Source organism: Muntiacus reevesi, chromosome 2 (assembly GCF_963930625.1).
Source record: "Muntiacus reevesi chromosome 2, mMunRee1.1, whole genome shotgun sequence".
Taxonomy (NCBI): Eukaryota; Metazoa; Chordata; class Mammalia; order Artiodactyla; family Cervidae; genus Muntiacus; species Muntiacus reevesi.
In genome coordinates this window covers 216,262,633-216,323,580 of record NC_089250.1, presented here as the reverse complement: position 1 = coordinate 216,323,580, position 60,948 = coordinate 216,262,633, and the positions used below count along the sequence as shown (strand labels likewise).

Below are 60,948 nucleotides of genomic sequence, written 5' to 3'. Positions count from 1 at the left end.
AGCCACTGTTTTCTCACAGACAACTGGTCCTGCTGGCTGCTCAGCGCAATGATGGGGCCCCTCTGGCTGCTCACAACCCCACTCCCAAGGCCCTGGGTCCCTGCCCCGGAGTGAGGGAGGGTCTGGCCCCTGTTTCTCTCTGCCAGCACTAAGGGATGAGCCTATGATGGCCTTTCCGGGAAAGCAGTCACAGGGGGTCAGTTGGAGGCACGGATGGTTTTAGAGATTGTGGCCCAGCCACACCCCTCTACTGGGTTTCCATTTCTCAATTCCCAGGGCCCGGAGAGGACACAGGAACAGTGGGCGATAAGAATTCAGACAGTGGGAAAGAAAGAAGGGGCGGAGCCGGGCTCCAGCAGGAAGGCGGGGCTTGGGGCAGTGTGTGTGTGTTGTGCGGGGGACCTCTGAGACAGCGCGCGGCGGGGCACCACACTTAACTGCGGCTTCCAGCTCAGGAGCCCCGGGCCAGCTGGATGCGGGCGGGTGGGCGCGGGCAGGACCGCCTGCCAGACACACACAGAAGGCCCTTTGAGGGGGTGGCAGCTGTCACCCCAGACCCCCCTCTGCTTGCTGTGGCCCTGCCTGCCGCCTCTAGTCGGGGAAGGGCCCCCGGAGAGCGGGGACAGTTTGTATGTGGTGGGCAGCGGAACAGAGTGGTCAGACCCCCGGTACTGCCTTCTGGTAGCTGAGGGGGCTCAGAGCCTCGATCTGTTAGAAGTAACCGCGGGGACAGCAAGGGGGACAGAGGGCGGGGCAGCTAGGATGCGCAGGTATGTGCCCAGACTTGGGCACCACGGCAGCTGCGCAACAGCTGAAGAAACTGGGGGTTAACCCAAAGAAAGCAAGGCTCAAGCCCTGGAACGTCTGTCTTCGGTGTCTGAAGCCCGGGCTCCGGGGCAGGACTGGCCCTTCAGCGGGGATAAGCAGGAAGCAGGATCCTCCCCAGAAGCCAGGCCAGCTCTGTTCGGTGACCTGGATCAGCCAGGCTGTTTCCGGGGGTCGGGCGCTCAGCATCCCTGGGGAGGAGCAGTCAGGGGAGGCAGCGCCGGAGAGGAACGTCGGGCCTCGCTGCTTGGGGGGATACGGGTGGGGGTGGAGAGGGGTCCCGAGGCCTTCAGCGGGGAGAGCGGAAAAGGTTTCTAGGAGCCCTGATCGGCTGACTTGCACTCGTCCTCAGACACAGGGACTTGGGAGCCCGGCCAGACCACAGGGCAGGCGGCCAGCGCCCTGGGCTGGGCAAAGTGGGGTTGGGGGTGGGGTGGGGTGGGGTGGGCGTTCAGGCTTCCAGAGTCGGCAGGCAGGCAGGAGATGGTGCGCCTCGAGGTGGTCCCTGACCGATGGGTAAAGGGCGGAGACCGAGCCCGGTCGCCGCCTTGGGCCGACAGAAAAAGCCCGGGGTCCGGGGTCCTCGCCTTTAACGCGGCCGCAGGCGGGGGAGCTCCGAGGGGGAGGGGCGGCGCGGGCGGCGCATGCGCGGCGCTGACTGGGGCGGCCGGACAGTCCAGCGGCCGGGAGCGCGCAGGAGCCCTGAGAGCGCCGGGACCCCGCGCCGGGAGCGCGCAGGAGCCCCGAGAGCGCCGGGAGCGCGCTCCGGGACCGCGCAGGAGCTCCGGGACCGCGCGGGAACCCCGAGAGCGCCGGGACCGCGCCGGGGGCGCTGAGCGCGGGGGACCGAGCGCCCCGCCTGCCGGCGCCGCTACCCGCCTGGGCCCCGGGAGCGGCGGCCAAGATGTCCGTGCCGGTGAGTACCGACCGTCGGCCTGGCCCGCTCCTGCCCCCGCCGGGCCCGCGGCCTCGCGCCGCCCGGGGCGGCGGGGGGCGGCTCCCCGAGGCCGGCCTCCGCGCCCCCGCCTTTCCCTGCGCCCTCTCCCTGGGGACCCGGGTCGGGCGGGGTCCGCGCCGGCCCCCAGGAGCGCCCCCCCCCCCCCCGCCAGGGTGGCCAGGCCCGGCGGGGAGAGGGCCCGGCCGCTCCCCGGGAACCCCTCCAGGCGGCCGGGCCGGCTGAGGGGGCGGGGTCCACGTCCGGGGCCCGGGTGTTTCTCTCCGCGACCCCTCGCGCACGGGCCGGCTTAGCGGTGGGGATCTGCGCCCACCCTTCAGAACCCGAGGATGCACTCTCCGGGAAGTTATCTCTGCCGCTGAAGCCCCCAAGGGTGCAGGGCCTCGCCTCTTCTTCCCCCCCAAGCCGTGGGGGCTTCTCTTCTCACCTGGCACCCTCTCCTGCTAGCCCAGCAAGCAGGCTCGGGCGACCCCACCCCGGGCTCCACACAGGCCGTCACCTGCAGGCATCTGAGCCCCGCCTGCGAGGGTGGCCAGTGGTCCCAGTTGCCCTTGGTCACCAGGCCTCAGGTGCAGCCCCCAGCCCGCTTTGCAGAGGCACCACCTGAGGTGGGGGCTGCTACCCTGCTTCCTGCTGGGAAGAGGGCCTTGTGCTATAAAGACCTGGCCTCCAGCCATTGTTTCCCGGTGGCCTTTAGGGGTTCTCCCTCTGACAGGAGGGGGCAATGATCCCTGGGTGCATGTCCACCTGGCCTGTCTGTGGAACTGCTTCCCACTTGGGGGACCCCATCCTTACGATGAGGCAGACAGTTTGGGGCTTCTTGGCAGGGCAAGTGGCCTTTTAATTAACCACCATAGAGTGCGCATGGAGATTATTGGAGAAGAGATGCTGTGTAACAGCAAAGCATTGTTATTATGGAATTAAAGATCCCAGCTCCTGCCCGCCTCCAGAAGCGGTTAATGCAGAGTTACAGATGAAAAAATTAGGGCTTCCAGACCGTGCTGATGTGAACCCCCCACCCCCGTCTGTTCTGATTCTGAACATAATTGCCTCATCTTTAGGAAGAAAGAAAGAAGACAGAAAATGCCTGCCAAGTCCTTCTCCTGCTCTGCCTTCCTGCAAGGCTCTGGGTCCTTTCTGGCTCAGGGCATCAGGGCAGCTGCCCTGACCCTCTTGGGCACTGACCGGAGAGACGAGGTGGGCCACCTAAGCCTGCTCGAGGGCCGGAGTCTCCAGGGCATGAGTGAACAGGGAATGGGACTTTTAGGCCACATCAGAGCCTGGACGGCCTGAGTTTGGGAGGTCCATGCTCGATTTGGTGTGGTTTTCCACAGTCACAGCAGAGGTTTGGATACAGGGTCTGGGATGGCACCCGGACCCCTCGCCTGAACACCCTGGGCAGCCTTCCTGGGCTCTGTGCCTCCGTGGCCCCGTCTGTGAGAGGAGAGGGCTAGTGGGAGGGCCACACTGTGGGTGCGACTTGCACAGACAGGCACCGTTCCGGACACCTGCCCTGGACACCTGCGGCCCACCTCTGCCCCGTCCGTCCACAATGCCAGCTCCACATCTTCTCCCACCCTTCCGTCTGCAGCCACAGACCTTGGAGGTTCTGCAGGGGGAGTGGGGGGTCTCTCCCTCTGTCCACACATGCCGGGCTATCGAATCACCCTGGGTCTCTCCTGGGCCCGCTGGTGATGTGTGAACTGGTGGCACTGGGAGACGAAGTTCATTTTTGGAGCAGCCATGAAATGTTCAGAAAATTGCTTTCATGTGCTGGTGAGTGGTGAGGCCAGCCTCCTGCTCAAGCCCTGCTCTGGGAACCCAGAATGATGACCGCCCACGTGGTGCTCACAGACACGTTTGGGTTTTAAGCATACCCGTTCATTTGGACAGTCTTTTCCTGGATGGGGCTGACGCAAGCACTTTGGCCCACAGCAATTACCAGATGCTTCAGAATGGGGTGGGAGGCGATGGTGGGGGCCAGGGGGGGAAAAGAGGTTGGGACAGGCCAGACTTGGCCAGGAGGGACCTCCTGAGTGTCAGAGCAGGGGACCCTCCAAGGACCAGCTGGTCTCACTCCATCATCTGACCCACATGTGGTCTGGGGCTTCCCTGGTGGCTCAGAAAGTAAAGAATCTGCCTGCAATGCAGAAGACCCGGGTTCAATCCCTGGGTCAGGAAGATCCCCTGGAGGAGTGCATGCAATCCACTCTAGTGTTCTTGCCTGGAGAATTCCATGGACAGAGGAGCCCGGTGGGCTACAGTCTGTGGGGTCGCACAGAGTCAGACATGACTGTACCACTAACTGGGGCTGAGAGAGAGGACGGCACACACGGTCCTCCTGACCCCCTGCCTCATACTCCCGCCTGTGCCCTGAGCTGAGGGCAGAGTTCACACAGCACCAGGAGAGGCACTTCCTGGCTGTTCTCTGACGTCTGCCCTCCTCTAGGGCATGGCTGCTCAGCGCCCAGGCCCACCTCCTCTCTCTGGGCAGGCAGGAAATGTTTGGTAATGGAAATGGCTACACCACTCACCTGAGGGCCCTGGTGGGCACTGGCATGATCTGAATTTAGGAGTGACACTGCCTCCAGCACAGTCAGGCAGGAAACCAGCTTCCAGCTGCTAGAGAAGTTGTCTGCGGCCTGTCCCTGCCTCTTGTTCCCTGTCTGTGAAATGGGCACAGCCGCTCCAGCCTCTCCTCTGCTCCTGTATTAAGTGAGGGACAGGTTCTTTCAAGGAGCCAGGTGCTGACGTGTGTGGAGCGTTCCCTGTGCCGGGCACTGGGCTCCAGGAGGTCCTGTCATCCTGCCAGGTCGCACGGCCACTGAGGGATGGGGCCAGGCTGGGAACCGAGTCAGGCGGTGTCCAAAGCCAGCGAGCGAGCGTGGCCTCTGTAATTGTGGGCCTGCGGCCTGCTGAGCCGTGCTGAGGCCAGGGCTGCTGAGAGAGCGCCCCTCCGCTCGTGGCTTTCTGAGCAAGAGTTCGAGTCAGCCCTTCAGCACCCATGGATGTGGGGCTTCTGGGGCTCAGGGTGGCCAGGCAGCTCTTTGGGGAGGTGCGGCAGGGTGGATCAGTCCATCGGGAGATCCATGGAGCAGGAGTGGCACCTGGTTGAGCCTCTGCCAATGGTCCCGGGGTGCCCTTTGTACCCGGCTCTGTGCCAGCTGCTGCCACTGCTGGAGAGCTGGCCAGGGGACTGGGCGGCTCCGGCCTGGGCAGCCAGGCCAGGGGCGGCGGGGGCCTGGGAGGACGGGTGCAGAAGAGAGCAGTAGAGCTCAGCAAGCCCAAGTCCAAGGTCCTTGCTTCAGGTTCCAGAGCGCCAGGCACGCCCCCCCACACTATCCTTGGCCGGGAAGTGACCTCCGACCCTGCAGTGCTTCCCCCGTCCCTCCTCTTGCTCAGCAGAGGCCCCCTGCGGGAAGCCCTCCAGGATTCCCAGCGGTGGTCGTGCACTCATCATCAGGGGGTTGTCTCCTTGCCGTCAGGTTCCTGGGGCAGGACCCGGGCCTGCCTGGCTCCTCTCTCTCCAGCGTACTCACCTGCTGAGGAGGTGGTCCCAGGAGCACTGATGACCCCTGGCCAGCCCCCACACTCCGGGGTCTGTGTCCCTGCACAGGCCCTGGAAGCCCGGCTGGTGACTGATGGGGCCCCAGAGAGTCGCTTCTGGAGGGACAGTGTTTGGCAGGTTGAGGGCCGTAGCTCCAGAATGATGGGGCAGGGTCGTCTGTACCTTGAGCGAACCCCTGAACCTCTCTGAGCCTGTGTCCTCTGTATTCTGGGGATCATAAGGGCTCTGAGATCTTGGGCTTTTATGAGATCTTGGCGAGGTTTGCAGAAAGCTTTCTGTAAGAGGCTAATAAGTCATAGCAGCTACTGTTGTTGAGGTTATTATCTTTATCCTGCCACTGGTGGCTGGTGCGATAGCCAAGACCCACTCCTGGCTCCTGCACGACCAGCCCCCTGCCCTCGTAATTCTCCACAGCTTGCCCAGTCTGCCTCCAGTAGCCCTTTTTTTGTGGCCCGTTCTGCCACAAGCTGGATGGATGTAGGATCCACAAGCTGTAGGATGACCCTGGCCACTCCCCTGCCTGCCTGTGGGACCCCTGTCTCTCAGCATTGGACGGACAGGTACTTGCCCTCACCCGGCAGATGGAGTGCCCTCCAGTGGTGCCAACAGCAGGCCCTGTGCCCCAGGCCAGCTGGATGCCCTGCCCTGAGTGCCCCCAAGAGTGGGTGCCATGTAGCAGGAGGTGGAAGCTGCTGGATCGTTGGGCACAGGGCTGATTTCAGATGTGGTCAGAGCAGCCTGTCCAGCATGGGAAGGCTGGGTGGGAAGGAGACACCATGGGGTATGTCCTGGCCCCTCAAGGAGGGGGCTCTAGCTTATGGCTGAGGTAAGATTGCAGAGCTAGGAGGTGGCCCCTCCTGACCCCCCCTCCTGTGGCCCAGCAGGAGGTGTGCTCCCCATGCTCAGCTGCGCCTCACCAGCCTCTGACGGGGCTTCATCACAGCCGCTTGCTGTGATTGCATCCTAGTCTCACCCTGTCATTTCTTTGGCTTTCTCTTAGCTTGCTGAACCACCATCTCCCTCTCTTCAAGACAAAGATCTGGGGACAGGTCAGGGACCTGGGAGGTGGTGATGGATGCCCACTAGGAGAGCTGGTCACAAGTTACGGCTTTCTAAAGTTAATCCTTTCTCTAAGGTTTTTTTTTTCCCCCAGGAATTCAATTTTATTATTTAAACCCTACCAAATTCCAGTAAGGATTTGAAACAGATTATAGTGAAGGACAGAGTTTGGGATCATCACAAAATCCAGAACTTTGTAATGTATGGGGAAGGTAGGCATACACATTTAACTTGACGCTCCCTGACGGCCAGGGCAAAAAGTAATGCCGTGGGTTTAGGATCACAATACCTACTTTTTGGTATTCCTAATGCTCTTTATTGTTTCCTCTGTGATTTGTTTTATTTTTACCAGTTGAGACTCTCTTAACTGAGGAGGTTTTCTATGTAGTGAAATGGACAGACATTAGGTGTACAGTTGGATAAGTTTTGACTAATGTAGACCCCATGTAACCGTCAATCGAATCATGGCGCTGAACCTCTCCATCATCTCAGAAAGTTCACAGGTACTACCTTACTGTAAAGTGTGCCCCACCCCTATAGCGTGGTCAACATTTTTTTTTTTTTTTTTTTCAAAAGGAAAAACTATGACTCTCCCATGACCCTTTTTAGGAAATTAATTTTTACCGGTGCGTGGTTGACTTACTGGTGTGTTGTGTTGGTGTCTGGTGGTCAGCATTGTGATTTCTCTCATCATGAAAGGGTTTCACCTATTCTTGAACTTGATGCAAGCAGAAGCATATCATAGTGTATACTCCTTGGGGTCTGACTTCATTCAGCAAAATTATTTTGAGATTCTCACGCACAGGGTGTGTATCAATAGTTCTGTCTTTGCTGCTGTGCTGAGCAGTCCACTTCTGACTCTACGTCCTGCTCTCTTGCTAATAATGGATGTCTGTCTCTAGTCCTGTGTGCTGAGTGCTTTTAATACTAGGACATACTAGCATTGGTGATGGTATAATACCCGATTTCAGTATTTTATAAAACCTGATATCCAGGCCTGTGTGCCTTGAGGCATGCCCAGAGGGTTGTCTGTGTTCCCTAAATGCCGAGTTCCCCAAAGTACCGTGATTGTTCAGAGCAGTGTGACATGTGCCTTCTTGTCCACAGCCCTCCCCGGGTATCCAGGGCTCAAATCCCCTCTTCCTGAGCTGATGGGGAGAGGCTTCTAAGAGGAGATGGCACTCTCTTGGGAGCTGCCCCTGTCTCTCCACCCTCCCTGGTCTGGATGGATTCCTGGGCTCCCCACTTTGTCCCTGGCTGCCCGCCAAAGCACCCCGCCAGGCAGTCACTCCGCAGGTCCCGAGGACCCCTCAAGGAGCTCCAACGGGGGAGGCTGGCTTGAGAGCCGCTCCTATCCGTGTGCTGCGCTTCACACCCAGGGAGTTGTTGGCATGCCTGTGCTATTTTTTATAAACCTTGACTTACTTTTTTCTGTATAATGAGCCTGAGCAAAAGAGTCACACGCTGCTCAAATGCCACCCCCTCAGAGAGGAGCCCGCATCTGTATAAAGGAGCCCTCTCTGTTCCCTGCTGTCTGTGTCGTTCTCCCCAGACATTCCGTGTCTCGCCGCTGCCCCCCGCACCCACCCTGGAGTGGACGTTCCCCAAGAACAAGGACTTGTTTTCTGGCAGTGGTGTTCCAGCGGGGAGCAGGTGCTGGAGGATGTGTCCTGACAGACCCCGTTATGGCCACACCCCAGTCACCGGGCTGAGGGGAGACCCTGCCCACCTCTCCACGGTGGCTGGGGGTCTGGGGGCACCTGGGCTTCGCAGAAAGGTTTTTGCTGCAGAACCGCCCAGGGGGTGTGGAAATGCAGGGCTGGGAGAGCAGGGGCGGCTTACCGGAGGGCACTTGTGCACGAGATGTGGGTGCCCAGGAGCATGCCTGATTGGGGCAGGGCTGGTGTCTAAGGTGGAGGCGTGAATGTGCCTGCAGCCTCCTGGCCTGTGATTACATTTAACATGTGCCATCCCAGAGGCTCTGAGAGACGCAGCGACCACGGAGGGCCCCACATCGGGTGGACTCAGAGCTCCTGGCCTGCAGGCCAACCTGGAGGAGGACCAGTGGGTCCGGGGCGCGTGGAGCACCCTGCAGGCTGGAGCAGGCGCGGAAGGGCGGGCCCTGTGCGGCCCCACCCTCGGGGGCAGCGTTAGCCCAGGGCTCCCTGGTCCCTCCTGTGACCCCACCGGCCTCCCGACCCCCACTGATGTCGGGGCCACACTGATCCCCTCGGGGGCCGCGGTGGGTGCCAGCACCTGTCCTCCGGCAGAAGCGGGTGGGGGCGGCAGATGGCATGTTCAGTCGCCCCTCCCCTTGCCCTTGCGCTGGGGCCGGTTGCCATGGGAGAGGCAGGCAGATGGCGGGCTGGTGCTGCCTGACCACACCCTGGCCCTGCCGCCCAGGCTGCCCGCCAGAGCTCAGCCGCCTAGCTTTCTCTCCGAGGACAGGGGCTCGTCCCAGCCCTCCCTTCTCCCACCCCTGCCCTCCGCAGACAGTGCTGAGGGACCGCTGTGGGGGCGAGGACCCGGGGATGGGGTCCCAGTGCCAGCGGGGGGGCAGGCCTCTGTGCATGGAAGTGGGGGAGCCGGTTGTTGGCTCTCTGAGGCACACAGGGAGGGGCACAGAAGAGAGGGGGGCTCTCAGGCTACTAGGGTCCGCACCCAGGGCTGGGGCAGAGAGCCCCTGGGAAGCGCCCCAGCCTTGTGAGCAGAGCCTCAATCTGAAGCCAGCACCTCCCTGCAGGTGCCTCTGCGCCTGCTTAATTTTCAAATTAGAAAAGCAATTAAAAGAATTAGGAGACTGTGCTGCCCTTGAAAGAGGCTGAGGCAGGGAGGGAGCTGCCTTAAGGTGGGGGTCCAGGCTGTCCAGCCCCCCAGCTCTGGGTCTGACCCACACTCTCCCCTGGTCCTGCCCTTGCACCCAGACCCCTGGGGGCTGACCCGGGGCCCTGGGGGGGACTGGAGCCTGCCCCACAGCTGGTCACCGCCATAATGACACATGGACGCCCGTGGTGGTTTCTCCACCTGGAGGGCAGTGCTTCATGGCTCCAGCCCCCGGGGGCTGCTCTGTCTGGGGTCCCCTGGGGTGCTCCTCTGTGGGAACACGCCCTGGTAGCTGGTTTGCACTTTGTGGCTCTGTCACTTTCTGGAGGTGTGCCGGGGCAAGGCCCTGCCCCTGTCCGAGCCTCTGAGTGGGATGGTTCTGTCCTGGCCCCGGGAGGGCGGTATGTGTGACAGCAATTCTTGGCACAGCTGGGCCCCCGCGGGGTCCTGCCCCCTCACCTGCAGGGCGGGCTCCGGCTCGCAGGCTGCCTTGGAGCCTGCTGGTGTGCGTGGCCAGCCCAGGGCCAGGCGTCCACCGTGGCCTTCCAGAGGCATCCTTTCTTCCTGTCCCTGCGACTGGCCCTCACCTCCGGCCTCAGGAAATCCTTCCCTGCTGCTGCGTCCCCGGAGCCGGCCGGCCCCCCTCAGTGCTGCTGGGAAAGCCCAGGCTTAGGAGAAGGCAGCTGTCCGAGCCACTCGGAGCTAGCCATTTCAGTCCACGCTTCACTTGGCATCAGCATTTTCTTCCATGATTTTAGCCTTTGAAAGTGGCCATCTTAATAGCTACAAAGGATTCCATCGAGAGGTTCTGGTGGCCCAACCAGTCCCCTATAGCTGGGCATTTACATTATGCCTCTCTTTGTTTGCTACTATAAATGCTGCCACAGACATTGTTGGGGCTAAAGCAAGAACCGTTCTTTGTGCTGTGGGTCTGACGTCGACAATAAGACCCCCTAAAGCCCAGAGGGCAGGCACCGTATCTCCTCACTCAGGGCCTAGGATCACCAGCAGCGCCTGCCCCAGCGGGCCTGTGATGGACGCACGGGAACCAACGGCCTGGGGTGCGGGCCACCATCGGCCCTGCACAGACAGCTGCTCCCCCAGGGACTGGGGGGACACCTCAGCTGTGAGCTCGCCCACAGCCTGGCAGAGAGGCAGGCCGCTGGGATGACCATGGTGTTCTGGGAGGAGCTGGCGCTCTGCTGGCTTCAACCAGCCTGTCCATCCTTTCCTTCCCGGCCATGCGGTGCGGTCACCCTGCAGGGGTGGCCCTTGTGTGGGAGGGGTGCTCCCGGGCCCCCTTCTGAGCTCACTGTGTCTGAGGATGGTGCTTGGGTCCTACCTACTTGTCCCTTGGGGCCTCTGAGTGCGGCAGGGTCCTCGGCTTCCCTGGGCACCCCTGCTCCACGACCCCCTTTCTGCCCTACAGGTCCTGAAGGTGCCACAAGGGGTCCAGGGTGGGCTGCGCTCTAGCAGCCCCGCCGGCCCTCCCTTCAGGGATTGTAGTCTGTGGAGAGGGGCAGGGGGGCGGGAAACTGGGTCTCAGCCTCTTCATCTGGAAAATGGGGCGAATCGGGAAGCCTGTTGTGCAGGATCACTGTGGGCACGAGATGAGCATGTGATCATATAGAGGCCTTGGCCCAGGGCTGGACTGAGCGCTGTCCTGGGGGCTGCGTCCCTTGGCCGTTGGCCTGGGAGGGTCTGCTCCCCCACAGACCCACGGAGCTGCCCAATGGGCGCCCCTCCCCCAGATCCCCAGGCAGGCCTGGGAGGGGGCACCCCGCTCCCCCTTCAACCTCTCCCCTTCCAGCACAGTGGGGCATAGATCCCGGGGCCTGGATTCCAAAGCGGAAATGCCATTCTGGGAGGCACAGTCTTGGGGGGGTGGGGAGTTTAAGTGGAAAAGGAGCAAATTTTTGAAATGCCTGGGCCAGAGCTGGGTTCTCCTCCCCCGCCTGCCCGCCCACTAGAGCAGCCCCGCCCCCGTGCAGCTTTAAACCAGCCCCGCGGAGGGAGGGTCTCCCGGCTTGTTCGCAGCAGCTTCCTCGCTCTCCCAAGGCCGGCTCAACAGGGATGTCCCTGCCCGTCTCTGTGCAGACCTGCTGCCTGGCTGTGGAGCCTGGTCCCCACCCCAGTCCCCACCCAAGTGGAGACCCCGGGAAAATCTAAGGACCCCCTCCACTCAGCATGGACAGGTGTTCTGATGTTTCTTTGGAAGCCGAGGTGCCAGTCAGGCTGAGGGCAGGGCAGGCCTACGGCTTCCTTTCTGACTTTGGGGCGCAGCCTTGGGAACAAGCAGGAGGGGTCACCCTTGGCAGCATTCCCCTGAGAGCTGGCTCTTCTGTGGGGAACGGGGCTGTTTTGAAGGGCACAGGGGGGCCAGTCCTAAGGTGGCCATAGGGTGGCAGCTTGTCCCGTTCCTTCTTGAGGACTCTGGGTCCCCCTGTGTCCAAACCCTGCTGCTCTTTACCTACACGCTGTGCTGAGAGTTCCGTCCAGTGGTTCCCCAAGCAGTTTTGGGGGAAATGCAGATGTCCGGATTCCCACCACTTCCAGTTTTTCTGGAGGAGGGGACCTAGGAATCTGTTTCTTAACAAGCTTTCCAAGAGATCTATGACCAGCCAGTCCCTTCCTTTTATAGATGAGGGAGAGCCTGCCCATGGTAGCACACCTGGAGAGGGGCTGTCAGCCTGGGTGTCGGTGGAGGGACACCTTTGGGTCTTCCTTCGGCTTGTATGTGTTTTATAGGCCACGCCCGGGGGTTCTCTACAGGATATGCCCCGCTGCTTCGCTGGTATTCCGAGCTGCCTGAGGGTGTCTGCACACTCAGCAAGTGACTCGAGAAGGCAGCCTGTGGGAGAACCCATTGGAGCCGGCTCCATCCTAGATCTCCCTGCAGACCGCCGTGCAGCCCTGGACCACATTCAGAGACGGTCACAGCTTGTCTTCTAGGGAGGGGTGCCCTCCACTCAGCTTCCCATAGTGCTTCTCCCTCCTGACTATTTCCATCAGAATCCCTCCCAGCCCCTGCTGCTGAAATAGGGGAGTTGTTGGGCCAGAGGTGTCAGCCTCCACAGGGCTGACTGAGGGATCTGGGTGGGGGCAGAGGCCCGGGGGCAGCACTAGGAAAGCTGGATTCAGTTCGGAGCAGGGGGTAGATGGACAAGCTTCTTGTCCCCGGTGCGCTGGAGCCTCCCGCACACTGTGGCTGTTAGAACACGATGTGCTCTGGGCCTCCTCTCCCCGCATTACCCACAGAGACAGCCGCCGTCCCCGGCTTCCCTGCCGTGTCTTCACATCCTGGGGCTCTTAAGACACCACAGGCCTGACCAGAGTCGGTGCGGTGGTCGGAATCTTAGTTTTCTGCCAGCTGGGGCATGCTCCTCCGGGTGCAGATCTGAGTTGGACTGTTGGATGGACGCGTGTGAAATGACCCGCGCTGGCGGGCAGGGAAGGCTGGCGCCCTCGGGGCTGCCATGGCCGCAGAAGAGGAGGGCAATCCCGGCAGTCTTACCGAAAGAGGAAGGGCTCGGCCTTTCCGGAGGGTGCGTGCTCGCCCTCGGTGGAGGGCTGGGACAGGCCTTCGGAGCGCGGGGCAGGCGGGTTCCTGGAGCCCCGCGCAGTCCCGGCACCGGGGGCGGGGGCGGGGGCGGGTCCTGCTCGGCGCCCCGCCCCCGGGTCGGCGGCCTATTTGCATGGGGGCCCGAGTGGCCAATGGGTGCGCGCGGCCGGGCACGCCGGAGCCGGGCGCGGCGGCGGGCGGGGCGAGGCGGGCCGGCCCTGGGCGGTGGCAGTGGCCGGGGAGGCACTGAGGCGGCTGGACCCGGGCCCGGGAGCCGGGCGGCTTCGGGGCGCTCGGGACGCCGCGAGCGCGCGGCGCGGGCGGTTGGCTGTGCGCCCCGGCGGGGAGCCCAGGCTCAGCGGACACCATGAACTACCTGGTGAGCGCGGCCGGGTCGGGGTCCGCGCACCCGGGGCCGTCCGCGGAGGTCCCCCGGCTCTGCCCGGACCGCGGCAGACCGGGCGGTCCCAGGCGGGGAGGGGTTAAGTGAGCGGCATTTCCTGCCGGACCCGCGGGTCCTGGGAACGGCCGCCGCGGGGGCGTGGGGCCGGGGTCCTGGGAACCCCCTCTGCGCGGCCCGGGCTCGCGAAGGCCGGGGCTGTGGGGGACCGTAGGCCCCGCACGCTCGTGGGCTGCTGGAAGGACCGGGCTTGGGCGCCGCGGGCCGCAGGGAAGTTCCTGGATCCGGGAAAGTCGCTGGCCGCAGTCCCGCTCCCGCCTGCCGGCCGCGCCTGCCGGGTGACCTTGGGCATGAGAGCCGGGTCTCCGAGCCCCCCTCCATCGCCTGGAGCAACGACTCGGGGCCCCTTGGGCCGTGAATTTCCAGGAGGCGGGGTGGTGCTCCGTGTCTTTTGGGGGTCGTTGCCCCTGCCCCAGGCTAGGGATCGAGGGCGCCGGGAGCAAGTGCGTGGTCCACGGATAAGTCAATAATTAACCTCCGGGTCGCCAGCGTTGGATTCCGGGATCCGGGGCGGGCTCCTCTCGTTTATGGCCTTCGCTCGCTGCAAAAGGAGTTGTAGGAGCTGGACGGCGGGCAGGGCAGTCCAGGCCCGCGCGGCGGTCCCATCCCGGGCCCTCGCCTCCTCGGGTGGAGCGTGCGAGCCGGGAGGAGCGCGGCCGCCTCTTGGGTGGCCGAAGCCCGGGCTTCCGTCCCTGGGTTGCTGCTGCGCTTGGCGGAGCCCCGGGTGGTGGTGACGGGTTCGGAGAAGCTGAAGTTGGCCGAGGCCTGGGGGAGATCGGGGAGTGTGAGGGATTAGAGCCCGGGGAGTTGTCGGGGTCTCCCATCTCTAGCTAGCCTTGAGAACAAGGAGCTTGTTTTCTCCCCAGCCTTAAGAATCTCAGCTGGGAGGTCCTCTCCAGGTTTGCTGTGCCGGTTTCAGCCAGGCCTGGAGGTGGTCTCATCTCCCCCATGACCGTTTCCTTTCCAGTGTGGAGAGCTGATGCTAGGCTGGAGGGACGTTAGGGCTAACAGGCTTAGAAAAGCAAGAGAGAGGCCCGGGTGCAGGTGGAGCCTGGCCGGAAGGGAGTCTGGGAGGAGCTGTTGGCAAGCCTTCCTGGCACTGGCACCCACCACCCACTTGACCTCGGCTAGGGGAGAGTCCAGTGGGTGCAGGGTGGAGGCAGGTTAGGGCAGCCCCAGGCTCTGCCAGGACGGTCAGCCTCCGCTCCGGAGAGCTTGACGCTTACGCTGAACAGAGGTGTCAGCGCTGCGGGCTGGCCCCGTCTGCCCAGGTTTGGGCAAGGGACTGAACTGAGGGCAGTGCCCTGGGAGTCCTGCCCGAGCGGAAGAGGCCCCCAGACAGCTGCTCCCCCCAGGCACAGATGGGGGCACTGAGGCCAGAGAGGGACATTACAGTCCTCAGAGCTGACCCAGAGCACAGTCTCCTGGTGTGGCCCAGCTCGTGCACGTGCTCCCCTCCTCTGGTACTGGGATGCTGCCAGCTCCGTGGGGTCTCTGTCTGGCTCCCGCACTGTGCCTCAGTGGCCCCCACCTGGCCTCCGTCATTCTTTTAGGGGTCTCAGCGCCCGTTTTCTCTCAGCCTGGAGAGTTCTCCTCCATCCCCCAGGAGCCCACGGCTGGCTGGGGCGTCCAGAACCAGCCAGCAGGTGGAAGGGGGCGGGGACAGTGCTTTGCGGGCACTGGGTCATTCTCTGGGAAAACACTGTCCAAGTTCCTCCTCTCTGGGCCCTGAAGGCCCCTATGGAGCTCCAGGGTGGTCTCCCTCCAGGGGGTGGGTGGGGGAGCCTCTGACTTGACCAGCTCCCATCTCTGCTTGGGGAGAGGGACGAAGCACTGGCTGGCCTAGAGGGAGCTCAGGGCGGAGGGGCAGGGCCCTGTCCCAGACCCCTTTTCCAGCGCGTCCTGGAAGTTGGGGCTTGGAACTGTTCTGAGCTGGAGAACTGTGCTCTTTGTGCCCGTGTGTCTTTCCTCCTCTTGCTGAAGCAGGTGGTGCTGCTTTAAGGGCTACTAAGAGTTATCATTTAGGACTGGAGAGGGGGCTTTGAGCGCCAAGGTGGGGAAACCAAGGCGTTGTAAGGAACAACGCCCCTGCCGCCCCAGCTGGGCTGTGCCTCTGCCTCGGCCCCTCCGGTGGCAAACCTGGGGGGTGGCTGTGCTGGCTTCCCAGGGCCTGATGCTGTCCGTGAAGTCAAGGTCGGCCTGTGTTGGCCCTCTGCCGAGCAGCCGAATCCCAAGACTGAGCAGGGCGGTCCGTCCCAGCGCGTCTGGGGTCTGGGTCGGCTCCCTGGGTGGGTGGCAGTGGTGTGGAGCTCAGGGCGTGAGGACCACTCCCAGCTGCCAGCAGGTGGGGTGGGCTCTGGGACAGCGGGCTCTGCTCTCGTCCCTCCCCAGGGGCTACTCAGTGCCCGGGGCCAGGCCCACCCCTCCCCACCATCTGGTGTGCTGGAGGCTGCAGGTCGTGTCTGCGGCAGGAGGGCCCTTCCTGCCCAGCCTCCAGGGTCCGTGCCCGGGACGCCTGCCCGTACCCTGCTCCCTGCCTGGGACCTGCAGATAGAGGCTTCCGCTCTCGCCACTGTGAGCTAAGGCCAGGTCCGGGCGCCTGCTGGCCCGAGGGAGCTGCTGGCCGTGACTCCCCACAGCCGGGTTTCCGGTCTGTGTCTGTGGACCTGTTCTGGCTGCTGGGGTCAGGCCTGGGGTCTGCTCTGCGTTGGGGTCTCAGACGCTGCCCAGTAGGCGGGGAAGGAGGCACGCCTCCCTTGTTCCCAGAGGGTGGCTCTGGCGTGGGGGGCTCACCCATGCTCCTCACGCTGAACCCTGAAGACCTAAGCCCAGACCCTGATCCCTCAGTTGTCCTGGGCGATACCAAGGCCAACTGCCCGAGATGGGGGTGTGGGGACCCCTGGAAAGGGAAGAGGCGCTGTCCTCCTGGCCCCACTGCAGCCCAGAGCAGAGTGGAGTCTTGTCAGGGACCTAGGCATGGGGCTGCCCTCCTGGGGGCATCCCAGGGCATGGGTGAGCTGTGGGCGTGGGCTGCCGTGGTGGCACACACACGTTTTGGCTGTATCCACTGGCCGCAGGGTCTCTTTGGGACAAGCAAACAGAATACCCCAGAGATAAACTTGGCCCACACTTGAGACGGCCGTGCATGAAGAGAACCAGTGTTTGCGGAGTGAGTGCCGTGTGTGGGGTTCTGTGCTCAGGGCCAGGGTGTGTGGCGGGGGCGGAGGCGGGGCTGGGGGGCTGGGGGACAAGGCCTGTGAACTTTCCACCCTGGCTTCCGTGGACCTGAGCAGTGCCCTGGGGCCACCCGGCTGCGCTTTGCCACACAGCTCAGGGCTCCTCTGCCATGTTCTGCCCGTGACGCTGGCAGATCAGGTAACAGTTGTGTGCCTCAGTTTCCCCGTCTGTACGATGGGTGGAGGAGATAACTGAGTGTGCAGAAGAGCCATGTCTTCAGGTCGTCACTGTGAGCCTGTCAGTGTCTCAGCCGCCAGGTAGCACCGCCCACGAGCCTGGGTTTGGGGACACCCAGAGCACACCCGGGACTCCCCGGGGCAGCGAGTGGAGGGCACACCCATCCGATGGAGGCCATGGCCCAGCTGCTCTGCGCCCTGGGCCCGGGTGGGTCTGGCGCACACAACGAGGGCCATTCTCACACCAGGCCAGCCTGCGGGACAGCCTCTCAGCTCCCCGTGCAACAACCAGGCCGTTGTTCTGGGTGCGCCGACTGCAAGCTGTTGCCTGGGGAGTATTGCTTCAGGCTGGTGGTGCCCCTGTCCCCTCCCTCTGGGGCGAGGCCGTGTCAGGGGGCCGTCTTGGCTTCCTCGGGCAGCTCCCAGGGAGGCCAGAGCACCGCCCCCTCCTGCACCCGGCAGGTCAGCAGCCCCGGGTTCAGCCTGGCTTGTGCGGGGCTACCCCCCCCAGTCCTGGACGCCCAGGTTGGGGGACACGAAGTGGGCCGTGATGAGGGGTGTCGATCGGCAGGCACTTCAGGGAGGACGCAGCAGGCGGTGGGTGCCCGGGAAAGGACGTGGGAGCCTTCCTGGGGGTTGCGACACCCGAGTAGCGTACTGAAGGAGTAGAATTTAGCGAGGGGCTCCCCAGGTCAGGAGCAAGGGGCCAGAGGCTTGGGTGGGCAGCCGCCGTCCGCGGGGTGCCTGGACATGGGTGGGCCTCTGTGCTCTGCCCTCCCGGGGGCCCGGCTCTACATCCCTAGGGCTCCTGACGGAGGCTGGCGGGCCGGGTGCTGGGTGCTGGGTGGATGGGCCCCTCTTCAGCCTGGAGCAAGGTTCCGGGCCCGGGGGCACGCGTGCAGTGCAGGAGTGCTCCGGAGCGGTGGGTCTCGCCTTGTTCTGCCACGGCATGCCACCACAGGACGTGCTTACTGGGCCCTCCCTGCGTCCTCCCCAGGCAGTCTGCCAGTCCAGGCCATGGCCCTGGCTCCCCTCCAGCCTGTCCCCGCTTCACGGTCCTGTCTCGTGTCTGCCCTCTGTCCACACGCGCTTCCCCGCACGGTTTCCTGGCTGCCTGGCTTTCGTCCTTCGTGAGTCGCCTAAGACGTCTCTCTTGGGAGGCCCTCAGCCCAGCCTCTGTGAGCTGGCCCTGTCACGTTAGTTTTGCGTCCCACTCTTCACCCTGTCCTGGTGGACCGTGGTGTGTCTTCTCGGTCGAGCTAGGCTCACGCTGCCTTGCAGAGGCCGGCCCAGCACCTGGCCAGGCAAGCCTCTTACCAAACAGAAGCAGCGTTCTGGGAGAGCAGGCTCGGCCCTGAGCTCAGGGGACCCTCTCTGCAGTGCGGGGAGGGCAGACCCAGGCCGGTCTTCGTGCTGCTGCTCAGACCTGGGGACGGGCGTGAGGAGTGGCTGGGAGGCCCTGGGGTGGTGCCCGGCCAGCTGGCGCGTGGCAGTGCCTGGGCCGTGGCGAGCCCGGCCCTGGGGCTCAGGGCGGCAGCGGGCACCACCTGATGCAGGTCGAGGCGCTCCTGGTGCCAGGCGCCTGCTGCCGTGTGCCCTCTCTGGAGGCGCTGGCCTCCCTGGACCGTATGGTCGCCGTGGGCCGACTGCTCCATGTGTTCACACACCGCACAGTGCCCCGGTAACTCCTTGGGGACCCTCCTGGGGCCGGGCCCTCCCTCCCACCCCGTCCCCCTTTCCCGCTGGCCCTGGCCCTGGATGGAGCCCTCCAGCCGCCCGAGAGGCCAGCACTGCCTGAAGCCCCTCTGCCGGCCCCGCCGGCGGCCCTCCTCCAAGGTGGGGGGCGTCCGCGGGCATGCCCCTGTCTGCACCCGCCCCCTTGGGCTGGAGGGGTTTTCCTGTGACTCACTCTGCTGGCACTTCCTGTGGTCATGGGGCAGGGGCTGAGGGGACCCAGCGGGGTGGCTCTGTGTTCTGGGGTCACTCGCTGGGGGAGAGTGGGCTGGACGTCCCGCCCCCCCGACGGAGTCAGAGTGTGCTCCATCAAGCAGACTGCAGGCCATATTTGGGAAACTTGCTCTTCCTGCAGGCAGCCGGGGCTGGGACCTGGGAACCCAGCGGGCTATGGGGCTCCTCCCAGGCCTCTGCCCTCTGACCCACCTCGGCCTGGGCCATCCCATCCTGCTGTGGAGCCCAGGAGGTTGTCAAGACGTATGTGTTTTCAACCCCCAAACCAAAAAATGCTTATTAAATAAAAATTGCAAATTTCTGAAAAACAGGAGGAAAAAGCATTCTTTGATCATCTCAAACATTATCCTCTCCCCATTTTTCAAGTTCAAGTGACTTTTTATTGAGGAATCATGTACCCCTCTTGTGTTCATAACTAACCTGATCTAATGTGCTGTGGATGGTGCCGTGTGGAGCCTGAACCCCGCTGCTCCCCTTGGTGTGGGCAGGCCTCTGCTCCGCGCAGGCACTGGCTTCCCTGGGCCTCATCCCCCTTGATTCCCAGCTTCCTGGCCTCCGGCTCTGCGGGGGTGCACTCCCCACCAACACTCTGAGCCTGGAGTTTGAACGTGCGGTCCTGGGTCCCTGGACCTCTTTATGGCCCCCAAGGCCGACGTGGAGCTGGGTGAGACCCCGTCCTCTCTCTTCTCTGCCCGCTGATGAATCCAGGGGACAAGACGCAGGCCCCAGTGGATGCAGGTGGTCCCACCCCAAGTCCCACTTCCAAGGCAGGTCCAGAGCAGGCTTTGACTCTTTAGGCCCCAGGAGACGCAGAGGAGGGGCTGGCACCCTGCTGGCCTGGCACAGTCCTGGCCTCAGGCCTGGCCTCCCTCCTGGCAAGGCCTGGGCCTCTGCTGCACCCCGCCAAGCTCTCCACTGCCCTGGAGGCTGCAGCGGCCCTGGCCCTCTTGCCAGGAGCCAGCTTCTCTCTTGTCCACTGCCTCCCTCCTGCCTGCTGCCCTTGCCCCTGCCCGCTACCTCGCCCCTGCCCGCTGCCTTCCCTCCTGCTCACTGCCTCACCCCTTCCCGCTTCCTTCCCTCCTGCCCGCTGCCCTCGCCCCTGCCCGCTGCCTCCCTTCTGCCTGCTGCCCTCGCCCCTGCCCGCTGCCCTCACCCCTGCCCGCTGCCTCCCTTCTGCCCGCTGCCCTCGCCCCTGCCCTCACCCCTGCCCGCTGCCTTCCCTCCTGCCTACTGCCCTCTCCCCTACCCACTGCCTGCATTCTGCCCACTGCCCTTGCCCCTGCTCGCTGCCTCCACTCCTGCCCGCTGCCCTTGCCCCTGCCCTCTGCTTCACTCCTGCCCACTGCCTTCCCTCCTGCCTGCTGCCTCCCTCCTGCCCTCTGCCCTCGCCCCTGCCCGCTGCCTCCCTCCTGCCCGCTGCCTCGCCCCTGCCTGCTGCCCTCGCCCCTGCCCGCTGCCTTCCCTCCTGCCTGCTGCCTCCACTCCTGCCTGCTGCCCTCGCCTCTGCCTGCTGCCTTTCCTCCTGCCTGCTGCTCTCGCCCCTGCCTGCTGCCTTCCCTCCTCCCCGCTGCCTCCCTCCTGCCTGCTGCCCTCGCCCCTGCCCGCTGCCCTCGCCCCTGCCTGCTACCTCCCTCCTGCCCTCACCCCTGCCCGCTGCCCTGGCCCCTGCCCGCTGCTTCCACTCCTGCCTGCTGCCTTCGCCCCTGCCCACTGCCTCCACTCCTGCCCTCTGCCCTCGCCCCTGCCCGCTGCTTCCCTCCTGCCCTCTGCCCTCGCCCCTGCCCGCTGCCCTCGCCCCTTTCTGCTGCCTTCCCTCCTGCCCGCTGCCCTCTCCCCTGCCCGCTGCCTCCACTCCTGCCTGGGGCCGGGCTGGCCTTGTCCCTCCCACTGGGCCCCTGGGGCACCTCTGGGCCCTGCCCCGGCACACGCAGTGGGCTGAGGACTGAAAGGCGGGGCCCTCTTCCCGTTCTCTGTCTCCAGGGAGGTTCCAGGCCTGTCAGTACGCTGTCTGTCAGGACTGGGGTCCTCCTGCTGGGCCCTGGGGCCTCTGCGTGGAGCATGTCTCCCTGCTCCGGGGGGGCTGACTCACGGAGAACAGAGCAGCGCCCCAAGTCAGTGGTTCTGGGGCAACTGTGAGAACTAAGGGTAATTACTGGAGTAAAGAGCGGGGCTGGGGGGATGGTGTTGCCCTTCTGCGGCCTTCCTCAGTCTTACGGGATGCCTTCCCGTTTTGCTGTATTTTCCCCATTTATTCCTGATGTCTGTCTCATTTCTGTCCCTCCTCCGGAGGCACCCATGCAAATGTAATGTGTCTGGAATCTGTCCTTGGACAAGTGTCTGTGAAAAACACGTAGTTGTTCTGTAGGTGCCTGTGACATCTGCACACAGCATTCTGGGCCGTAGAGCGCCTCTTTGCAGCCGAAACTCGGGCGGGCATGGCTGGCATTCCTCATTAGCCCCCGGGCCCTGCCAGAGCTCAGGGTAGAATCAAGAACGTGTCCCGCTTTGCTGGCTGGGGCCCTGCGCATCCTTTGTGGCTGTCTTGGCCGGTCTACTTTCCCTTTCAGAGAACTCTTTGTGTTTTGTGGGGTTTCTGCTGGTGTTTTGCCTTTTCATTGCTTAGATGTTAGAGCCCCTCCAGACTCCAGATCATTGGTGGCCTGCCACCTGCCAGCTTTCTGTGATTCGCCCATCCAGCTGAAACCATTCACGTCAGTGAGCCTGAATCTATCTTTGCTTCTGTTGTTGTTTCCTTAGATTTTGTGCTTTTGTGGTCTTTTTTCCTGGGGTTTTGTTCTATAATTTTTTCCACTCCAAAGTCCCAGAGATAGTCTGGGACAGTGTTTTCTTCTGTCACCTCTAAGCTCGTACCTTTTACAGGTGTTTGAAACGTGAGACAAGTGTCCAAACGGGCTTCTCTTCCCGCGGTGCGTGAGCATGTGTGTTGTGGTCCTGCCCTCGCCATCACTGTGGGGGTCCCAGTCGTGATCTGGAGTCGTGACCCATCCTCATGGCAAGAACGCAGTGCCTCTTTGCCTTCCATTTTCAGAACGAACCTGCCTACCTGCTGACCTCTATTTCTCCACTTAATTCTAGAAAGATTCTTTGTCTTTGATTGACTTCTTCCCTCTCCCAAAAATTCTGTTGGCATTTTTATTGCAGTTGTAACATATTAAGTAAACTTGGCCCAGTTGGCGCATTTTCTCCTCTGAAGTCTCCTGGAGTCTGTGCTTGCTTAACTCTTAGATAACTTGCAGCTTTTGTTATCTGCTGACGTCTTTCCCGTGAGGTCGGCCCTTCATGCTTGTTGGGCTCTTTACGTAGATGGCGCGTGCTCTGCAGACAATGACTGTTTTGCTCCTGTGTGTCGTCTGGTCTCTCCCTCCTGGCTGACTGTGCTGGCGGGGCAGCAGGCAGGGCGTGCATCCTGTTTTCTCTGCAGGACGTGGTGGTCGTTACTGTCATGATCGCTGCCCTCCCCAGCCTTGGGTCCAGCTTGTAGCGTGACTCTGGGAGTATTTGGTTGTGTTTTTTTTCAGTAGCTTGGGTGCCATCCTGGAGTGTGGGTGGAGGCTGCAGTTGTGAGGGCTTTGAGGCACACTGCAGGCGCGTTTGAAGAAGCGCCAGCATCAACGGGGCTGTTCTGCCAGGGACGGTGGGCACAGAGACCAAGGGATCCCGCTAAACCCTGCATAGTTCCTGCCTCGGTGCCAGAGCCACATGCCCCCCCAGTCCTGGAGAGGGTGGGAGCCGGGAGGGCTGTGGGTGCCGAGTGCCGCCTCTGCCCTCACGCCCCACTTCTCTCCCCAGAACGTGCTGGCCAAAGCCCTCTATGACAATGTGGCCGAGTCCCCGGATGAGCTCTCCTTCCGCAAGGGCGACATCATGACGGTGCTGGAGCGGGACACGCAGGGCCTGGGCGGCTGGTGGCTCTGCTCACTCCATGGTCGACAAGGCATCGTGCCCGGGAACCGCCTCAAGATCCTGGTGGGCATGCACGACAAGAAGCCCGCGGCGCCCGGCCCGCCCCAGCCCAGCCTCCTGGCCCCCGCGGCCCCGTACGCGCCCATGTTGCCGGCCACCTTCCCGCCCCAGCCAGACAGCGTCTACCTGGTACCTACCCCCAGCAAGACTCAGCAAGGCCTCTACCAGGCCCCTGGGCCCAGCCCCCAGTTCCAGTCCCCGCCGGCCAAGCAGACCTCCTCCTTCTCCAAGCAGATGCCTCATCACCCGTTCCCCAGCCCAGCCCCAGACCACTGCCAGGTGCCTCCGGGACCAGGCAGCCCCGCCCAGGACACCTACCAGGTGCCACCCTCCGCCGGGGTAGGGCAGGGCGTCTACCAGGTGCCGCCGTCCATGGACACACGGCACTGGGAGGGGACGAAGCCACCAGCCAAGGTAAGGCCTCCCTGGGAGATCAGGCGGCACTTCCGGGGGGTCTTGCCCAGGCCTGACTGCTGGATACAGCAGGGCCCAGCCAGTGTGATCTTTGGGACCACGGGGGTTCCCATAGCGGCTCCGCATTTGGTGTGGGGCTGCAGTGGGAGGTGAATGCTGAGTGTTTATGTGTCTGCTGGTGTGGGGGTGAGCTGCCCAGGAGAAGACATGGAGCTGGTCTTGGGCCATGAGGTGTCCTTCAGCTGACAAGCCCCAGTGGGAGGGTTTCCTGGCAGAGGAAAACTGGTGTGGCAGCTGGAGCTGGCCCAGGAGGCCTGAGAGTAGCCACGACCCTGGGGGCCTGGTACCCTCCTGAGGACAGAGGGTTTGGGGTGGGAGTGACCTGCCCAGCCGTGCAGGATAAAGCCATTCTGCGCAGAGGGGAGGGCGCAGGGAGCCCAGGAAAGGGGAGTGGGGGTTCTGACGGGTAATTGGGGTATGGAGCGCAAGGCTGGAGTGGCCAGGATCCCGGAAGGATGCGCTGGCTAGTGGCGACGCTTCTCTGCCCAGTGGCGCGGTGAGGGTGAGCGGTGCGGGGCGGCGGGGCCTCTGCGGTTGTCAGGCCTGCAGCTGCTCCCTCCTGCTGCTCTGCCAGGACGGCGGCTGCATGAGCGCCAGCCAGCAGGGCATGGAGGAAGGGCCCAGGGCGCCTGGGGGCCCCTCAGCAGTGAGCGCGTCCCCCAGGCACCTGACCCTCTCCCGGGCCGTGGCAGCGAGCTACAGAAGCCGCAGGGTGACCTGCCCGTGACTCCTGGACTGAGGGTGCACACTGCCTGCTGGACAGTCTGGTCGCCCGAGAGGGCCTTTCATTCCAAGTCCCTGGCAGGCTGTTTGTTGCCCATGGGAGGTGGGAGCCCAGCACCCCAGCGGCACCCCGACCTGCCCACACGCCCCTCACCCTGGGGCCCGTCTGCCATGGACGGAGCAAGACTGGAGTGCGTGTCTTGCCCAGAGCTGCCCATCTGAGGACACTCTCCCCACGGCACTGGGCCTCTGTGCTCTGCCGGCCTGGGGCCAAGATGCCCGCCGGGCAGCGGTCCAGCGTGTGGTGTCACCCTGGCCCTGCCACGGGCAGAGCCTGGCAGCCGGGAGGCCTGGGTGGAGGCCCCTCATCTCCGCCTGCTCCTTCCACCGCCTGGCTGGACAGGCTGGGGGCTGGGGTGGGGCGGCCCAGACAGGGACTGCTGCACAGTGGCGCGGGGCGGGGTGGGGAGACTGGCTGGGGAGCCTGGGGACAGGCCAGAGTCCCTCTGGCACACCCACACAGCTCCATTCCTCACACTCCCCCGGCAGGCGCTCTCCCCGCCTGCTCTCTCCTTCCGAGCCTCTGCAGGCGGGCGTGTCCTGGCGCAGCTTTGAGGCCGGACACAGTGGAAGCCCCCGGCCCGGCGGCGCAGCGAGGCCCCACTGTGGGCTGTGGACTCGGGCCCACGTTTAGCTGTGGGTCCTGTTTCCCTCCCGTGCACGCGGCTTGCTCTTGGACTGCTGTCTGGGTTCCCCTGGCTGGCGAGCTCCCCCTGCCTGCCCACTGGGGGAGTTGCCCAGAGCCAGTGTCCCCGAGGGCCCCGACCTGGCTGGGGGCCCAGGGAGTAAGGCTCTGTGTCCAGGAACCTCGCCCTCCCCTGAGAAGCCTCGCTGCTCCTGGCCTGGGCAGCCTCGATTGCATCTGCTTTCATTTCATAGTCGTGAAAGCCGTGCTTGCTTGTCACGGGCAGGTGCATAATGTGTGAGAACGCCTGGAGAGGAACTCCCCCAATCGAGATGGGCCCACTGGGGGATTTCAGCGTATTTTGTCTACTGAACTACTCATCTTTCACACATGGTACAGACTTTTGCCTTTGAGGTCAGAAATCTGGCATTAGATACCAGAAGAATTTTCTTGGGTCCCTAAGTGTGATCACAGCTGCCCCCAGTTTTGCTTGTCACCCCCTCTTTGGGGGACAGGCTCCAAGGGGTTTCTGATGGCGAGTGTCTCTGTGACAAACTGCAAGACTGTAAACATCCTGCAGCTTGCATCTGTGCCCGCATTTCAGGCTGTGCTTTCAGAAGCCTGGGAAACTGAGGCCTCTGGTTCTAGGGCTGGCGGTTGACTGGACTGAGGGGGACCCTGCAGAGTGTCAGTGGGGCCTTGGGGCCAGGGAAACAGAAGGCGACTAATGAGGCAGGTGCCCAGGAATGGTCACCTGTCGGCAGCCTGGAGCAGGGCGGCCTGTGTGGCTCAGGGGAGGTCAGAGACACCTCGGGAGTCAGCACCCTCTGGGGCTAGGGCATGGTTTAGGAAGCCGAGGGCAGAAGCCGGGGGGCCCCAGAGGAGGAGGCTAGTCATGGGGGTGCGCCTCTGGGTCAGAGCTGCAGACACGGCTCAGCTCAGCCTCGCTTTTCAGGAGAGGGGAACCCATGTCAGACCTGGGCCTCCGTCCTTCGGCACCATAGAGTGGGCTGGCCTGGGTCGCGAGGGGTGACACACATTGCCCGGAACAGGGACAGGCTGCCCGGCGGTGGTCGGGCAGAAGGCAGCAGGGCGCTTGCCGGGTTCTGGGGTCTTGGGAGCCTTCAGTCTCACTTTGGTCTCCTGATGGTGCACTGTGGCGCCTGCCCAGGTAATGGTCTGGATGTGTGTCTGGCCGTGGCTGGGGGGCGTGTTTTCTCGGCTTCTGCGTGTCTGTCTCTTGTGCCTTGAGATGTGTGCGTGAGAGCTCCTGTGGGCCGTGGGCTGGGTGCTGTGTCTCCTGTTCAGCTCTGGGTTTGTCCCCCACCCCTGGGGTGCCAGGTCTGCTGATGGGGCCTCAGGTGTGGAGCCAGCAGCCTGTGATGAGGGGCTCTGCGGCTCTCGGGCACGGGTCTCCCTGATCAGCTTCCTCCCGGTGGCCGCCTGCTCTGCCCTCTAACCAGAGACATCTGTCAGCCAGCATGGCTGCTCCCCACAGTGGTGCTGGCGGGCAAGGAGGGAGAGGCCGGGGCGCACCCCTCGTCCCGGGGTCCCCTCGGGCCTCGCTTCAGGGTCCCGCCGACCCGCCACGTCCCGCCAGCCGCCCCCCTGGCCTGCTGCTGGACGGCTCCAGCGTCTGAAAATAGCCCTGGAGGAGACTCAAGTCTGGGGCTGGAGAAGAGAGCCTGGGAAGGACCGCCTGCTGGCTGCTGCGCAGACAAGCCGGGGGTGGGGACACCGTGGGCGAGCCCCTCCCGGCCGCGCCTCTGCCCCGGGGGCGCCCAGCGGCTGCGGAGCAGGCCTGCCTCTGCCCCACGGGTGGGGAGCCCTGAGTCACCGCGTCCCAGACCTCCCGTTTGATTAGGGAACAGAATGGCATTTTGTCAAGAGGGCTGAGCTGGGAGCCGTGTGGAGGAGGTGTGCCCCTGCCGGGTCAGCAGATCTGGGGGCCCACGAGGCCCGCAGGGGGAGGCTGCCTGCCCAACCCTGCCCACTAGCGGGCCAGGGACCCCGCGCCCTGCACCAGGAGGGAAGACCTCCCCACCGAGGCCCTGTCCTTTTGGGTGCGTGGAGGGTGGTCTCCGCGGCCCCCGGGGTGTGGTGCTGTGGGGAGCGGGGGTCCTGGTTCTGATCTCCATCCTTCCCTCACACCCCCGCACAACTTGCAGGAACAGTGTGTGTCCTGCTGTTTGCCATAGAACTGGCTCTGGGGGCTGGGAGTTCTCAGTGACCCCCTTCCCAGGAATCCTCCAAGGGTGTGCAGAACAAGGAGGGCAGGGAGGCCCCGGGCCCTGACCCCTGGGATCGCCTGCAGGCCCCCTCCTCCTCCGGCCTGGGGAGAGCCCTGCCTGGCACCACTGCCTCCATCATCTGGAGCCCAAAGGCGGCTGCCAGGCCCTCCAGTGGGGACACGGCCGTGGGCAGGCTGTCCTGAGGACAGTGTGGCTGGGAGGCGCCGTCGGCAGGCGCGGCCCCCTCCTCAACCCACGTGTAGGTGCCTCTGGAACCTTGCGGGTTGCTCGGCTGTGGAGACAGCACCTGTGTCCTTCCACACCAGATGGCTCTTGGCCAACAGTAGGTCCTTGTGGTCCCCGCACGCAGTCTGACTGAAGAGAGGCCAGGACTCTGAGAGACGCGCACACCCTCGACTCTGGGGCCCTCGTGTGTGTCCTGCTCACCTCGGGTGGTGGCAGCGCCCTGGGGGTCGTGGAGGCTGGCCTCCAGGGCCGGAGGTGACGGCTGGCCGTCTGCCCGCAGGTGGTGGTGCCCACCCGAGTGGGGCAGGGCTACGTGTTCGAGGCCCCCCCACCCGAGCAGGACGAGTACGACATCCCGCGCTACCTGCTGGCCCCGGGGCCCCAGGACATCTACGACGTGCCCCCCGTGCGCGGGCTGCTGCCCGGCCAGTGCAGCCAGGAGGTGGGTGTCTGGGCTGGTGGCGGGTTGGGGCGCTGCGCTCCCCAGCCCCGGCCTGGAAAGCCCTGGGGTGCATCTTGGGGTCCTCTCTCCCTGCCCTCAGGTGGCCCTGGCCCCTGCATTACTGCGCCTCTCCTGCCCTCAGGTATATGACACACCCCCCATGGCCGTCAAGGGTCCCAATGGCCGGGACCCATCGCTGGACGTGTACGACGTGCCCCCCAGTGTGGAGAAGGGCCTGCCGCCGGCCAGCCACCACGCGGTGAGAGCAGAAGGGATGCTGCGGCCACACAGGGTGCTGGGTGTGACTGTGTGCGCCCTGTGGAGGGGGCCTGCAGAGCAGGGGGCTCCAGAGACCTGCCTCCAGGACCTCTGTGATGGGGCTGGAAACCAGGCGCCCCTCCAAGCCTCGGCTTTTTCTTCAGGGAAAGGGTCCCTCCCCTGCAGGGCGTTCTCCAGGAGGTTCTTGAGAGCATCACATGGGATAGCAGGGGGACCACAGAACGCACCATCCAAACCAGGGTTCTTCTGAGAGGGGGAGGAGGAGGATGAATAATTAGAAGGGGCCTCGGGCACGAACCAGGACTGTCCTGGTCGAACCAGGGCGTCAGCACCCTGAGCACAGCATGCAGGTGGCTCAGCCACCTGTTCATATCTGCCATAGAGTAGAGGTAAAGAACGTGCCTGCCAATACAGGACACGTAAGAGAAGCAGGTTCGATCCCTGGGTCAGGAAGATCCCCTAGAGGAAGGCATGGGAAGCCACTCCAGTATTCTTGCCTGGAGAATCCCAGGGACAGAGGAGCCTGCAGGCACCAGTCCATGGGGTCACAAAGAGTCGGACAGGACTGAGAGACTGATAGACTAGAGGATATCCCAGTGGTGGCAATGCTGACAGTGGTGGAGGTAATGGTGCAATAGCTGACCTCTCTCTGAGTGTTTGCAGTTACAGAGAATTAAATCATGTAGTCCTCACAATAAACCCGTGAGGGCGTTCTCTCACAGGCAACTGGCCGGGCACAGAGGTCCAGCCAGCGCCTGAGGTCACAGAGCTAGTAAGTGGTGGGGCCATGATTTTGAGCTCTGGTCTGGCCCCAGAGTCGGGTTCTGAAGCGTAACCTGCAGGAAGAATGGCGACGCTTGAGCGCCAGGCTGTGTGTGGATGCCTGGGTCCACCCGCAGGTCTGAGGCAGGGGCAGGTGGACGGGCAGCTGTGACCTGCTTCTCGGCCCCCAGGTGTACGATGTCCCGCCCTCGGTGAGCAAGGACGTGCCCGACGGCCCCCTGCTGCGTGAGGAGACCTACGACGTGCCCCCCGCCTTCGCCAAGACCAAGCCCTTCGACCCGACCCGCCACCCGCTGGTCCTGGCCGCGCTTCCTCCAGACTCCCCGCCGGCCGAGGACGTGTATGACGTGCCGCCCCCAGCCCCCGACCTCTACGACGTGCCCCCAGGCTTGCGGCGGCCCGGCCCCGGCACCCTCTACGACGTGCCCCGGGAGCGGCTCCTGCCCCCCGAGGCGGCCAGCAGTGCCATGGCGGACGCCAGCCTGTACTCGGTGCCCCCTGCGGCTGAGAGGGAGGTCCCGGCCGACGCCAAGCGCCTGTCGGCCTCGAGCACTGGCAGCACCCGCAGCAGCCAGTCGGCCTCCTCCCTGGAGGCGGCGGTGCCGGGCCGCGAGCCCCTGGAGCTGGAGGTGGCCGTGGAGGCCCTAGCCCGGCTGCAGCAGGGCGTGAGTGCCACTGTGGCCCACCTCTTGGACCTAGCAGGCAGCGCAGGCGCGTGCGGGGGCCGGCGCGGGCCCCCCGAGCCTCAGGAGCCTCCAACCGCAGACCTGCGGGCCGCCGTGGCCGCTGTGCACGCGGCCGTCCACGAACTGCTGGAGTTCGCCCGCAGCGCAGTGGGCAACGCCACGCACACCTCTGACCGCACGCTGCATGCTAAGCTGAGCCGGCAGCTGCAGAAGATGGAGGACGTGTACCAGACACTGGTGGCCCATGGCCAGGCCCTCGACAGTGGCCGGGGAGGTCTGGGGGCCACCCCCGAAGACCTGGACCGCCTGGTGGCCTGCTCACGGGCAGTGCCCGAGGACGCCAAGCAGCTGGCCTCCTTCCTGCACGGCAACGCCTCGCTGCTCTTCAGACGGACCAAGGCCTCTGTTCCAGGGCCGGAGGGGGGTGGCCCCCTGCACCCCAACCCCACTGACAAGGCCAGCAGCATCCAGTCCCGGCCCCTGCCTTCGCCCCCCAAGTTCACCTCCCAGGACTCGCCTGACGGGCAGTATGAGAACAGCGAGGGGGGCTGGATGGAGGACTATGACTACGTCCACCTGCAGGTGGGTGCGCCTGGGCCCTGGGAAGGGCCCCTGGTCCTCAGGGCTCCAGCTTTGCCACCCTGTCATGGGGACCTTGATCCCCCCAGAGAAGGCTCTTATGGCCAAAGGTAGACGTGGGTCCCGGCAAGGGTTTGCCGAGTCCCAGTGCCCTCCTCCCTTCGACCTTCCAGGCCAGCTGGGCCCCTGGAGTCCTGTCCTCCCCTATCTCAGGCCCTTGGACCCATGTGGCTGCACCATCAGAGGTCCTGCGGTGCCCCCCAGGGATGGCTGCCGATCACCTGCAAGGGCAGGACTTGCCTGCTGCCTTGTCCTGTTTGGGGAAGTAAATCCTGAAGTACAAGCAAAGGCAAAGATCCTGGCAGGAGGAGAGGGGGAACAGTGAGGTGACGGGACAGTGAGCCGGGCTGGGCCTCTGAGCCGAGGCCCAGGTGTCAGCCGAGTGGGCGTCCCAGGGACAGCGGGCAGGGGTGGGCAGGCAGACCCTGTATACCAGGGGGCAGGCCCAGCCGTGATTCCCACTGTGGGGGCTGGGCAGAGCAGTGGGGCCTGACTGCGGTGGCGTGCGCCCAGCCCATCCTCACCCCACACCCCGTCCTCACTCCTGAGCCCATGCGTGCCACGTGGCGGGTGCCCGTCTGAGGGCTGGGCCTAAAGGAGTCCTGGGGCCCTGCTACCTCACCCCGAACCCAGCCCTGGGGCAGGCCCACGCGTGGCTGCATGGCATGCGTCGGCCCCGTCCGAGCCCTGAGCCTGGCCCTCGCGTGGCCGCATGGCGTGCCTCCGCCCCGTCCTCTCCCCAAGCCCTGTCCTCACCCCGAGCGTGGCCGCAGCGCCCCCAGAGGCTGCTGGCCTCACTGCACCCCCCTGGTCTGGGCGCTGTGGCTCAACTCTATCCTGTGTCTCCCCTCCAGGGGAAGGAAGAGTTCGAGAAGACCCAGAAGGAGCTGCTGGAAAAGGGCAACATCATGAGGCAAGGGAAGGGCCAGCTGGAGCTGCAGCAGGTGAGGGCGCCCACGCTCGCAACCTCTCCTGGCGCCGTCGTCCTGAGAGTCCGTCTTGCGAGCTGAGCCTCTCAGGGCTCCCCAGACACGCCCCGCCCCACTCTCCCGCATAACTGTCCCCGTGTGTCAGTGCGATTTGTGTTTAGGTTGCTGTCAGTCATCGTGGTAGGTATCTTAGCACACGCAGAGACGTGTGAAAGCAAAAAGAAGTCGCTCACCCTCGGGGGCGGTCACCACGCTCTGGGGCTGGTTTCCAGTCCTGCTCGGGTCTCAGAAGGGGCCTCTGTCCATGGCTGAGACATGAATGAAAACATTTACATCTACTTTCATCTCAGGACGTTTCCGTGGCATTGAGTATTGACCATAAATTATTTTTAAAGTCAGCCTACATCAGTTATAGTTGAATGTTTAGTTTGTACCCCGTTTTTCTTATTGTGAAAAACACTGCTGTGTTTATCTGAGGACCTAGAATTTTCCTCATATTTTGGCTTGTTTCCATAGAATAGGAAATGGATTTCTTTAAAAGGGAGTTTTATTCTGATTATGAAGATTTTAAAAGTTAAAATATAGTCTGGTAAAAAATGAACACAGAAAATATCACCCAGAAAGTTTCCCTCATCTCCCATTCCTTGAGCATGGGGAAGGGTGGTCTCGGAGAGAGCCCACCAGGTTCACTCTGAGACTGGGGACTTGGGGTGTGGTTTTCAAAGCCACGTTTCCCCAGCTGCAAAGTAGGGAACATAGTTATACCCATCTTGGGGTCAGTGTGAGAATTAAATGAGTAAACAGTATATAATGCTCAGGAGGTGCTGGGCACGTAAAACAGGTGCAGTCAAGGTATAGGTGTTAATGACTGGCTACGAACGGAATCCCCACTGACTTAGGAAGTGGATGTGTGCCACATGTGTCTCTGCCTCCTGCCGCACTCTGTCAGCATTTCCTTAACCAGACTCGTGTTGGTGGACATTTAGTTTGTTCCCAGAGTTACTTTTGTAAACAAATCTGTGCTGACTACAAATCTATTCATATACCTGGTCAGTCACTTAGATAAATTACTAGAAGCTGAAGTAAAAGGAGCGTGTTTGAGAAACTAAAGATCTTGAGTTTCCAAGAGAGGGGCACAGGAACATAAAATGTGTTGACAGGAGTATTTGTTGTTCCACATCTACACCAGTGAAAACTCTAGAGACCCCACTACCACCAAATACCTACCAGTGGAGTGTAGGCTGAATAAAGTGTGGCCATTCGGACAGTAGAAAATGATGTAGCTGTTAAGAAACTGTCAAAGATTGAAAAGGACTCAATGGAGATAAAGCCGCAAAAAATGAGCATATTCTCATGCTGGACAAGAGAACCAAGTGAGTTTCACCAAGTATCCGGCTAAGAGGGAAAGTCGAGTGCTAGGAAGGGTCAGTGTCACAGTGGTTTGCTAATAAAGTAAAGCCTGAAACCTGAGTCTATGCAGGGCGGGTCACAGCCACCTAGTCAGAACCAGCTTGTGGTGAGGACTTGTCAGTCTACGCCACTGACACCCAGGCCAGAGCTGCTCCTGCTGGGGACTTTTATCACGTGGCTTATGTGTACTCACTAACAGGAAGCGCACGGCCCATTATTGTTGGGTGCTCAAGGTAAGTTATATGTATACATATTTAATGTATATTGTAAGCTATATATATATATACAGATAGATATTTAATATATGTATACATAGTACACTGTATGTTTCCAGTTTTTACCTTTTCCTGGGGTTGTGTTTGGGGGAAGAGGGGGCCGTTTGTAGGATCTTAGTTTCCTGACCAGGGATCAAACCTGCACCCGCTGCAGTGGAAGCAAAGTCTCAACCACGGGGCCACCAGGGAAGTCCTCCAGTTTTCTAATTCAAGAGGGAAAGGGACTATTTGTGTTTAAAGGAAAATGCCTTTGTAGAATATTCATTAGTTAATGGTGAGAATTTTTTCTGAAATAGGCAAATACTATGAGCTTTTGGGTTTTGCTTAACATTTTTATGTGAGAGATTTAATGCATGTGTAAAATTGAAGAAAATAACCCCCCCGGTAAACTCACTGGAGAAAAAGAACCCTGGACTTCCTCAGCCCCAGTCATTCTCAGGGCAGCAACTTGTCTGCCACATCATTGTGAAGACCTTACATTGTTTCATCTGCAATGACTTCAGTGTATAGTCCTAAAAGGATAATTCACCAGAGATTTAACAGATTTCAGGGTGCATGAAACTCCAGGTGATAACTCTCTTCTGCTGCGTATATTTGATTCTTTTTACACTGCATACGTTAAGGAGAATATTTTTTTAACTTTTCATTTTGAAATACTTAGAGATTGATGGGAAGTTGGAAAGAAAGTGTCAAGTGCGTTCCCTTCTCTCAGTGCTCCCCCACCCCGCCAGGGATGGCGTCTGAGGACAGCAGCATCCAAACCAGGAGACTGCCACCCCTCACCCCAGCCGCCATTCAGCCGTCCCCCTCTCTAGCAGTTTTGTCTTTTCAAAGCTGTGACACACGCGGCCTGCCACCTCTTGAGATGAGTGGGAAGGTTATCTGGAGACTGTCTGAGGGCAGGCTGGGCGGGTGGGACCGGGGAGGCCAGCGCGGGCCTCTGACTGGGGCCCTGGCTCTCCCACTGGGCTCTGTCCCTTCTGCCCCGCGGCCTGCTTTTCACTCTGCTGTCCCTCTCCGCCAGCTGAAGCAGTTCGAGCGGCTGGAGCAAGAAGTGTCGCGGCCCATAGAGCACGACCTGGCCAGCTGGACGCCGGCTCAGGCCGGGGCGCCAGGGCGGCCGGGCGGCCTGGGGCCCTCGGACCGGCAGCTGCTGCTCTTCTACCTGGAGCAGTGTGAGGCCAACCTGAGCACGCTGACCAACGCCGTGGACGCCTTCTTCACCGCCGTGGCCACCAACCAGCCGCCCAAGATCTTCGTGGCGCACAGCAAGTTCGTCATCCTCAGCGCGCACAAGCTGGTGTTCATCGGGGACACACTGTCGCGGCAGGCCCAGGCGGCCGACGTGCGCAGCCAGGTGACCCACTACAGCAACCTGCTCTGCGAGCTGCTGCGCGGCATCGTGGCCACCACCAAGGCCGCTGCCCTGCAGTACCCGTCGCCCGCCGCCGCCCAGGACATGGTGGACCGGGTCAAGGAGCTGGGCCACAGCACCCAGCAGTTCCGCCGCGTCCTGGGCCAGCTGGCTGCCGCCTGAGCGCTGCCCGCGGAGGGGCGAGGGCAGGAGGGCAGGGCGGCGTGGGCCCAGAGAGCTGCTGCCCTGCGCGGGGCCAGGCGCCCAGACTGCGCAGGGTGGCGTGTGTATTTATGACGGGCCAGGACGTGGGGCGGGCCTCCCAGCGGAGCCCCAGCAGAGCCAGACCCAGAGCCAAGGCCACGAGGGCTGGCGGTCTCTCCCGAGTGCACTGCAGGCCCAGGGGCACCAGCCCTCGGGGCGGGCTGGGGTCCACAGACCCCACCACCCACATGGCCTCAGGGGACCCCTTGGGCTGACCAGTGAGGGGGCCACGTTCCGCCCCCCACAGGGCAAGTGTGGCTGGGGGTATGTTCTCTCTGCACCAGGAGAAAACCCTAAGAAACTATTTTTCATTATTGATTTTCCAATCATTTGACTAATAGTCTACATTTAAATAAAATTTAAAAATGAAAAGCATCCTCCTGAGGTATGAGAGGCTAGAAGGCCAGGTGGTGGGAGGGCAGGCGTGCCACAGGTGGGCTGGCGGGTTGAGGGGTCTCCAGGGGTTTCAGGCTGAGGCTGTGACTGGTCTCTCAGAAGGGCAAAGAGAAAGTAGGTCTCCTCAAAAGAAAACGAAGGCCTGGGGGAGCAGGGCTAGGCCTGGAAAGGAGGCAGAGAATCCTGGGCTGCTGGAAGGAGGCTGAAGAGCCGCGTCCGGCGGAGCCCCGTGGCCAGGAAGGCTCTGGGCCGTGTGGCCAGCTCCGAGGTCTGATGGAAATCCACCCCGGTCCCCGGCAGTGGCCGAAGGGAAGGCGGGTGCAGGGATGGGAGCCACTCCAGGAGCCAGTGAGCCCTGCTGGGGCCCCCACATCTGAAGACAGAGAGCCTCCCACTGAGGGCACCCCTGGGAGGCACAGGACTCCATGCAGAGAAACCCTCTTTCACAGCCCTTGTCCAGAACTTAGTCCTTAGAAAGGAGCTCTTAATTTCAGCTTGTGGAACTTCTCCAGAAGTGTTCCATCTGAATTACAGAGACTTGGCTTTCAAGTTGGGAGATAGGGGACCAGAGTATGCTAAGTCCCTTCAGTCATGTCTGACTCTGTGGCCTCTACTCCCCGTGGACTATAGCCCACCAGGTTCCTGTCCATGAGATTCTCCAGGCAAGAACACTGGAGTGGGTTGCTATGTCCTCCTCCCGGGAGGGGACCAGCTGTCACCGTGGTGCATGTGAATCTGGGCCTCACTCCCCATCTCTGTGAAGAAGGATGTAGGGCTGGGCGATCTGCCAGCCCTCTCAGCTCTGAACTCGAGGGTCTTCAGGAAAGGTGGCCACCCTCCCACCCCTCATCCAGCCCAGCGAAGACGCAGAGATGAAGATGCAGGCAGTTTTATTTGGGTTTTACACAGATGGGAGCTGGGGTGGGGCAGAGGTTCAGTTGGCCTCCAGAACTTCAAGAATCCAGGGAATGAACTTGGTGACCCGGGCATACACACCAGGTAAGAATGGGCTACACCGGCTGCTGCCCCAGGACACGATGCCCGCCAGGGTCCAGGCTCCATTCTTCTGGCAGACCAGGGGGCCGCCAGAGTCGCCCTGCAGGAGGAGGCAGGACTGTCCAAGCCAGAAAGAAGGTGCCAGGTTCCAGTGTACCCGGACCTGGCCGAGCCCAGGGGGTGCAGACCAAGGGCACTCGGACCTGCTCAAAGGGCAGCCCCTGCTCTGCCCCCAACTCCTGGGGGGCCTGAGGCAAGGGCTGGTCCTCTCAGCCTCCCGTCACCTATAAAACAGCCTGAAATGTCCACTTTGTGAGCGTGGTGTGAGATTAAACACCCCTAGAAGCCTCACACCACACCTGGTCAAGGCCAGCTCTCACCAGGGGCCTCTGATAGCTCTGGTCCACGCCTTCACTGGGACACTGAAGTGAAGTGAGGGTAAGGAGGTCATGGCAGAGGGGACAGCCCTCCTGGCCTGACCAGGGGGAGCCAGTGAAGGTGGGCAGGGTAGCAGGCCGTACCATGCAAGAGGAGATGCCACTGGCCCCCGCGCAGATCATCACGTCAGTGATCTTGCTGCCCCAGAACTCTTGGCAGTCAGCATTAGAGAGGATGGGCAGGGTGGCCTGCTGCAGCTTGTCAGGGGTATCGAAGGCTGGAAGGACAGAGGGCATGGGGTCAGGGCCCAGGGAGAGGACACCAGCGCCCGCCAGAACCCTGCCCTCCTGCTGCGTGCGCCACCTCCGTCACGATGGTCATGGGTGCTGGCGCCACCTTCCCAGAGTCTGGGAGGCGGTCCCTCTCGGTTCCACGCCAGGCAGTGCATCTGCGCTCGCAGCACAGCTGGTCAAGCAAGCCCTGCCTGCCGGCCCTCCTCCCCGGTCCTCCTCTGCTTGGGGGCGCTGAGGGGACCCTCGAGGGAGCACCTCCCTGTTCTGTCCTTTCCTGGTTGCTTACGGCCTGTTAAAGGACCAGCAGGATGCGAGGAAGAGCCTGAGGCGGCTGGTGTCGGGGAGGGAGGGGCAACCTGGGCACTAGGGCCTGACTTCAGGGGTGCTGGGCGCACCCACCCGTCTCAGTCTACCTCCATGCAGATTAGAGGGGGTGACACTTAGGTGCTGGAACTTAGGTGTTTCTTTGGAAACTGGTCAGGTATATATTGTTAAGCTTCATTTTTAATTTTGCTTGATAGGTTTTTAATTAAGATGCTTAAGTGGACTTCCCTGGTGGCTCAGACGGTAAAGCGTCTGCCTACAATGTAGGAGACCCGGGTTCAATCCCTGGGTTGGGAAGATCATCTCGAGAAGGAAATGGTTACCCACTCCAGTACTCTTGCCTGGAAATGGTTACCCACTCCAGTACTCTTGCCTGGAAAACCCCATGGACAGAGGAGCCTGGTGGGCTACAGTTGATGGGGTCGCAAAGAGTCGGACACGACTGAGCGACTTCACTTTCACTTTCTTTAAAGAAAGGGAAGGTTGATTGTTGCGATTTCCGATTGTGCTCAGGACTTAGCTGGAAGCACAGAAGGAGTCTGGGCCCTGAGCAGTCCTCACAGACACTCACTGTTGTACCGGGTCTTGCCCCAGCCGGTGACGGTGCACAGGGAGCCCGCGGGGAAGGTGGCGTCGGCGCTGGGCAGGCAGACGGGGGCCACGGCTGCGGAGAGGCGGGCGGGCGCCGCCAGCTTCAGCAGGGCCACGTCATTGCGCACGGCGCGCAGGTCCCACTGCGGGTGTTCGAAGACCTGCGGGACGGCGGGGGCTGGGCAGGCCGCAGGGGCGGGGGCAAGGGGGGCGCAGGTGTGCAGTTGGGAGGTGGGGGTGCAAAGGGTGTTGAGGGAACACAGATAAGGCCGAACAGACCAAATTGGGGGGTGGGGTGGCATGTGACATATTTTGCATTTTCCTACAACGAGCAAAACAGCCTTGAGTGTTTGTAAAGGAGCTGTGTTTGGGAAGGAGAAGAACAGAAAGTCAGCCTAGAGAGGTGCCAGAGGGGTGAAGCGGAGCTGCTGGTCAGGGTCCTCAGTCCATGGCCCCCCACCCCCCAGCGCCCCCCTCCTCCCCGCCCCAGCGCTCCCCCCCACCTCCCCGCGCTACCCGCCCACCGTGAGTACCTCCGCGACTCTCAGCACCTGGCCGACCTCCTCCTCAGAGCCCTGGTCGGACACCCCGGCCACCACCAGGTGACCCTGCCTGGAAAGGAAGCCACAGACAGAGCGCAGGCTCATGTCCGCCCCCGCAGAGGCCCGGGCACTGTGCTAGGCCGGCGAACCCACCTGGGCCCCATCATGTGGGGACCCCGGGGCACCCCTGTTCTCCCTGGGCCTCGGTTTCTCTGCCTGTACTGTGAAGGTGGAGGCCCAGACCCGCTGTCCTGGACCAAGCTGGGGTCGGGGGGCCAGGGTGCTGGCGGGGGTGGAGGGTGGCTTTTCCTGGAGACTGTTCTACCTGCAGGTGGGGAACAAGAGCAGCCACCCCCAGCCCCTTGCCCCCTGAGCAGCCCCATGCCCACTCCCTAAGCCTGCTTGGGGCTGGGAGGTGAAGGTGGTCCCTTTGAGCAGGTGAAGTGGGGCCTCACCTGACCCCACAGTGGGCGGCAGTGACCACCCAGTCCTCATTGATGAGGGAGCCTCCGCAGAAGTGGAACCCGGAGCTGGTCTGGGGAGGGGGTGGGAGAGAGTCAGCCTTGCCTCTCCCGCCTCAGCTCCCCCCGTCTAACCTGCTCCTCCTCAGCACCCCCTCACCTGCAGGGACACCTGCCAGGGCCAGGAGCCGGGCACGGCGTCCTCCCCGTTGACGATCCTGGAGAGGCTGCTCAGCACAGGGTCGATGGCGGGGACCCCGCAGCCTGAGGGGCAGAGATGGGGCAGCTGGTCTGTAGATGGTGCCTCAAGGGGGATCAGGGTGCAGACGTGGCTCTTCCAGGCCTCCGTGACACCCTGGCACCCAGAGCTTTAGTCTGCTGCAAGAAATTGAGCCCCCTCCTGGCTAGCTGACAGCTGCCCTTGGACATTCCTGTGGACAGTGCTTGAAGCGGAGGGTCTCTGCAATTGGGGCCCAGGCTCCCCAGCCTGCTGTGTGCCTTGAGGGGAGTGTCCGTCCCCTCTGAGTCCAGGATCCTTTCCCAGAGGCTAGGATGTCCTGGGTGCTCTCATGGCCTCTGAGTCTTCAAGGGGAGCAGATTTGGGTGAGAGTATTACCCTATACTTTGGCCACCTGATGCAAAGAACTGACTCATTGGAAAAGACCCTGATGCTGGGAAAGATTGAAGGTGGGAGGAGAAGGAGGCAGCAGAGGATGAGATGGTTGGATGGCATCACTGACTCAATGGACATGAGTTTGAGCAAATTCTGGGAGATGGTGAAGGACAGGGAAGCCTGGTATGCTGCAATCCATGGGGTCGCAAAGAATCGGACACGACTGAGCAACTGAACAATTACCATAGGTGGGGTGGCACCAACCCAAGAGTGTGTCCAAACCCAGAGGGTGGAGGGGCCAGGCAAGATGGATGGACCTGGGAAACATTCCTGAGGCAGAGTTCACATGGCTCGGTGGCACGTTTGGAGGGCAGAGGAGCCCAGACCACCCCAAGGCTTCTGAGCGAACGGAGGAGACCAAGTCAGGAGCCCAAGGGTCCTCCAGGTGGCAGGAGGGCCCCAGGCCCAGCGGAGGAGTGGGGAGCCAGGTGTAGGTGCCCAAGGAGGGTCGGAGGGGCACCTGGAGGGGTGGGTGGCAGGGGTGGGTCAAGGTACGAGGACTTGGACCCTCCCGTCCCCTGCTTCTGGGGCTGGGGGCCAAGGCAGGGGCGAGGCTTGACGTCGGGCTGCCAGGCCTGCCTGAGCCCTGCACTTACCGAAACTGCTGCCAAAGAGGAAGAAGCCAAGGACAACCCAGAGAAGGGCCATGGTGTGCGGTTCAGCAGGGGAGATGGGGTCTGCCCAAGGGACCCCCAATATATTGCCCTGGCCCACCAATCACAGCCTGCCTCGCCATCCCCTCCTTATCAGAAAACCTTGGGCTGAGAAGCATATGACTGCAGCGCGGGCTTGGGAAAGAGACAGCCCTTGGGGGCCGCTCCTGGGAAGGTTTCCTGGAGTCACAAGTGTGTGGGGCCAGCACCAGACTCCACCCCCAGGTGCCCGCTCCCCAGGGCAGGCCTTGAGCACAAGGAGCCAAGGGTCGTCGGAGAGGACCCCGCAGGGGGAGGCAGGAGGCCAAGGTCCTCCCTCATCTGTGTGCACCCCTTCTGGCCACTCGTGGGAGGCGCACCAACGAGGAGCCCTCTTGGACACCCCCCACCACCTGGTTCAGTGAAGGTTGAAGTTCAGGAGAAGAACAAACTCCCAGAAACCCCAGCACAGGACACAGACACCGTCAACATGTCTTCCACCAGTTTATTGGGGCTACGTAGGAGCAAGGTTGGCAGGGAGGCCAGCGTGAGGCTGGGGGCTCAGTTGGCGGCCAGGGTCTGCTGCACCCAGTCGACGAGAGCGGTGACGCGGGCATACACGCCAGGGGTGGATGTGGAGCACGTGCTGCTGCCCCAGGACACGATGCCCACCAGGGTCCAGGCTCCGTTCTTCTTGCAGACCAGGGGGCCGCCAGAGTCGCCCTGCAGGACAGGGAGGAGGGGGCTTGGAGCTGGCAGCCCAGAGACTTGTGAACATTGTTCCCAGCGCCCAGTCCCAGACTGGACAGCCAGTGGAAGCTCAGCATGTGCATATTAGAGGGGTTGTGAAAGAAACTTCAGCAGCTCCTGTGGTTTGTGCCCCTGGAAGCCTGGGTCACCCCTGGGGTCCTATAACAGGGGCTCAGTAGAGCAGGTTTGATTGACAGGAGGAAAGTACAGGGTGGTGCTGGCCACGGGGCCACCGGGAGAGAGAAAGGTCTGCCAACCCCCCTTCGGGAGCCTTTAGGGCCGCCATGCTCCGCTGCTCACTGCACGAGGTCAAGAGGCGCCACTGCTCAGATGCGGATATCAAGGGCATCTTGTGACATGGCAGCTCAGAGTAGAGGCCCCCGCTCTACTGCCCCTCTGCTGAGGCCACTGGGGGTTCTCTGGGAGCCCTGTCTTCCCAGCTACTCTGGCAGGAATGCTCCGGAAGAGAATGGCAGGCCCTGAAAGAGGGCTGCCTACAGCTTCCATTTTTTCCCTCTTTGCCCAAGCCCTTGGCCTGAACCCTCCCGGGGTTGGGGGGCCCTACCATGCAAGAGGAGACACCGCTGGCGCCCGCACAGATCATGGCGTTGGTGATCTTAGTGCCCCAGTATCTCTTGCAGCTGGTATTGGACAGGAGGGGCAGGGACGCCTGCTGCAGCCGGTCAGGGGTGTTGGCATCTGGAAGGGCAGGGTGGGTGGTCAGCGACTGTGCTCCCCGCCTCCTAGCCAGCCCACCCGTTGTGGCCTCTGGCCACCCCTCACTCACTGGTGTATCGGGTCAGGCCCCAGCCGGTGGTGGCGCACATCGTCCCGGCGGCGAAGCTGTCGCTGGAGCTGGGCAGGCACACAGCGGACACGGTCTGGGAGAAGCTCGCCGCCGTCGACAGCTTCAGCAGGGTGATGTCGTTGTTGATGGTTAACGAGTTGTAGTTCGAGTTCTTGAAAACCTGTGTGTGGGGGGGGGTGGGGGGAGGGAGACAAACAGCCGCCTTTGGGGTCTGGGGAGAAGCCAGGAACTGCAGCCCAGGCTCAAGGTGCAGACCTTCCCTTCCTGGAGCCTCACACACCTGGCCTTCTGCTCTGCTCCATCGTGATGGGGTATCGGGGTGACCGAGGGGAGCTGGAGTGTCTGGGACTTCGTGTGGGTGGCCACTCCCGAGGGACCGCCCTAACTGGGGTCACACCTGGACGACCCCAGAGGGCCACCATACCTTGGCAATCTTCAGCTTCTGGATGCTCTCAGAGCTTGAGCCCTGATCAAACTCCCCAGCCACGACAACATCGGAGGTTCTGCAGAGAGCCAGAGAAAAGAGAGGTTCCTGCTGGAGGCGGGTAGGTGGGGCGTGGAGTGCGCATGTGCGTCGGGGCACAAACACGTGCGAGAGTTTGCGTGTCTTTGTGCGCGTGCTCACAGGGGTGTGGTGTGGGTCGGAGCTCGAAGCTCGGAATCCACTGTGCGGTCCCGCCTGTCGCAAGTTTTCCCCGCGACCCCGGGAGACCGGCAGGACCTGGATTTGCTACACATCTCAATATTAGAACCTGGGAGGCGGGTGGCCGGAGTGGCGGCCGCGGCTCAGGCTGCTGAGAATGCAGGGCGGCCTCGGGGGCAGGCAGGTAAGAACCTCGGGGTTGGGATTTGAAGCCTGCTGGGGGCCCAACTTGGCTAGGGGCAGCCTGCCCTCCGCTCCAGGGGAGACCCTCGCCTGGGAGAGAAGGAGACCCCCGGGGGAGGAGAAACAAACAAAAAGAAACTGGGAAATGGCATTAAAGGGCAAGTCCTCAGTGCTGGAAGAAACCACCCCAAAGGGTTTCCTGGGGACCCGGGGCCCTCACGTGACACCGCAGTGGGCGGCAGTGACCACCCAGTTCTCATTGATGAGGGAGCCTCCGCAGAAGTGGAAGCCGGTTTTGTCCTGGAGGAAGATGGGGAGGGTCAGGGCATCCCTCCCAGCGCATCCCTGGACACCAGCAGCACCGACCCAGGCAGCAGCCCCCTGCCTGGCAGACCCCCCGGTGCCTGCCCCCTCACGCACAGAACCCCCCTCACCTGCAGGGACACCTGCCAGGGCCAGGAGCCAGGGACAGCTTCTTCCCCGTTGACGATCCTGGAGAGGCCGCTCAGCACAGGTTGGATGGCGGGGACCCCGCAGCCTGGGGAGGGAGTATGGGGTGAGGCATGGAGGCCAAGATCTCACCCAGGACCCATGGCCCCAGGAATACCCCAGGGACAGCAGAGGCCAGCAGACCAAGTGCAATGTGGTGGCAGTGCCAGAGGACAGGCTAGGAGGCTGGGCTCTGTGGGTTTGAACCCAGCCCTATCACACCGCCCAGTTTTCCCATCAGCAAAATGGGGATTGTAAGGCAACCTCATAGAGTTGGTATATAATAAAGATGAAAGATGCTTTGACTACTAAGGCAAAGCAGGAACTTACTCTGTGCCTGACACACAGTGAACACAAATTTAAAAGTTTAAAAGGGCTGGTTCAGGGCCTGAAAGAGCTGATGGGGGCCAAGCCACACCCGCCCACTTGCTCATCATCTGAGCCTGCTTGGGAGCCACTAACTCTTCACAGAACTTTCTGGCCCTCTAGAACCGCTCCCCCTTCTTGCACAGGGCCCACCCTCCTTGCACACCTCCACCCTGGGGACCTCACACTGGATGGTGTGGTCCAGTCTTCCCAGCATCCTCATTCTAGAGACATGAGGCTCAGAGAGGGAGAGACCCGCACAGCACCGTGCATGGCTGAGCTAAGAGCAGGGACCCTGGGAACTGCCCCTAGCTTATCTGGGGGTTGGTGGAGCCAGCATCCCTTCCAACAGTTGGTGGAAGGGGAGACAGCCTTTCTGGCCTCTGCCTGCCCAGGTACTTACCAAAGGCTGTGCCCAGGAGGGCGTAGCAGGAGAGAAGCCAAAGGAAGTTCATGGTGCTGCCTTCAGAGAGGTGTGGGATGCCTGCTGCAGGGCTCGCTATTATATCCCCGTGCACCAGGCTGCTATCTGAAGGCCTTGAGGTGATAATCCCTTTCCTGGGCATGTGCCCACTGGATAGGATGTGCCAGAGCAGGGCTGGCATCAGGGCCTGGGATGGCAGCAGCTGCAACCATGGCCGAGTTTGGGCCAGTGAGAAGGGTGAAGGTGGGCCGAACAAGGTGGCCCTCGACCAGCTAAGGGGAAAGGACAGTCAGGTTTCCTCCTCCGGGCCCTGCTTCTGGAGGGGCCCTTCGAGCAGCAGCTAGGTCTGGGCAGGATTTGAGCCCCAGCTCAGTCTCTCATAGTCTGGAGGACCTTGGGCAAGTAATCGAGTTGGTCTGCAGTGGTTCAGCACCCCATGGGCAGTGTGGTCATGTAGGAGGAGGGGAAGGGACCGCAGCATGGTGAGGCACGGGTGACTGGTGGGCTGAGGATGCGCCCCTCGTCTCGGGATGGCCAAGGCGGCTCACTGAAGGCTCGGTTCAGTGCCAGCGGTGGTCACGTGAGCTGTGTGCCGCATGGTTCAGAGGGCAAGCCACCCACTGCCCGTTCACGTGGAGCCAGGCCCCCCCACCAGGCATTGTGCCCTTAGAATTGAGCACATGGCATCAAAAGGCAGGACTGGGCTCAGGGCCAGCCAGGGGGCCCCTGCTGTTGTCCCGGCAAGAGCTGGTAGAGGCTGCACCAGGAGGAAAAGCAGGAGGCAAGGAGGCCTACTTCTGGTGGGCAGTAGGACCCTTTCCCAGCAACTGGGAAACCGGGGGGTGAGAAATTTGAAGGTGAGGCCATCAGGCACAGGGCAAGCGCCCCAAAACACATGAGTAAAACAGTATCTCATGGCTATTTTTCATTTCCATTGCACTGATGACTCTAGTGTGGTGGTTCACAGGTTTTGGCACAAAACAGCTGTGGGGGCCTTGGGCAAGTTACTCAGCCTCTCTGATCCCTTTTGTAAGTATTAATATGTAAGATGGGGATGCCCAGAGTACAGGTCCTACTTCATGAAAAGGCCTGGCCCATCTGGTACTTTTCCTTTTTGACTACCTGTGGGGCGCTTTGTGCTTTCTAAAGGACTGCTATGACAGGAAGGGACGGCCACAATGCATCAGGTGGGAAAGCAGGGCATGAAGCAGCATGCAGAGTGTGAGCCCTGTCCATGTGAAACCCACCACCTGTTCAAGTTCATCCATCTTATCAACCAGAGTTTACCAGGCTTCCGCTGGGACAGAACAAACAAAAGAAAGAAACACAAAGTCCTGCCTTACGAGCCTACGTGGGAAAGGAGTAGGGAACAGTTTGAAAAAAAAAAAACAAACAGTAAAATATACATTACCATCAGCCAAGGAGTTATCATAATCATTGTTGTTACTATTACTAATACCAAAGCAGGAGGCCCCACTCTGAGGGAGACATTAAGCTGTGATCTACCATTCTGCTAGCTGTTGGGTGGGGCCGGTGTCGAGGCACAGGGAGCAGAAGGGCACAGGCCTGGTGGAGCGAGCCCGGACGGCAGCAAGCGCCGGGAGGGCACGAGGCAGGGGAGAGGCCAGTGGCCGCTGGAGGGGGCCCTGGTGAAGCACAAATGCGAGCAGGCAGCCGCCGAGCCTGAGTGGGCTGGGGCGCGGCCGGTGGGAGAGCACGACCGGGGCCTACCCGCGCCCCCTGCACGCGGCTGGCGGAGATCTGGGAAGATGCGCAGCTGCGGGGCGGGCCAGACGGAGCCCTCTGGGGGCGGGGCTAAGGGCGGGGCGGACCGGACGGAGCCCCTGGGGGCGGGGCTAAGGGGCGGGGCGGGGCAAGCGGTGCCCTCCCTCGCAGGCCCCTGAGACTGCGCGCTCTGCCCGCCCCCGCCCAGAGAAAGGACCCCTGAGGGCGGAGTCTACCTCCACAACTCAGACTTTTGGTCTTTGGGCGTTTTCCCTCCGGGTGGAACACCCGTCGCCCTCCCGGCCCCGGCCCCAGCGGTGGGCGCCTCCTTACAGGTCGGAGGCCGGGGCCTCTGGACCCCAAGGTTGTCTGACCAACCCAGTGTACAGTGAAGAGCCTTTTCCTCTGTTCCCTTTGCCGCGAATACTTGTCTGGCCCGTCCCCGTGTCTGGAACCCTGCGTAGACTCCCAGAGTCCAGGCAAACGCCCGGGGGGAGGTACGGCCCCGGCCGCGGGTGGCCTTCCTGTCAGAAGGCCTTCACTCTGCACCTGTTCGCTCGTTGCCGGTCTGTGGCGTCTAGAATGTTCAGAATGTTCAGAATCCGGGCCGTGCGGGATTCAGCCCGCGGACAGGTGTGCCTCAGAGACCGTCCCTCAGGAGAGGAGACGGGGCCCGCCCGGGAGCCCGGTCAGCGGGCCGGGACCCAGCCGCCTCCTGGGGTCTGGCCCCGCGCGGGGTCGTGTCAGGGCTCGGGCCGCGCCTCTGGAACTGAGCCCTCTTCCTCCAGGCGGAACCTCAGAAGGTCGTCTTCTTAGGTTGGGGAGCTCCTCCTCTTGAGGGGGTCAAATCCCAACCCTCTTTACCATCAAAGGTAAGATTTACTGAATACAGTTTGCACGTGGTGAAACGCACAGATCCAAAGTGAACAGATAAGTGCTGACATATGTAGATGATAGTGTAACAAACCCCACAGCCAAGATGTAAAATAATATCATTACTCCCCAGAGTTTCCTCATGCCTATTTCCATCTTCCCCTGCTCTAAGGCAACCAGCAACCACTGTCCCGATGTCTTTCACCATAGATTAGTTTTACCTGTTCTAGAATTTACACTCCTGAAACCATACAGTATGCTGTCTTTGCGTCTGGATTCTTCCACTCTACCAAATGTCTTCCTGAGTGTGTCAGCAGTGTGTTCCTTTGTATTGCTGAGTGGTGTTGCACTTCATAAGTATACAACACTTAAAAAAAAAAAATCTTTTTGAGGTATAGTTGCTTTACAATATTGTGTAATACACCACACTTAAAAAAACATTTTTCTTTTTAATCTTTTGGCCATGCTGCTTGACATGTAGGATCTTAGCTCCCCAACCAGGGATGGAATTCACAACCCCTGCTTTGGCAAGAAAGAATCTTAACCACTGGATCGCCAGGAAAGTCTCATACACCACACTGCATGTACCCATTCTCTTGCTGGGACATTTGGGCTGTTATCCATCTATCATCCCACTCGCTTTTTGCTCCTGGTAATGAAGTGATTCTCAGCCCTAAACACAGGCAGGAAAGAAGTGTAGGTTTCTTTATTTTGCTATTACAGATTGAAATTTGAACTTTGATTTTATTCTGCCAGGAGTCTCACTAGAGAGTCTAACAAAGAGACTTTCTAAAGGTGTAGCGAGGGCTTAGGGAAACCGTAAGGAGATGGAGGTGCTCAGGGCTAAGGTCAGTGGGGCTGGAAATGCAAGAATGATTTACCTGGCCCCCGGGGAGGGTGACAAGCAAGGAGGAGGCTGCCAATAGGAGCTTGGCCTTTGTGGAAATCAGTAAAGACCACCCATTTGAGGACCAAAAAGATTGTTCATTGATAGCTTGCTATACCCAGGTAGTCAGGCAGCATCACTTGCGTTTGGCAGAGACTCAAAGGCGAGCAGCGGAGAGGAAATGCTTTATAGTGGAGAGCTTCAGATGCACCCGTAGGAGGTGTGGGCACAGGGAAGCTGGAGGAGGGCCAACTAGAATCTGGGCATCCTTTGAGACTGATTAGGAGTACACACTTAGCTTTCTGCGGTTAGTCCTAAATTGGATGCAGGGCCAAAGATTAGGGATTGTGTACCTAGGAGTGGAATTGCTGAGTCACATGGTGGCTCCCTGTTTAATCTTTTGGGACTCTGCCAGACTGTTTTCCACAGGAGCTGCACCATTCCCACCAGTAATGTACAAAGATTCCAGTTTCCACACAGCCTCACCAAAACTTATTTTCCATTTTTAAAATTATAGCTGTGAAGGGGTATCACTTTTTTTTTCACTTTTCAAAATTATACTAAAATATGCATAACATGAAATTTACCATCTTAATCATTTTTAAGTGTACAATTCAGAAGGTACAAAGTACAGTCATACTGTTGTGCAGCCATCACCACCATCCATTTTCAGAGCTCTTTGTTTTTTTTAATTGAAGTATTGTTGATGTACAGTATTACATAAGTTACAGGTGTACAATATAGGGATTCATAAATTTTTAATGTTATTTATATTTATAGTTGTTGTTAAGTATTAGCTGTATTTGTAGTTATTGTTGAATATTGGCTGTATTCCTTATGTTGTACAATGTGTCCTTGTGGCTTTTTTTTTTTTTTCCTCCCTGAGGCATGCAGGATCTTAGTTCCCTGACCGTGGTTTGTCCAGGGGTTGACCAGGGATTGAACCCATACTCCCTGCAATGGGAGCACAGAGTCTTAACCACTGGACTGCCAGGGAATTGCCCCCTGTAGCTTATTTTCTACATAGTAGTTTGTGTCAACTCACAGCAGCCTCCGGGCGGGGGGGTGGGGGGGTGGGGAACCCAGAGAATAAATACTTGACTCCTCTCTCCTCCCGTCTCTGGCTTTGACCCCACCAGGAAGCCAGAGAACCAGGGACGCTGTCATGCAGTCTCATCCCTGAAGGACAGTCTTGCTGGAGGCCAGCAGGATGGAAAGGGTGGAGAATAGTTCTGCAGGGAAAACAGAGGACATCCAGGAGCATTCCCACAGTTACTCTGCGTCACTGAAGATGCTTTTCAGGATAAAACACTTGGCTGACAGTAGCTCAACGGCAGAGATTTGCTTTTCTCACACGGCAGAGATCTGGAGGTGTGCAGGTGTAGGCTTTCGCTCAGCACTGGGCGATGGTGTGATTCTGGGTCAGGGTCTTTCCTCTCTGGATGAGGACGGCAGCCGAGGCGCCAAGCACCACCTCTGCACGGGACTCAGCCAAGGATCAGGAAGGGAAGAGCACCTCTGCCTCTGCTGGCTTCTGTTCATCAGAGTCCTCCCCCCTGAGAGCTGGGCTGGGGTGACTTTCCAGGGGAACCCTCCTCGAGGACAAGAAGGGGGAGATGGCTTTAGGCAAGTGGCAAAGGCTGTCATTCCTTGTGACAGGACAGTCACCCTCATCCTAGGGGTGCTCACCTCATGGTCTGGAAAATCTCTATGGGCTAGGGAAGCACCCCCTCCCCTGTAGTGAACACACCCCCACCACACCACCCCTGCCAAGGCCTTATCACTCTTGAACTCTACCCAGTCAAGAGTTTACTTTCCCAACAGGCCTCAGGAGCCAGTGACCTCAGGCTGCTTCTGCTTTCCGCTCTGGAAAAATCCCAGAGGCAAGGAAATTTCAAATGGCTTTGCTACCTGCTTGGAATGAATGAAGGAAAAACAGAACAGCAAATGTTAATATTTCCATAAATTACCTTGGCCTGGAATTCAGTATGGATTATTCCTTATGCTCAAAGCCAGGGCTGACTTTCCTGGACTGAACCCAGCCTGTTAAAATATCAAAAGTGGGTCTTCCCTGGTGGTCCGGTGGTTAAGAATCTGCCTGTGAATGCAGAGGACACAGGTTCAATCCTTGGTCGGGGAACTAAAATCTTACATGCCGTGGGGGCAACTAGAGAAGCATGCGCCCTGCAGTAAGAGCCCGTGTGCTGCAACGAACATCAAGCACAGCCAAAAATAATAATAATTCTTAAAAAATCAGAAAGCTTCAGACCCAGTTATCAAACCGCTGCTGGCCCCACTCCGTTTGCCCCCTGCCGTCTGGGGCTGCCTCCCCCCAGAGACAGGGTTCAGGGCCTCCGTGGGCCTGTCACTGTTCTCACTGGTCGGAGCGTCTGCTCAACAGTGTTTAAGTATTTTGAACATCCTCCTGCAGAAAATTCTAAAACAAAACTAAATTCACAACAGAACTTCAAAGCTGCTGAAGTCCACATTCAGACCTGTAACACTGTCCTGCTTTCCCTGACCAGCTTCTCTCTAGATGCCCGTGACCCTGGGACCACAGAGCCCTGGATGCTCTGGAAATAGATGCGGTTTGCCCAGCTGGATGATTTTCCTTCTCAGACTGGCTTATCGGTGAGACCCAGGCTGGCCCAGGTCCGAAGCAGCAGATGCCTAAACCCTCTCTTGGTTTCTCGGACTCCCCATGTTCTTTTCTTGTTTGTTTCGTGTCTATGTCTCTCACTGGGGTCTTGGCCCCACGAGGGCAGGGGCGCCCTGTGCTCTGTTACTGTGGGTTGTCCCCAGGGTCCACACCAGGCCCTGGCCCAGGGGAGTGAAGGACCTTGTGTCCATGGTGCTGGAAAGTCTTTGACTGACAGCAAACACGCCACCGGCATATTACCTACATTTGTCCTCTTCCCATTGCTCTGTGACAATTAAAATCCTTTCCTTGCTGTTTCCTCAGTGTATCATTTGATGGTGCTAAATTAAAGCCCCATTTTATCTGAAGCTCAAGCTTTATGCAATCACCAGTTTCTTAAGTTGTGAGTTATCACAGGCGGAGAGAATGTGTGTTTGAGGTTAGCAGCAGATACGGGACAGCATGTCTGCCAACCTGGGTGACCTGCCTGTGGCCACCCATGGGGGTGATTCCTTCACGTGCCCTCACACAGGCTCGTGGGCTGGTTTTGAGGTGACCTCTGGATGGCCCAGCATCTTGGTGTGATACTGTGCTTCTAGATGAGTCTCGCATTGAAAGCACTCTTCTGAGAACCCAAAGGCCCCCAGTGATGACCAGCTGGGATTCTCTGTGCCTGGTGCTGGGGCCGCCTGTGCTTAGAAGCTGGGAATCCTCCCGGCGTACTGGGAGCAGAACCCACCGCCCTGTGTCCTGGCTGCCCTGAGCCGGGCCCTGCGGGACCTGAGCTCCCAGCCTGGGCACTGGTCTTGCCCTCAGCGCCCTGGCAGACTCCTGGGCCATGTTGTGCCAGGGCAGCTGCCCTTTTCCCAGGCGCTGGGATGTCTGAGGCTGAGAGCCAGTTCAGGCTTCCGGGGGGGGCTTGGTGCCCTTTATCGCCCGAGGTTCCTAGATAACAGGAGGGAAATGGCTCTCAGGCTGGGTGGAGCCTGTGGGGTCCCGGAGGATATAAAAGGAGCCTGGGGCAGGCACCCCGTATCTCCCTGACGGCAGCAACATGGCCCCTCTCTGGCTCCTCTCTTGTTTTGCCCTTGTAGGGGCCGCCTTCGGTGAGTGCCAGGATGCATTTGGGGCTTCCCAGGTGGCGCTGGTGGTGGAAAAACTGCCTCCCGATGCAGGAAACATAAGAGATGCCGGTTTGATCCCTGGGTCAGGAAGATGCCCTGGAGGAGGGCATGGCCACCCGCTCCGGTACTCTTGCCTGGAGAATCCCACGGACAGAGGAGCCTGGTGGACTGCAGTCCATGGGGTCACAGAGTTGGACACAACTGAAGTGACTTAGCACGCAGGGCCATGGCCGGCCTGGTCTGGGAGGCGGCTTTGGAAGTCCCAGAGCCCCTGAGCGCCTGACGGCCCCGAGCCAGGCCCCGTTAGAGGGCTGAGGGGCTCTGTCTGGAGCAAGCTGGGCCTGGCTGGGAGGGAGATCAGAGGCCTGCCCTGCCGCTTGGGCCTCACACCCAGAGGGGCAGGCGAGGCTTCAGGGAGGAGCGGGGGCCTTTGGGAGCTTCCCGAGCCCTCACACTCTGCACCTGGGGCAGGAAAGGCCAGTCCGGCAGCACGGAGGTCTGGGGCCCCAGATGCAGCTCAGGTTGGGGCCCTGTGGGCAGAGTGAGGGTGTGGTCAAAGAGCCTCCCACGGCCTCCGCCCGGGGCTATACTGCTCTAGGCACTTTCTAAGTGTTTTTTTTTTTTTCTATTAAAAAAAAATAGTGAGAAATAACAGAAATACAGAAAATAATACCACATTTGTACCTTTCATTGGAGTTTACTAAATGTTATCTTTTTCCAGATTTGCTTCAGGTATTTCTTTTTAAAACATAGCACCAAAAAAATAAAAAAGTAAAACCATAGAACCATTTGAGCTAAAGTCCCCTCTTCTCCTTCTCAGAAGGTGATCCCTATTTTGAACTCACTGTGCATTATTTCTGTGTGGGTTTTTCAAATTTACCACATGTTTCTAAATCCACCAGCGCAGTATATTTGTAAAAACTTACATGAACTGTATCATCTGCTACATCAGGTTTACAGCCTGCCTTTCCCTACCTACGTAGTTTTAGATTTATTCCCGCTAATACAGAGACCCAACTCATTCACTTTAATTGCTGCAGAGCACTCAGCTGGGTGAATACATCACAGTTGATATTGAATCTTCTTGCTACTTAAAAAAAAAAAGGGTTGTATTGATGACATGCATTTTGGGGATGAGGGGCTGGTCTGCCCACTCCTTCCGTGAGTGGCTGGTCTGTCCACATGGGCAGGAGACATTGGACTGGACCTGTAGCAAGGCCCATATGACCTCCAGGCGGCCTGGCTGGTCATCAGGGCTGTACCTGTCCCACATTCCTCCCTGTCACTGAGTTGTAAAACCTGTATACAGGCGCCAAGACTCACCTGGTCCTGAGACAGCACATGTGTCATGGACACATCAAGTACACCTGGCTTTTCTCATTGTTTTGTGACAGTTCAAGTCCTCTGTTTCCTGTTTTCCTCAATGTGTCCTTTTACAGCATGAAATCAAAGTCTCGTTTTATTAAATAATTAAAATTTTATACAGTGGAGAGTTCCTGAAATCTCTGGGAATAGAGATTTCAGTGTAAAATGTTCTCCCATCAGCTGTCAGCATTCTGGGTTCCCCAGGGGCTGGGGTTATCAGATTTTAACTTCACGATCCTCCGGACCCCACCAATCTAACAGGTGAGCTTTGACTTGTGAGGTGATGTTGCTTGCTCCCCAGCGTCCTGAGGAAATTGGGTATCAGGGATCTGGGGACCAGTGGGAGGCCTCCCAGCAAGGAAGGGCGGGCCTCAGCGTCCACACGGGTCAGTCCCATGTCTCAGCCTGTCTCCTGCTCCTTCAGGCAGGGTGGCCCTCCGTCTGCATCCAGGGTGGGCTCCTGGGGTCGATAGGCTGTGTGTGGGCATCTTTGAGTCCACAGGGTGCCAGGAGAAGCAGGGAGTGTGGCAGTGGGTTCTGAGTCAGCCTAGGCATCTGAAGTAAAAGCGAGGATTTCTGTAGACCGGCTCTGGGTCTCAGCGCTTCTTCACCCTCCCCAGGCTGCGGGGTCCCGGCCATCCAGCCTGTGCTGAGCGGCCTCGCCAGGATCGTCAATGGCGAGGACGCCGTGCCCGGCTCCTGGCCCTGGCAGGTGTCCCTGCAGGTGAGGGGGGTTCTGTACGTGAGGGGCAGGCACTGGGGGCTCAGCTGGGCAGGGGGCCGCTGCCCAGGTCGGTGTTGCAGGGTCCAGGGCACGCTGACCCTCCGCATCTTCCTGCAGGACAGCACCGGCTTTCACTTCTGCGGGGGCTCCCTCATCAGCGAGGACTGGGTGGTCACCGCCGCCCACTGCGGGGTCACGTGAGGGCCAGAGCTCGGGGTTCTGCTTCTGTCTTCGGCCTGGGGTGGGCGAGGGGAGCACGGTGCATGCTCAGTCCTTAACCACCGCCTGATTCCCCCAGAACCTCCGATGTGGTCGTGGCCGGGGAGTTTGATCAAGGCTCAGAGACGGAGAACACGCAGGTCCTGAAGATTGGCAAGGTACGCACAGGCCTCGCTGGGTGGGCCAGGGGTCAGCCTCGGGGCTGCAGGCTGGGGCTGGGGAGGGGGCGAGGGGAAGACCTTCAGCCCCTTGAGAGACAGGAGCCAGGTGGCTCGAGCCAGTCTCAGGATTCTCACTCTGGGCTCCTGTGGGTCTGTTTGCCCTGAAAAGATTGCCAGGAGAGGAGATGGTCTCCTAGAAACCTGCAGATCCCTGATTTACCCCAGGGCCTCAGCTGTGTTTCTGGGCCTCGCCTGCAGGTTTTCAAGAACCCCAAGTTCAGCATTCTCACCGTCCGCAACGACATCACCCTGCTGAAGCTGGCCACGCCCGCGCAGTTCTCAGAGACGGTGTCAGCTGTGTGCCTGCCCAGTGCTGAAGAGGACTTCCCCGCTGGGATGTTGTGTGCCACCACGGGCTGGGGCAAGACCAAGTACAACGGTGAGCCTTTCCGCCCACCAGCTGGGGGCCTGGGGTGGGGCTCCCTGAGCCCAGGAGTTGCCAGGTGGCACACACATGGTTGTTTAAAGATGTTTTGGTCGTAAATTCATATACAGTCATCAACCTCCACATTTCTTTATTTAAAAACACTCACTTAAAAGCCAATCAAACATGAATAAAAATAAGGTTTAATAATACATACATGAACAGTCAGCTTCTGAAGAAACACCTGAGTTCCAGCAAGTGTCGCCCCTCTAACCTGCATGGAGACAGACCGCCCAGACTCCCCTCCAGACTGAGGAGGGTGGCTGTGTCCAGCGCCCCTGAAGTCTGAACCCGGAGTCCAGTGTCCAGGTCAGATTTAGGCCTGAGTGCCGGCCACAGCCTGCCAGTTCTTTAACAGGACACAAGCACCTAGGAATGGAGGAGGAAATGGCAACCCACTCCAGTGTTGCCAGAAAATTCCACAGACGGGGGAGCCTGGTAGGCTTCAGTCCCTGGGGTCACGAAGAGTCGGACACACCAGAGCGACTGAGCACACAAGTGGCCAGGAAAGGGCAGAAGAGGGAGGTGCTCCCTCTGGGTCCTCCCAGCGCCCCCAGACAGAGGAGGACTGGGGAGGAGGGATGGCGCCTCCGCCCACAAGCAGGGCCAGGCCGGGCGCAGGGGTTCGGAGGCAGGACTTGTTTGACCAGCTGTGCTGGGAGCGCAGATGCACTGCCTGGCGTGGAACCAAGAGGAGCTGCCTCCCAGACTCTGGGAAGGTGGCGCCCAGCACCCACGACCGTCATGACGGAGGAGGCCCACGCAGCGGGAGGGCAGTGTTCCGGCGGGCGCTGGTGTCCCCTCCCTGGGCCCTGACCCCACGCCCTCTGTCCTCTCAGCCCTCAAGACGCCTGACAAGCTGCAGCAGGCCACCCTGCCCATCGTGTCCAACACGGACTGCAAGAAGTACTGGGGCAGCAGGGTCACCGACGTGATGATCTGCGCGGGGGCCAGCGGCGTCTCCTCCTGCATGGTATGGCTTGCTACGCTGCCCGCCCTCACTGGTTACTTGCCCCTTCCCCACCACCACTCTAGTCAGGCCATGAGGCCCATTCCTCTCTGCCATGCCTTACTTAACCTCAGGCCCTGCCCGGTGCCCCAGCGAAGGCAGGGACAAGCACCAGATGTCCCTGACGCGGGCGGGCCCTGACCAGGTGTGGTGTGAGGCTTCCAGGGGTGTTTAATCTCATACCATGCTCACAAAGCAGACATTGCAGGCTGTTTTACAGGTGATGGGAGGCTGAGAGGACCAGCCCCTGCCCCAGGCCCCCCAGCAGTCGGGGGCAGAGCAGGGGCTGCCCTTTGAGCAGGTCCGAGTGCCCTTGGTCTGCACCCCCTGGGCTCGGCCAGGTCCGGGCACACTGGGACCTGGCACCTTCTTTCCGGCTTGGACAGTCCTGTCTCCTCCTGCAGGGCGACTCTGGCGGCCCCCTGGTCTGCCAGAAGGACGGAGCCTGGACCCTGGCGGGCATCGTGTCCTGGGGCAGCAGCACGTGCTCCACATCCACACCCGCCGTGTACGCCCGCGTCACTGCACTTATGCCCTGGGTGCAGGAGACCCTGGCTGCCAACTGAGCCCGGACCTCCTGGCATCCCCACCCCCAGAGTCCCTAATAAAATCCTCTGTACATACGCGCGGTCTGCACATGGCTCCCTGTGTGGTTGGGGCAGCGTGGGGCTGCTGGGTCCCCGTCAACCACCAAGGGGCTGTTACTGCTCCCTTTCCAGGCTGCCAGTACCTCAGCACCCACACACATACACGCTTCTCCCTGCTCAGGACTCCATCCTGGGGTGGAATCCAGATCCTAATTGCTGGAGCCACCTTGACCCATGGAGCATTCTGGAAGGTGGGAATCTTGTCCATCCACAGGGGTGGGCATTGGGAAGCTGGGGAGATGGTTTTCTAGCATCCGTGGTTCCTCACCTGCACGTTTCTGCACGACCCGTGTATACTGATGACACCTGTCCTTTCTGTCGCAGAGGGGCCTGGGGCAGAATCCATGGCTCCAAAGCACTGGGTTTAAGGGAGAAGCAGACAGAATTACGACAGTTCGTTTCCCATTTTATCCTCCACGAGCAAGGCCTACAGCCTCCACCATCGGTCCCAGCACACATCGGTCACACACACACACACAGCTGCTGCCCCAGTTCACATTGTCCTCTCCCAGGTCCCACATCTCGATGTTTCCCTGTAGAGTTCCTGCTGATCTGGTCTCAGAGGAGGTGGCCAGTAGTCCAGGCTAACGGGGCATCTGGGAGGGAATGCCATTGGTCTCCCTGCTGCATTTCCCTGTCAGTATTCTTCCTAATATCTTTCTCCTCCCAGTGAAATTTTAATTGTTCTGATAGTGGGTCATAGTATGTTGAAATTAAGGTGACACACACAATTTAATTAGTAACAAGACAGAGGACAAGCCCAAACAGTTAAACCTGATTTGGAGGATGAACATGTGAAAGGGTGGAAAAGACACACGAGAGAGGAGGGCTGGGCAGAGGAGAGGGCGTGAAGTAAATTATTTAACACACTCCTTAAAGCCCAGTGTCTTAAGGAACACAGAGGGTTTGAGGTGGGGAGACTGCTCAAACTCAGGAGAGCAAAGTACAAGCATTTTATGTCTACATCAGAACCATTTACACACAGATGGATATGGGATGTGATTCGAATTAAAATGATGGAGTAACAAGCACAAGACCAGTTAAGTTCCTTCTTCACTTAGTAGCCAGACCTGTCTTCACCTCTGCCCACCACCCTGCCAACCCACCTCCCGGAGTCTGAAAACCTGAATGCTAGGATAGAATTGCCACCTCGTGGCCCACGTGAAAACTGTGGGGCTGTGACTGGCTGCTGCCTGACTCAAGAAACGTGCGTGCGTGCGTGCGGGCTCGTTCAGTCCTGTCTGACTCTTTGTGACCCCATGGACTGCAGCCCATGAGGCTCCTCTGCCCATGGGGTTTCCCAGGCAAGAATACTGGAGTGGGTTGCCATGTCCTCCTCCAGGGGATCTTCCCTACCGAAGGATCGAATCCAAGTCTCCTGTGTCTCCTGCATTGGCAGGCAGGTTCTTTACCACTAGCGCCACCTGGGAAGCCTGACTTAGAAATGTAATGTGAGCCAAATGGATGATTTTAGATGATGTTATTATAGCCTTTCTAAAAACATCAAAAGAAATATGTGAATTAATTTTACTTATTTTATTTATTTTATTTAACTGAATATATCCAAATAATATCATTTCAATATGTTTTAAAATTACTAATGTTATATTCTACATTCTTTTTCTCATATTAATTGTTTGAAATCCCGTGTGTAATTTGCACTTAACAGCACATCTCTATTAGGATGCTAAATTTTCAAAAGGAATATTTGCTCCATATTTAAATGTCATAAAAAATGGCATTTTAAAAACTAGATTAGCATACCCAAGTAGTTTCCAATTAGGTGTTAAACTGAGAAGTATAGATAAATAAAAAGTTCCATTATTGAGAGTCTGTCCCAGTTTGTAAACAGACCCACTGTAGGGAAGGGTCTGCTTATGGGCCCTGCTGAGACTGCCTCATACAGTATTCTTTTTTTGTTTTTTTACTATTTATTTAATTTTAATTTTTAATTGACATATAGCTGATTTACAATGTTGTGTTAAGTTACTGCTGTACAAAGTGATTCAGTCATGCGTATATACTTTTTCATATTCTTTTCCATCATGGTTTATCAAAGGATATTGAACATAGTTCCCTGTGCTACACACTGGGACTTTGCTTTTTATCCATTCTCTATAATAATCTGCATCTGCTAACCCCAAACCCCCAGCCCATCCCTCTCCCGCCCCCTGCCCCATGGCAACCGCCAGTCTAATGTCTGTGCCCCTGATTCTACTTCTGTTTCATAAATACATTCATTTATGTCATATTTAATGTGATTAATTTATTTTTGGCCTGTGCTGAGTGGTGTGCGGGATCTTCCCCTACCAGGGATTGAACCCATGTCCCTCCAATGGAAACATGATGTCTTAACTGCTCGACCACTAAGGAAGTCCTACGTCATGTTTCAGACTCCACATGTAAGTGGTATCATAGGGTATTTCTCTTTCTGACTTACTTCGCTTAGCCTGTTCAGGATTCCTGTCTGTGTCAGACAGAGTGCATGCTGCCATCCTTTTCTGTCTACAGATGACTGGCCTTCCTGCTTACCTGAAATGTCCGGACAGATCAGAAGAGAGTGGTCGTCATTGACCTGTGGAGGGTCACACCATTCACAGTCATCCATCATGCAGCATCTGTGCCCACAGCTAATGGCCGCGGGCATGATCTGCCCAGACCCTGCTGCAGGGTTGATGGACACCCCAGCTGCGGGGAATGTTGCCAGCGCACAGCCCTCAGCGGTGAGTGCTCACAGCTCTCTCAGCTGCAGGGAACCCTGACCAAGGGCCGTCCCCATCGCCGATTGGTCAGCTCTGTTTTAAAGCGCCATCCCTTCCCTTTCCAGGTTTTGATCCCAGAAGCCTTCCCTGATGCATTTCCTGGTGCCAACCTCTGTCTCAGCCTCTGCTCCCTGGAAGCTCGAACTCTGCCTGTTGCTCTAGGTAGAGGGTGGAGCCCAGGGAGCGGACCCCAGGAGGGTGTTGGAGCTGCTGCTCTCTGCTGGCTGGCTTGAGAATCCTTCACCCGTGGCCGTGGAGCACCGCCCGTGGCACAAGGTAATGATGAAGCTGTTGTTAAAACGCCCACTGCAATGGGCGGGATGGTAGTCTGCTGGGGGAGGATTCACTAGTGGGGTCCATGTGTCAAGAGTTTGAGAAACGGAGAGGAAGGGAGCAACTCCAAGGCTGGTGAGACGGTGTGCTGGTTGCTAAGTGTGATTCAGGCTTCAGGGAAAAAGGAAAGGAGAAGCTGAGAGTGATTCACTGGCAACTAAAAAGCCAGGGCTGAAGGCCACAGAGCCTCCCTGAACACAGAAAGAGCTGCCCCCCAGCCTCACCGCCCGGTCACCTGGTGAGAAAGCCAAGGACGGGGTCCAGGGTAAAGCCAGCGCCGCTGAGCTCCAAGGTTGAACACACAACCCAGGCAGGTCTGCTCCCCGGGGTCAGGCCGGCAGGACCACAGGCTCCCGCAGCCTCCGCCCGCCTGCAGTCCGTCCACCGAGCAGTGCGGGTCCGATAAGAGAGGAAAGAGGCCGTGTCCCAAGGCAGCGGCAGGCCTGTTGCCGTCAAACCCACGTGAGCCAGGGCCACGCAGGGTCAGACCGTGGAATCAGATCCGGGAGAACTGACTGGCGAGGGAGCCTTCTCCCAGGGTGTGGGATTGAACACCCCAGCGGGTCCCCTGGGGGTGGTGCCGACATGCCTCCTGGATGGCTCCTAGAAGCCAGAAACCAGCACGCAACCCCGATGCTAGAGTGACCGTGTCAGACAGCGGGAGAAGGGCGGTGAGGCTGGCAGAAGGGCTGGCTGGGGAGGCCGAGCTGTGTGACACAGGCCCAGAGTCGGCCTGTTCCGCGGGGGGCCAGGAGCGCATGTGCTGTCGGAGGGGCCCCAGCCCGGGCAAGGAGTTCTCCGGCTCCCCCATAGGCCGGCTGGGGGAGACGCTGCCACAGTAACTGCCAGGGGGTGCAGAGCCCACGGTGACGGCAGCGAGGTGGAAGGGGCCACCATGTCCTGGTCCGCAGGGTCACGGAGATGGTTACGGGCTCCTGGAAACCCTGGCACAGAAGACTGGACCACTGTCAGGGGTCCCGCTCAGTCTGCGGGACTGAAGGAAATCAAGGACGGGTGACCAACAGCTCACATTGTGCAGCTCCTCTAATTGACCAGGCCTCCTTTGCCTCAGCCAGAGTTAGGAGCTCCCTCCTCCGAGCTTGCATGCGGTGCTCAGTCCCCCCAGCTCGAAGCTAATGATGGTTGTTGGAGTCACCTGTTTACTGGACCTTCTCTAGCTAGACAGTGGGCTTTAGGAGGCGGGAGTCCTTTCTCCACGTGGCAAAGCAGTGCTCTTAACCACCAGCGAGATTTCCCTGAGTGGGGTCTTCAGGCCAGCAGCTGCAGCGTCACGTGTGGGGGGCTGGCTCTCTATCCAGTCATGTGACTGGCGGTGTGTTTGACTCAGTTGTCTTTGAAGTGGATGTCTCAGCAATCCAAGGTTTGTCAGATACTTGCATTAAAATTTAAAAACACAAAGTTTATTCTAGAAATTGGAGAGAATTCACTAAGCAGCATAGAGGTTTGTTTACATGTTACTTTGGGATGCTAGTATTTGTGGAATTGAAAAGAATCAAGTACTTCTGTATTTTAGTTTTAAAATCTGTGTTCTTTAAATTCAAAATAAATGGATTCAGTTTGATACTTAGGAACATATAAAAAAGGTAATGTGAACTTTTCTGCTTTGTGTTCAAAGTCTTGGTTTTATAAAACCAGATGGATTGAAAACTTACATGAGCATCTGAACATTCAAATAAGTCTAATGATTTTCTATTACTATTTGAATATCTTCATTCCTCTTAAATTCACGAAAATTCTGTCTCTGAATAAGCATATAAAAATATTTTGGTCTTCCTTCCTTCTTTACATTATTGTTTTTGTCCTAAGTAAATAACACTTTTTGTTTTTTATTATCAAGGACATTTGCTGTTGCTGTTCAGTCGCCAAGTCATGTCCAGCTCTCTGCAACCCCATGAATTGCAGCACGTCATGTTTCCTGTCCTTCACTATCTCCTGCAGCTCGCTCAAAGTCATGTCCATCGAGTCAGTGGCGCCATCCAACCATCTCATCCTCCGTCATCCCCTGCTCTTGCCCTCAATCTTTCCCAGCATCAGGGTCTTTTCCAGTGAATCAGCTCTTCAAGAACATTTACATTTACTACGAAAACATACAACAAGTTAAAATTTTATGTGAATGATATTAATGCTGCTTTAGCAAACTGGGCTTCCTTATTAATATGAAAACTTAAATTTCCACTTCTATCATTATTTCAGTATGCACGGTATTTTTTAAAATTTTATTGAACCATGGAACCATATTTAAAAAAAATTTTTAACCATGGAACTGATGTCTTGGAATGTTACCTGTAATATATTTACTGCTAAGTATATACAGAAAATACTAGTATACAGTTTAATTTCCCTAAACAGTAGTTTTGTCTTGCCAAAATTTCATTTCTCTACATATTAATTCAGATAATTTTCTGCACAACTCAGACGTTAAAAAATCTTCCTGCAATGCAGGAGACCAGGGTTCAGGCCCTGGGTCAGGAAAATACCCTGGAGAATAGAATAGCTACCCACTCTTGTATTTTTGCCTGGAGAATTCCATGGACAGACAAGCCTGGTGGGCTGTTACAGTCCATGGGTCACAAAGAGTCGGACACGACTGAGCAACTAGCACTTTAACTGTCACTCTGCATTGTTATTCAGAATTCATAGTAAAGATGAAATAAGTTCAGTCACACACACACACACACAAACCCCTGTCTGGCACTTACACTACAGTCCACCCTGTGACGCTGAGGGCACTGGAGTCAATGGTAAAGACACTAGCAGCCTGGGTAGCAGATAAGTTAAAACTCGGGGGTAGAGCAAGTTGTGACCAATAAAACACACCTCTAAATCCTAAATGTGCAAATCCAATAATAATATACAGTCTGAAATGCACTCCATAGCTGTTGTCCCAGACTTAAAACATCCAGCCATGAAAACAGGTCAGTGAACTTGGGGGCCCTGGAAATTTGTTCATAGATTTGGGTAACACTGAGCAATATTTCAGCATCTGGGCAA

General features: G+C 59.6%; 4 protein-coding genes and 1 long non-coding RNA gene across 7 annotated transcripts; 3 read left to right on the top strand and 2 right to left on the bottom strand.

Moving 5' to 3' along the window:
* The first annotated feature begins 1,474 nt into the window (after positions 1 to 1,474).
* Positions 1,475 to 34,409, top strand: BCAR1 (BCAR1 scaffold protein, Cas family member). 2 transcript variants are annotated; one of them, XM_065925012.1, is made up of 7 exons: positions 1,475 to 1,741; positions 22,444 to 23,031; positions 27,257 to 27,418; positions 27,561 to 27,677; positions 28,651 to 29,748; positions 30,660 to 30,749; positions 33,444 to 34,409. In XM_065925012.1, the coding sequence occupies exons 1-7, from the start codon at positions 1,730 to 1,732 to the stop codon at positions 33,954 to 33,956; spliced, it is 2,580 nt and encodes an 859-aa protein (XP_065781084.1). In that variant the 5' UTR covers positions 1,475 to 1,729; the 3' UTR covers positions 33,957 to 34,409. The 2 variants fall into 2 exon arrangements, with proteins under 2 accessions (XP_065781084.1, XP_065781083.1); XM_065925011.1 differs by lacking the exon at positions 1,475 to 1,741 and adding an exon at positions 13,025 to 13,171.
* An 818-nt stretch (positions 34,410 to 35,227) lies between these two features.
* LOC136157427 (chymotrypsinogen B-like) lies at positions 35,228 to 39,339 on the bottom strand. Its single transcript, XM_065919322.1, has 7 exons — positions 39,288 to 39,339; positions 38,179 to 38,282; positions 38,013 to 38,092; positions 37,549 to 37,627; positions 36,996 to 37,176; positions 35,951 to 36,084; positions 35,228 to 35,529 (listed from the first exon to the last, which is right to left on the bottom strand). The coding sequence occupies exons 1-7, from the start codon at positions 39,337 to 39,339 to the stop codon at positions 35,368 to 35,370; spliced, it is 792 nt and encodes a 263-aa protein (XP_065775394.1). The 3' UTR covers positions 35,228 to 35,367.
* A 428-nt stretch (positions 39,340 to 39,767) lies between these two features.
* Positions 39,768 to 43,056, bottom strand: LOC136158613 (chymotrypsinogen A). Of its 2 annotated transcripts, XM_065920424.1 has the most exons (7): positions 42,966 to 43,056; positions 42,142 to 42,245; positions 41,928 to 42,007; positions 41,306 to 41,384; positions 40,861 to 41,041; positions 40,639 to 40,772; positions 39,768 to 40,046 (listed from the first exon to the last, which is right to left on the bottom strand). In XM_065920424.1, the coding sequence occupies exons 1-7, from the start codon at positions 43,015 to 43,017 to the stop codon at positions 39,885 to 39,887; spliced, it is 792 nt and encodes a 263-aa protein (XP_065776496.1). In that variant the 5' UTR covers positions 43,018 to 43,056; the 3' UTR covers positions 39,768 to 39,884. The 2 variants fall into 2 exon arrangements, with proteins under 2 accessions (XP_065776496.1, XP_065776497.1); XM_065920425.1 differs by lacking the exon at positions 40,639 to 40,772.
* A 7,106-nt stretch (positions 43,057 to 50,162) lies between these two features.
* On the top strand, positions 50,163 to 54,760 carry LOC136160849 (chymotrypsinogen B). Its single transcript, XM_065925022.1, has 7 exons — positions 50,163 to 50,214; positions 52,218 to 52,321; positions 52,439 to 52,518; positions 52,620 to 52,698; positions 52,960 to 53,140; positions 54,025 to 54,158; positions 54,599 to 54,760. Exons 1-7 carry the CDS (start codon positions 50,163 to 50,165, stop codon positions 54,758 to 54,760), a joined length of 792 nt encoding a protein of 263 aa, XP_065781094.1.
* A 2,713-nt stretch (positions 54,761 to 57,473) lies between these two features.
* LOC136158986 (uncharacterized) lies at positions 57,474 to 59,850 on the top strand. The gene is made up of 3 exons (XR_010661384.1): positions 57,474 to 57,564; positions 57,669 to 57,879; positions 59,795 to 59,850. It is a non-coding gene; the product is annotated as an uncharacterized lncRNA (long non-coding RNA).
* The last annotated feature ends 1,098 nt before the right edge of the window (positions 59,851 to 60,948 follow it).

Coding starts and splice junctions, on each gene's coding strand:
- BCAR1 (XM_065925012.1), top strand. Junction 27,419..27,560: donor CCGGCCAGTGCAGCCAGGAG/GTGGGTGTCTGG, acceptor TCCTGCCCTCAG/GTATATGACACACCCCCCAT. Junction 29,749..30,659: donor ATGACTACGTCCACCTGCAG/GTGGGTGCGCCT, acceptor TCTCCCCTCCAG/GGGAAGGAAGAGTTCGAGAA.
- LOC136157427 (XM_065919322.1), bottom strand. CDS start 39,339: ATGGCCCTTCTCTGGGTTGTCCTTGGCTTCTTCCTCTTTGGCAGCAGT. Junction 38,283..39,287: donor CCTCTTTGGCAGCAGTTTCG/GTAAGTGCAGGG, acceptor TCTGCCCCTCAG/GCTGCGGGGTCCCCGCCATC. Junction 38,093..38,178: donor CCTGGCAGGTGTCCCTGCAG/GTGAGGGGGTGC, acceptor CCCCCTCCCCAG/ACCAGCTCCGGGTTCCACTT.
- LOC136158613 (XM_065920424.1), bottom strand. CDS start 43,017: ATGAACTTCCTTTGGCTTCTCTCCTGCTACGCCCTCCTGGGCACAGCC. Junction 42,246..42,965: donor CCTCCTGGGCACAGCCTTTG/GTAAGTACCTGG, acceptor CTCCCTCCCCAG/GCTGCGGGGTCCCCGCCATC. Junction 40,047..40,638: donor GCGGTGTCTCCTCTTGCATG/GTAGGGCCCCCC, acceptor CCTGTCCTGCAG/GGCGACTCTGGCGGCCCCCT.
- LOC136160849 (XM_065925022.1), top strand. CDS start 50,163: ATGGCCCCTCTCTGGCTCCTCTCTTGTTTTGCCCTTGTAGGGGCCGCC. Junction 52,322..52,438: donor CCTGGCAGGTGTCCCTGCAG/GTGAGGGGGGTT, acceptor ATCTTCCTGCAG/GACAGCACCGGCTTTCACTT. Junction 53,141..54,024: donor GGGCAAGACCAAGTACAACG/GTGAGCCTTTCC, acceptor CTGTCCTCTCAG/CCCTCAAGACGCCTGACAAG.